At 35.4% G+C, this 72089-nt stretch overlaps 6 protein-coding genes across 9 annotated transcripts; 2 read left to right on the top strand and 4 right to left on the bottom strand.

Annotated features, from left to right (window-relative positions):
* Positions 1-7215: 7215 nt before the first annotated feature.
* Positions 7216-10032, top strand: LOC110874545 (O-fucosyltransferase 20). The gene is made up of 5 exons (XM_022123135.2): positions 7216-8052; positions 8378-8546; positions 8728-8817; positions 8904-9187; positions 9275-10032. The coding sequence occupies exons 1-5, from the start codon at positions 7415-7417 to the stop codon at positions 9768-9770; spliced, it is 1677 nt and encodes a 558-aa protein (XP_021978827.1). The 5' UTR covers positions 7216-7414; the 3' UTR covers positions 9771-10032.
* Positions 10033-14552: 4520 nt separating this feature from the next.
* Positions 14553-16356, bottom strand: LOC110874558 (thioredoxin-like protein Clot). The gene is made up of 2 exons (XM_022123139.2): positions 16055-16356; positions 14553-14990 (listed from the first exon to the last, which is right to left on the bottom strand). Exons 1-2 carry the CDS (start codon positions 16197-16199, stop codon positions 14737-14739), a joined length of 399 nt encoding a protein of 132 aa, XP_021978831.1. The 5' UTR covers positions 16200-16356; the 3' UTR covers positions 14553-14736.
* A 1385-nt stretch (positions 16357-17741) lies between these two features.
* On the bottom strand, positions 17742-21707 carry LOC110874572 (sister chromatid cohesion 1 protein 3). Of its 2 annotated transcripts, XM_022123145.2 has the most exons (14): positions 21399-21707; positions 20743-21001; positions 20606-20652; positions 20449-20522; positions 20283-20350; positions 19692-20174; positions 19459-19592; positions 19287-19349; positions 18817-19250; positions 18672-18708; positions 18549-18594; positions 18330-18465; positions 18088-18226; positions 17742-18002 (listed from the first exon to the last, which is right to left on the bottom strand). In XM_022123145.2, the coding sequence occupies exons 1-13, from the start codon at positions 21520-21522 to the stop codon at positions 18122-18124; spliced, it is 2010 nt and encodes a 669-aa protein (XP_021978837.1). In that variant the 5' UTR covers positions 21523-21707; the 3' UTR covers positions 17742-18002; positions 18088-18121. The 2 variants fall into 2 exon arrangements, with proteins under 2 accessions (XP_021978837.1, XP_021978834.1); XM_022123142.2 differs by having other exon boundaries at positions 18817-19349; positions 21399-21705.
* Positions 21708-25050: 3343 nt separating this feature from the next.
* LOC110929338 (phytosulfokine receptor 1) lies at positions 25051-26181 on the top strand. Its single transcript, XM_022172482.1, has 3 exons — positions 25051-25525; positions 25598-25922; positions 26034-26181. Exons 1-3 carry the CDS (start codon positions 25051-25053, stop codon positions 26179-26181), a joined length of 948 nt encoding a protein of 315 aa, XP_022028174.1.
* A 27536-nt stretch (positions 26182-53717) lies between these two features.
* LOC110874592 lies at positions 53718-57031 on the bottom strand. Its single transcript, XM_022123151.2, has 8 exons — positions 56971-57031; positions 56742-56894; positions 56571-56657; positions 56271-56498; positions 56026-56184; positions 55438-55491; positions 55127-55273; positions 53718-54285 (listed from the first exon to the last, which is right to left on the bottom strand). The coding sequence occupies exons 2-8, from the start codon at positions 56865-56867 to the stop codon at positions 53911-53913; spliced, it is 1176 nt and encodes a 391-aa protein (XP_021978843.1). The 5' UTR covers positions 56868-56894; positions 56971-57031; the 3' UTR covers positions 53718-53910.
* On the bottom strand, positions 56970-61275 carry LOC110874606 (sister chromatid cohesion 1 protein 3). Of its 3 annotated transcripts, none has more exons than XM_035990053.1 (3): positions 60958-61274; positions 60007-60265; positions 56970-57025 (listed from the first exon to the last, which is right to left on the bottom strand). In XM_035990053.1, exons 1-3 carry the CDS (start codon positions 61079-61081, stop codon positions 56983-56985), a joined length of 426 nt encoding a protein of 141 aa, XP_035845946.1. In that variant the 5' UTR covers positions 61082-61274; the 3' UTR covers positions 56970-56982. The 3 variants fall into 3 exon arrangements, with proteins under 3 accessions (XP_035845946.1, XP_035845943.1, XP_021978848.1); XM_035990050.1 differs by lacking the exon at positions 56970-57025 and adding an exon at positions 58867-59055 and having other exon boundaries at positions 60958-61275; XM_022123156.2 differs by lacking the exon at positions 56970-57025 and having other exon boundaries at positions 59793-60265; positions 60958-61273.
* Between the last annotated feature and the right edge of the window lie 10814 nt (positions 61276-72089).

Here is a 72089-nt window from a genome sequence, read left to right as displayed (position 1 = left end):
ATCACCATTTTAAAGTTAACGATCAAGTTAATCACCATCATTATCATACTCAAATCAATAGCAAAGCTAATCTAGAGTCTGAGAAGAGTAAGAAGTCTGAGAAGAGTAAGATGCAGACAACCCTACCTCTACATCGTAGGAATAGAGAGACTGCTTCCAGTGAGACCTCCAACTCGATAGTAGTTTTGCATCAAACCTTAAAAATAAGACACATAACACTCAGCAATGGAATTGGGACATAACACTCACATTAACAATCAAGTTAATGTGATATATAATCTAGAACCTTTTGTAGTTCTGAATTTATCACCATTTATATCTAACATCAATTTGTTTTATTTAAACCAAATAAATAATTAAACAATAGTAACATGCAAAATGCCAAAGTTATAGATGCAAGTGCCGTCATCGATTTGAAGACCAATGAGATCGGGTTCAAAAACATTCTAATAAAAAAAATCAATAATGTGAAGATATACCATGTAATGCTATATACTATTATACTAAAAAAAGGTATTTTTATAATATATAAACCAATTTACATAAATGAATTATTCTTATTAAATTAAACATTATAAAACCAAGATACACATCTACAAATTTCTAAACACTTCTTCATACATGACATTTGTAGTTTTATTTGTAATTTGACCATCCTCATCAAGTATGAGTAGCTTAAGGTCATCTCTACTTTTCGCTCTGGACAATGCCACGTATTATTGGTCATGCGTAAAAACTGTTTTTTTTAGAAACAACCAATCTTACATAGCAATTGTTCCTGACTTTTATCAAATATTACTTATGGATAAGATATACTCCTAAACAACGTGATTGCCATCGTTACCGATAAGGTTCCTCACTGTAATAAACAATTAATTGGTAACCTTGAGCGAAATAGGTAAATCTAAATAAGGAATTTCAAGCATACAATCAAAATCCATATGATATAAATTTGTTTGTGAAGATAAATTTATATATGTAATCACATATGGTAGTGATGAAACCGAGAATAATGACTAGATAGAGAATAGAGATCGATTAGAAAACTTACCTGGTGTGAGTTAACTTGCAAGGAGAGGTCGGTTATTATGAGGGTTTTTGTGAGGCTACAAAGAGGAGTAGCTCAATTATAGGAGTTTAAAGAGGGTCTAATTACGATTTTTAATTCTAATTTAGAAAACCAAAGTAAATCTAATTAAAATTTGTTTTCCATTTGTAACATCATAATCAAATTCATATTAACTTTAAAAGGCTTATAGATCAAATTAACTTGTATTTTACAAGCTCAGTTACGTTGAAAATTGTCAAGTGGCATTTTATGGAATCCATTTAAAAAGCGTATAGATAAAATTAACTTATATTTTAAAAGCTTAATTATATTAGGAATTGCCAAGTGGCATTTTATGGAATCCTCGTCGAAGCCTCTTGTGCCCCGCCCTCCCTTATATATATTCTTGGACAAATTAATTCAATATTATATATATATATATTCTTTTTAAAATGTAAAAATTATTATTATTTTGATAGTTTTATTTATGATTAGTGATTACTATATTTTTTATCATTATAAATTTATTATTTTTGTTTTTTTTTTCCAATTAAAACAACTCTATTGTTTTTAAAAAAATATTAAACTTTTAAATTACTAAATATGAAATAGCTAAATAAACCTTATGACATATGCAACGTAATTATTATTATTATGCATTATAATATTTATGCAAATATGAAATATAAATATATATTTTCACTGAATTGAATAAGAAAATGCCATGTGGCATTAATAGAACTTTTGAATAAGAAAATGTCATGTGGCATTAATAGGACTTTTTTATTAGAATTAGACTAGTTTATAAACCCGTGTATTACACGGATTAAATATAAAAAAATTAGATTGAATAATATTTTAATTTATAAGTATTACAAACCTATATATTACACACATAAAATATAAAAAAATGTAAATCATACTTCTATATAATCTTGATCATATAGTTAAAAAAGTGTAATAATAGTATAATCTAATTATTGTATTTTTCCGATAAGTATTTATTTAAGGATGGTTTAGTAAAAAGATCTAAGTATTGTATTTTTATTTTACGATAATATTTAATAGAATACATTGTATTTATCTAAGTAATATTAATTAAATAGTGCATCCTAATATGGTTATTAGCATATTTAAGTTAATTTTATTATATTACTAAGGATAAGGATTAAAGCGAGAGTGACACGTGACAATAATTGGAATTCTATATTAAAAGTTAAATTAGATTTGAAGTTTTATTTGTAACTTTACCATCTTTATCAATAATTAATATTTTAAAGCATTTGGTTTTAAAAATATATATGGTTAATCTTAATGAGGAGTTAATGAGTTATATTACCAAATAAAGTTAATGTAATAATCCATAAATAATTAAATTGAAGATATTAATATTAATAGAAAAATAATAATAATAGTTTTGTTATAGATAATAATAAACAAACGATAGAGATAAAGTAATTTTTATATTTTTATCTCTATATCATATAGTATAATTTATTAACCCAAACATCATGGTATATCAAATTTTGTTTAGGGAGAGAATGTTTATTTAGAATTATTTATTAATATGGATAATGGTCTTTATATTAATTTACTTATTACTTATTATTTATTATTATAATGGAGGTAATATAATAAATTGCCATGTGACATTTTTGTGAAATCCTTTATTATTAGACAATGCCAAATGGCATTACGGACACTCTTTTATTAATATTTAATTAATAATTAATAGAATACATTGTATTTATCTAGTAATATTAATTAAATAGTGCATCCTAATATGGTTATTAGCATATTTAAGTTAAATTTATTATATTACTAAGGATAAGGATTAAAGTGAGAGTGACACATGACAATAATTGGAATTCTATATTAAAAGTTAAATTAGATTTGAAGTTTTATTTGTAACTTTGCCATCTTTATCAATAATTAATATTTTAAGTCATTTGGTTTTAAAAATATATATGGTTAATCTTAATGAGGAGTTAATGAGTTATATTACCAAATAAAGTTAATGTAATCCATAAATAATTAAATTGAAGATATTAATATTAATAGAAAAATAATAATAATAGTTTTGTTATAGATAATAATAAACAAACGATAGAGATAAAGTAATTTTTATATTTTTATCTCTATATCATATAGTATAATTTATTAACCCAAACATCATGGTATATCAAATTTTGTTTAGGGAGAGAATGTTTATATAGAATTATTTATTAATATGGATAATGATCTTTATATTAATTTACTTATTATTTATTTATTATAATTTAGGTAATATAATAAATTGCCATGTGGCATTTTTGTGAAATCCTTTATTATGAGAGAATGTCAAATGGCATTAAGGAGACTCTTTTATTAGTATTAGAAGATTAGATTAGATTAGATATTCAAAATTAGTCATAGCTACTTATTGAGTTATTTCAAAACTAATTAAGCTTTTCTTACCTTAAAGCTCCCGATTGAAGTATAATTGTTATCATAATTTTTTAAGACTACCTACCTTTCAAACGAAATCTTTTAAAAACTTTTAAAAATTTACATACCTTAAGATCATCAATAACAGAAAGCGTTTATAGACCATTGTCTCTCCTTCACATTAACGAGTCCAAACAAAAACATCATGGACTCGCACCCTCCTTCCCTTCGCGGCTTTTGCCTCAAAATCCATTGACAATCGATGTTCGTCTCCCTTCTAAGTTAGAGTCATCACAAGTGATTTAACTAATATGAAAATACGATATTACAACTTTATTATAAAAAAAAGTTTTCATTAATGACTAAAGAAAATCATAAATCATAAAATATATATGTATTTATATTTTGAATTACTAAGTCACACAATCACTAATAATACTTCTAAATTTAGATATTTTATCCCACACTTGAGTTAAACACTCAACCTCATCCGAAAAACCATCTTTTTAGCAAACCTGGTACCACTAGACTATACGCTCTTTAGTTGTTTATTTCTTTAAACAACTTAAATTACACCAAATATGACTTTATATGCTCAAATCATTGACTTCAAAGGAAACAACACTTTAATTTGAATGACTATCTTAAATCATTGAAATAGCAATTGTACTCAAATGCCCACCCTATACACTCTTTAGTAATAAAAGATGAATGGGGTGAGATACAGGGTGGAAAATTAAAACTTATGGAGGAAAGTGGTCGACGCTTGTCATGGTAAATTAAATCAAAGAAGTTTTCTTCCTTGTAATGGTAATTTGGGAGGATGTTGGAAAAATATTGTGAAATCGTTTAACCATATTAAAATCAAAGGGAAGAGTGTAAACCATTTAATCTTGGGAAAGGTTGGGAATAGGGAGGATATTAGGTTCTGGATTGACATATGGGAGGGAGATAGGCCTTTTATGGAAAGATGGCCACATTTGTTCAGGTTGGAATTGCTTAAAACTTGCAGGGTCGCTGACAGGATGGAGAGGAACAGGGGAAATGACGGTTTCAATTGGTTTTGGTCTAGAATGCCGGAGTCAGACGTGGAGATAAAGGAGTGGCAGGAGTGCAGAGAGACCTTAAACAAGGTGACTCTTAGCAACTCTAGGGATAGGTGGGTCTCGAATGAAGATAGCAAAGACGGCTTCTCGGCGAAAATTGTCAAAAAGGCTTTAATTGATGAAAGGGGAAATAGTCAGCTTCATAACTTTAAGTGGTGTAAATGGGTGCCTATTAAATGCAACATTGTAGCTTGTAGAGGTAATTTGGATAGACTTGCTACGAGAGTGAATTTAAGGAGAAGGAATGTTGATATTATATCTGCTATGTGCCCTTTTTGTAACGAGTTTGAGGAAACAGTGGAGCATCTTTTCACTTCATGTTCTATGGCGATGCGGGTTTGATCGGAGATGAGTGTTTGGTGTAAAATCCCCCCGATATATATTTTCGACTTCAAAGACATCCTGGATATTCATAATCATTCTCAAGTTGGAAAAAAGGCTAAGAAAATCATTCAAGGTTTGGTTATTATTTCATGTTGGTGTATTTGGAAAGATAGGAACGAATTGGTATTCAAGCAAATCAGTCGAAGCCCGGAGGAGTTTGTTAGTGAGATGAAATAGAGAGGGTATGATTTGATTAAAAATAGAACGTCATGTTATAGTATTAGATGGAGTGATTGGTGTAAAAACCCGATGTATATGTTGTAATTTCCTGCCCTTTGCCCTTTTGAGTCAGGGGTGTTTGTTGTATATAGCCTTTTACCCGTTTGGGTCAGAGGTGTGTTTTTAATGAAATTTTCTTATAAAAAATAAAAAATAAAAGATGAATTATATTAACATTTTGCATAAACTAAAAAAAACCCAAAAATCAAAAACCAAAAACCAAAAATGTTTTGCAATAAATGATGGTGGGGTTGATTTTGAAAATAAAGTAAGGTCTGGTCTATTCGCACACACTCTTGGTCTATTTAAACACCCCAAAGCGCCCCGCTATGGCCAAAGAGGGGCGCTTTGGTGTAAAGTCAACAGACAAGGTCTGACAGGTTCAGTCCTTGTCTGTTGACTTTACATCAAAGCGCCCCGCTTTGGCCTAAGCTGGGCGCTTTGGTTTTTTTTTTTTTTTCAAAGCGCCCCGCTTTGGCCTAAGCTGGGCGCTTTGGTTTTTTTTTTTTTTTTTTTTTTTTTTTTTTTTTTTTTTTTACATTTTGGGCGTATTTTTGACTGGTGACTGGTCTACGTTTAAGTTCAAATTTTACATTTTTGGTCCAAATTTTACAATATTTAATTTGTTTGTGCACATATATCTAAAGGTGAAGTCTCATCTCAATATTTAATTTGTTGAGACATATCACTGTCATGTACAACCCTTTCCAACTCTTTGACTAGTCCCATCCGTGCTATAGTATACATTTAGCAGTTCTTGTGGGCTCCACAATACCACTTGCCACAATGAAATATAGTATACATTAGGGTGTAGGGAGTGGTTAGACATTTGAAAGTGGTAAACTTCAAAATTAACCAATGAGAGTGTGCCACGTTATTCAGTCATAAGTGTTTAAACTATGTTGAAAAGGGTTGGCAATGGTTAGACACTTGGTGAAGTGGTAAACTTTTTTTTAAAAAAAAAGGTGTGATTGGTTAAAGATGGCATGGACCTCACTACCGACGGAGCTTAAATAGCAAAAAATGAAATTTTATGTACATGAAGCCTGTGTTGGGAGGATTAAAGGCTGGAAAAACAGAGTATGGAAAGTGTTGATGATGATGGTGATGGTGTGAAGGTCCTGAGTCTGACAAACCAATCTCTCCAAGACTCCAAGACTCCAACTCTATGACTCGCCATGCAAAACCTTCTTTCACGCCATAAAAGGGGAGGGGAAATTACCATATTAGACATCATGTGCCTATACGAAATACATGCTCTCCACTACTGAACGAAAAGTTAAATGTGTTTAATAATATTGACGTTAATTCTTTTACAATCCAAAAGTACGTTTGTGTTTGTTCAATATATGCGTTACATCACGTTAAAAACCGAATGTCACCGACACGACCCAATCAGATTCAATACGCACTTGTACGACCCAAAATGACAATATACATCATAATACTACAATTAATGAAAAAATACGTCATATACATGTACGGTAGGCGGCTGATACACATAAAACTACTCATAGGAGTACTTGTGCTTTCAAATCAAAATGATACGATATAATGGAATACGACATCACACGTAACCGATTTGATTCGAAACTTGCAGTATAGTCCATATATATTAAAAAATGATGTATAATGGAAAAAGCGTAAAATTTAGGCTATTATCGACGCGTTTGTGAATTAAAAACAATTTTAAAAAATTAAAAAAAGACCCTAAGCGCTGCGCTTTGACCTAAGAGGGGCGCTTTGCCCCAAAATGTAAAAAAAAAAAAAAAAAAAAAAAAAAAAAAAAAAAAAACCAAAGCGCCCAGCTTAGGCCAAAGCGGGGCGCTTTGATGTAAAGCAACAGACAAGGTCTGACCGGTTCAGACCTTGTCTGTTGACTTTACACCAAAGCGCCCCTCTTTGGCCATAGCGGGGCGCTTTGAGGTGTGAAAATAATTTTGGCCGTGTGTGAATAGCATGGTTCTAAAGTAATCCACTTAGATTGAAACAAACAATACTAAAATAGTCCCACACAAAGCCTTTACACCTATATATACAACACAATATATTATACAAAAAAGACATACATTTCTTCATACTCCTCCACCCAAACGCGGATTCTTCGGTGGTCGTCTTCTTCCTCCCGCCGTCCACTTTCTCTCTCTAAAACCTTCTCTCTCTATAAACACTTTCCACCAAATCCCCAATCTCCATTCACACCCACAAAACTTCCAATCTTGACTCTTCAATGGCAATTTCAAAGAGTGTAAACAACAAGAAACAGCTTCATCATCACTCCTACATCTCTGTACCATCTGAGATTATAAACTCTCTCTCATCAGCTAATCTCCAATCTCTTGTTGATACACCCAAAAAAACAGCTGCAGTTTCCAAAGTTAGCAACTTTAATAAGTTAAAGATCATCTGTAAGAACCCTAGAGTTTGGTTCTTGTTGCTTTTTTTATGTGGGTTTCTGTTTATGTTAAGGGTTTATAAATTTGACCCATTTGGAGTATACCCATGTGGGAATCTTGAAAAAAAAGATGATTCCAAGGTGGGTTTGACTTCTGTGGTCAAAACTGATCAATCTGCGGTCAAGATTGATCCTTTTGTGGGCAAGATTGATGAGAAAGATGAGGAGAAAAGTGGGTTTTGGGAGCAACCAGATGGGTTAGGGTATAAACCTTGTTTGGATTTTAGTAATGAGTATAAGAAAGCAAGTGTTGAGATTTTGAAAGACAGAACAAAGTATTTGGTTGTGGTGGTTTCTGGTGGTATGAATCAGCAGAGGAATCAGATTGTTGATGCTGTTGTGATTGCTAGAATCCTTGGGGCTACTCTTGTTGTGCCCATTTTGCAAGTTAATGTTATTTGGGGAGATGAAAGGTATTTTGCATTTTAAATGTTTTTGAAAAGTTTTTCAATGAGGGTCATGGTAACGTTATGTCCCGAGATCTATGGACGTAGTTTTTAAAAGAATTAGTTTTGCTGTTCAAAAAGGTAGCGGAGCAGATTTCTATTTAGTTACTATGACTTATGATCATTGGCTAAAATGAAGTTATGATCAATGGATAACAGGATTAGGGCTTTATTGATGAGGGTTGGAATATTTTTGGATTAGGGCTTTATTAATTTATTTATTTTTTGAATTTTGTGGTTATATGTTTGGTATTGGCATGGGTGTTGATTGGATTTTTGATTGTGGGTGCAGTGAATTTTCTGATATATTTGATGTTGAGCACTTCAAGGGGACTCTAGCAGATGATGTTAGAGTGATTTCATCATTGCCATCAAACCACTTGATGTCAAGACCAGTGGAGGAAAAGCACACTCCGCTACATGTTTCGCCGCAATGGATTCGATCTCGTTATCTTAGAAGGGTATGCAAAGTTTTGTTCTTTTATGTTTAGTTATGTTTCATGCGACAAATCGATGGAGCTTAGATCATGTCACTAATTATGTTGGTTACTCGGTCAAGATTCTATAGTACTTAGAAGTGATGATTCCTATGTTTGAATTGAACAAAAAAGCATGACCGGAAAATTTTGTTTGTTAATGTAGATGAGGAGAGAAGGTGTTCTACTTCTACGAGGTCTAGATTCGAGGCTATCTAAAGATCTACCTTCTGATCTCCAAAAGCTTCGATGCAAGGTACGATAGAGTCGTATTAACTTGTTAGTTGCAAAGGTCAAATGTTAAGTGACTTTAAAAAATACTAACATTTTCAACTTATACAGGTTGCGTTTCACGCATTGAGGTTTGCGCCACCGATCGTGGAACTTGGAAACAAGCTTACAGAAAGAATGAGAAGCAAAGGGCCTTATCTTGCACTTCATCTTAGAATGGAGAAAGACGTTTGGGTTAGAACCGGATGTCTTCCTGGGTTGAGCTCAAAATACGATCAAATAATTTACAACGAGAGAAAGCTTCGCCCTGAACTCTTAACTTCAAGGTCCAACATGACGTATCATGACCGGAAACTTGCCGGTCTTTGTCCTCTAAATGCTCTGGAAGTTACACGGTAAGTTCTTTTGCTACATAAAGTTTTCAACTTTCATTGTTATTTGACTTTTGGAAATTATATTGAAAATATTGTATTTATGTTTAGGCTCTTAAAAGCTCTTGGAGCTCCGAAGAACGCACGGATCTTTTGGGCGGGAGGAGACCCGTTAGGCGGGAAAGAAGCGTTGCTACCGTTGATGAAAGAGTACCCTAATTTCTACAACAAAGAAGACCTCGCTTTACCTGGAGAGCTAGATCGGTTCGCAAACAAAGCTTCGTTAATGGCTGCCCTTGATTACATCGTCTCCGAAAACAGTGACGTGTTCATGCCCTCTCACGGTGGAAACATGGGTCACGCAATTCAAGGACATAGAGCGTACGCAGGACATAAAAAGACGATCACGCCCAACAAAAGACAAATGTTGTCATATTTCTTGAACTCGTCACTTCCCGAAGCGGAATTCAACAAGATCATCTTTGATTTGCACCGCGATTCGTTGGGTCAGCCAGTCGTCAGAACTAGCAAATCGGGACGCGATGTTACAAAGTATCCTATTCCCGAATGCATGCGCAATGATACGTTGGTTCAACGGGTTTTGTAAGTTTTGGGTCAGTGTCAGCAACGAGAAATGGTCCGGGTCGGGCCGGTTTTGAACTGTGATGGATTAAAGTCAATCTTTTATAGATACAAGTGGGCGTATATGCATGCGAAGGAGCTGTGAACAAGAAGGGATCTGTTTTGTCTGTTTGGTTCTTATTTGATTGATTTATTCTTTTTCACTACATGTACATAATAAGTTACATATATACAATGGTTACTTCATTTACACGATCAACAAATCTTTATTCAATTGATTTATTTTATACGTTGTTGACTCCTTTTGAAGACCGAAACCGTACACGGGTCAAAATTGTTAAAAATCTTGAACAAAAAAGGTCGAACCTTTATAAATCTTGAGAAACATAAACTTTGAGTTATTAGATGCATGATTTGTTCGATAACAAACGTATAACGCAACAGTTTGTCAAGTTAATTACGGAGACAGATATTGGTTGTTTGACTTTAAAAGTCAAAGCACGGTACTAGCAGAAACTTACCAGTGAAGCCGATTTCTGGTGGTTGTCTTTGTTCTTGAGGTGAATAATCTGCATCAGGGGTACCCCTTGACCCTGAACATTCATCAGTCAAACATAGTGAAGTGCTTTTACATGTGACCATTTGTAGTCAAGCATGACAATTTTAGGATATAAAATGGATGTGTTTTTTGATAATATTCAGGGGAAAAAACAGGCATGTGTTATTGAAAAAGTATAACTAATATAGGTTGTGAAAGAAATGATCTTCAAATCACAAACAAAACCACACGGGTTTAGATTTCACAAGTAACTCAATTTGACCACAAAAGTCAACTGTACCAACTCTTTTAAAAAAGATATGCAGATTACCATCATAAATTTAGGATCATGTTCATATTCAGGTGGAGGTAGATTATCTTCACTAATAAAGGTGTTATTAAATCTAATAAGATGATCGCCGTAGGATCGCCGTTTGCCGCCGGAAAATGTTCGAAGTTTTTTTTATTTTTTTCTTCTAATTAGCGTTTTACGAGATAATCAGGAGGGTCAACTGTACAAAAACAAATTCGCTAAGTACTCCGGTAAACTGATAATTTTGCTCGCCGGAGGGTCAGCTGATCCCTCTGACCCTCATGTAGTTCCGCCCCTGATTAAGATCAGAATCTGAACCATGAATGGTTGGTGGTGGACTATTAAGAACATGATTGAATTATTATATCCACATGATTAACTAATATTCCTAATCATTCTAAAAGAGTCTATCCTCTTTTGATTCTCAAAAGTCAAAACAAAAACTTTTAAATGCACGGTAATATTAAGAACATTTTGGTGATTACAATGTTTAATTTTTATATGTATGTTACTAGGTTAAACTCCGCGTGTACACGCGGTTTAACGAACAAAAATGCTTTAATGAAACTAAACTTTAAAACGTGCAATATAAAGTTTTATTTGAAGTTTACTGTTAAGAGTATCAGTACAGTAATAGTATTCATTATTTGTCTAAAATCAATCATCCTTCCAAATAATACTGTAAATAAACTGAAATAATACAATGAAACATAAATCCATTCAATTTAAGTGCTGATAAACACCACAAAACTATAAACTTGTAATGAATATAGATTCTGCAAGAAAAAAAAAAAAGAAATCAAAGTGAGGATGACATAAGTATATGCCCAAAAAAGTTACAAATGAAGAAATGAAATTCAAAATTAGGTTTAGAAAAAGTAAGTTCTACCAAGCATTTCTTTTCCTCTGTCTCTTGCTTCTGCTATGCTTTTCCTCATATATGATCCAAATTCAGTTGTTTCCACTCTTCAGACCCCAAAACATTTTCCCTTAACACTTGAGCCTGCCCTTGTATATATAAGGTTGATGATTAGATGAATGGCAATGGTGAATACACGACATTAAAAGAATGAAACCTCGTCATATTTGCTATTTATAAAAATTTATAGAAGCATAAGAGAAACTGTTTTGACTTTCAATGATTGTTATTATATACTCTCTTAGTTGCCACCGCTTCGCATTTGCGATGACAGGGGCAACAAATAATAGAGTAGCCCCATCCGACATCTCTCCAGCCAAGGCTCCAGTTGCGCTAGTTTCCACCTGTAAATATGATATGTTTGATAGAGCCTGACTTAAAAAATTATTGTAATGTGCTTGTAATATTATATAGCTAAGCAATGAGTAGAGTGGCAATCTAGACCCAATTTTAGTTGATTGGGTTGACTCAAGTGAATTTACCTCCAACGCTTCTACATGAGACGTTTTAAAAAACAAAACAGGTCAATAGATCAAAAGTTGGCCAAAGTATTTTTTAATACACAAAACGTTCTATAACATTCTAATTTAAAAAAAAAAATTGATAAATCCCTAAAATGGTAATTTCATCATATTTGACACACTAATTAATTATTTGTAAAAAATAGGACCAAAAGTGTTTTGGGTCAAGGCAACGCGGTTTGGTTCAGCCTCAACGAAAGCACTTCCCACTACCCAACTTGTCTGACAGCCCAGCTAGGTCACAATATTGCTAATTTATATAATTTTTTAAACAACATAACTGTAAGTTAAGATGAGAAAAACTCTAGTCTAACCTCAATTACATCCTTGTTGACATTTCAAGTTAATTGATATACACTTAAAAAAACGGATCCATATGAAAGCAAATCTGAAAACAAATCTTGATGTATCCAATGAATCGGAAGTTATATCATATGATTCGGGTCATGGATTCCATGTTTTATCATGAGCGGGAAAAAACAATGGAACCTCTCTAAATGAAGGCCGCATGTCCCAAATTTAGTTTACTTTATTATATGTATAGATTTCTTAAAATAAAATAATAGACCATAAGTAAAATCCCTATAATAAATAAATGAGACATTTATTTATTAACTCTTAAATTTTGATAATATCTTTGTGAGTTTTGGGTGTACGTATGTAACTCTTAAATTTTGATAATTTCTTTGTGAGTTTTGGGTTTGATCAATTGTGAAATGGGCTAATGCAGGTTACCTCTATGATATATTAACTCCAGAGAGATTAAATTAAAATTAAACTAAATAATAATTATTTATAAGAGATTAAACTAAATAATATTTAATAGGATAGTTATCTATATTTAATTAGAAGAGATTAAACTAAATAATAATTATCCATAAGATACATTGCGTAATATGATGACACGTGTCCCAAAACAGGTTTCTTTTATTATATAGTATAGATTTGTGGTTAATGCAACGAGATAAAGAAGAGAATACAATATAATTATATAATAATAACATTTACTATCGTGATATACTCTACCACCTGATTAGTTTACAATGAACATCATTTGAGACGTATGTGGACGTTTGAGAAACTGAGAATGATGTGGCATCTAGATGGAGGAGAGAGAATGAAACTCATCCAGAAATTCTCTTCCTCCACCATTATGGATGCTCTAAGAAAAGGGATGTTATAATAATTTTTTTAATCCCAATGGCGTTAGTTTTCTCATATAATCAATTAAATCACTTGTTTTCTTATACATTTTCTTGTTAAAATTTCTTTTTGATACTTTTGTATATACATTTTAACACTCCATGTTAAATCATTGGTTTTTTAAATAAAAATATGTTGCATTAGTATCACTCTCAAATTACTGGTTTGTAATATGGAAAGAGAAAATACAAGAAACATATATATACAATCAAATAGCTTGAATTTTAAAAGTTCTGGGAAATTGGCCTGTAATAATCCCACCTATACCTTATTGGTCATTAATAATCCCACCTCAGAATATTCCCTCCACCAGTCACACCTTTCACCTATTTTTCCTACAATGGTCCCCCGTTAAAAAAACTTAACGGAGTTAAGTTTTTTTCCAAATTACAAACAAATTTTTTAGGGCTTTTTATTAGAACGACGATTCGAGTCCATTGACGTAAAACTTGCCTCGAAACGGTGCTCCAAACGATGAAAACGACGCTTCAATTCGGGTGTTTAAATTTCCAATAAACCAAAATCAAGTCACTTGGAGCACAATTTCGAAGTAAGTTTTACATCAATACTTGACAAATTACTGGTTTGTAATATGGAAAGAGACGATACAAGAAACATATATATATAGAATCAAATATATTGAATTTGTAAAAGTTTCTCTTATTATAAGTAATCTTTTCAGAACCAGACCGGATGTCGAACCGGTCTTCGACCCGGTTCAATGGTCAGGTCGAACCGGACGTAAGAACCGGAAGGTATCGTAAATATTATAAAAATTAATAGGGTTAAATATGAAAAAAAAAATATATATATATATATATATAGGGTAAGGATAGTGTAAAAAGGGCCTAAAGTGTGAGAAGTGTGAGAAGTGTATTATAACACTATATATAATACTATATAACACCCTATAAACACAGTATAACAATATGTAACACCATATAATACCATATAACACTATGTAACACTATATATCATTATATAACAAATATAACACTATACATCTGTCATAGGCATGCTATCAGACAACCTATAGTGTTATATTTGTTATATAATGATATATAGTGTTACAAAGTGTTATATGGTATTATATGGTGTTACATATTGTTATACTGTGTTTATAGGGTGTTATATAGTATTATATATAGTGTTATAATGCACTTCTCACACTTCTCACACTTTGAGCACTTTTTACAGGATACTCTACCTATATATATATATAAAAAACCGGTCCAACCCTTCCAAAAACCAGTCCGACCGGCCGGTTTCCCGGTCCAAGGCTAACACAGCCAACCTTCAAGTTTGAAAGAATATACCCATAAAATTCCAGCATAAAGTAAGGCAAACTATTAATTAATCCCAACACGATCTTGCATAGTATTAAACTCAAAACATATTTGATGTCATAACCTCAATTATTCTATGGTCAACAAGTCTAAACATCATATAGCAGATGCAGCTTATTATGCAACCATGGTGGTCTGGTCATCAGGATGTTCATTTGGTGGCGAGAAGCGAGTCAATCTTTTTCTCAATGTGTGCTTCATGGTCTTCAAGGCGACCTTTAACCTCACCCTTCTCCCATAAGATTAAAGTCGGGACTCCTTTCAGCTTGAACGTCGAGTCCACCCTCCATGGGTGCAGTGGGTTCCTCCACGTGGGTCTGTCCCCAACATAAGCCCTCAGGAGTGCCACATCATCGCCTGATGATTCAAGTTTCTTGTATATAACTGGTTCAGCTCGCACACAGTCTGTGAAAAAGAAAGATAAAAGTCAATGAAAGTATGAAACAACTTTCAATTCTTTCCCATTGCAACAAACTCATACAAGAATTAGCATAGTCATATTTGGACCAACACGATAAAAGTAAGTGGGCTAGAAAATGACCCAACTTAAAACATACATAACTTCCATGCTGTTTGGAGTTACATGGCCACAATATATTGTCGAAACATCTCAACTAGAGGTGTAAACGAGCCGGGCCGAGCCCGAGCCAAACTAGGCTCGAGCTCGGCTCATCGTGTTTTTATGAAAGCTTGAGCTAGAGCTCGGCTCAGTTCAAGCCTACTTATTTGAGCTCGAGCTCGGCTCGCAAGCTAAACCCAAAACTCGAGCTATTTTGAGAACAACCTCAAACAAACTAAAAGCTCGGCTCGAGCTCGCTTCAACATCGCTTAAACGAGCCGAAGCTTGGCTCGCCAATGTTATCATCATTATTGTTACTTTATATATTATATATATAAAATGTAAAATTTGTTTGGGCTTGTATTTCAGACTCGAACTTGGGATCGATAACAAAACGAGCTCTATTACAGGCTCGAGCTCTGGCTCGTCGAAGCTCGACTCGTTCGAGCTTTTAACCGAGCCGATAACGATAACGAGTAGCTCTCGAGCCTCTGGGCTTGTTTACACCCCTAATTTCAACAAGTCGGGTCCAAATTACTTCTTCTAGAAATCCAATTTTTCCCCCAAATTTTTGTTAATGCAACAGTAGTCTACACTCGACAACTATACCTTAAATTTAACAGAAAATGCATCAAAATTTGGAAGAAAAAAAAAAAATTAGGGTAACATTCCTCTCCTAGCACTACAACTTTCAGAAAAAAAAATTCACCATTTTACTCTCTTAAAAAGATCATAAAACAAGTTTTAAACTTAATTCCATCTTTTTAGAACAAATTAAACTTACAACGACTGAACTACATTAAAGTTTACAGCAATAATCAAGTGAAAGAAAAACCCTAGGTTTGAAATTAACAAGTATTAATTAAAGTTGGAAACTGAAATCAGTAATGAGAATATGCAATGGTATTACCAGGGCACCAACTGCGATTAGTGGAAGGTTCGTTATCAGCCAAAAACAAGATGAGATTGTTCTTGTTGTTTGGTGCTTCTGATTTGAATTTCTCGAAGACGGCGTTGAAGGTCGATAAGGTAGCGTCAACCGTCTTCAAAGGCATCTTTTTTACTTACAACAATGGGGATACGATTGATTGATTCTTCGTTTATGATTTATACACAACAAGATGATGATTGTCACATATCAACCTTATACTTTATGAAATATACAATACACTCCCTTCATCAACGGGCACGGGTAGATTATTATAGGTTTCCTGGTTATAGTCTAACATATCTAGGTTAGCTATATATCTAGAGGTGTACAAACCGGGTATTTTAATAACCCCGGTTCTGGTTATGGAACCGATTTCGGTTTCTCGTTTTAAGGTTGGAACCGGTTATTAATATAAGTGGTTTGGTTCTGGTTCCAGTTATTTAACCAAAAAACCATACCGCATGTGCCCGATTTCAGGTAGGGTTCGGTTTCGGTTCTTATGAAACCGTACCCTATGTCCAAGCTTTTAGTTCTATATTTTCGTAATTTTAATACTCTTTTGCATTTTTATTACTTTATTTTCTTGTAATATTTGTTTATTATTATTAAATATGCATTGTATAATGTCAGAAAAGTAAAACAGATGCACTAACATAAATTTAAAAGAAAAATATTAGAATCATGTATCGGGTATAGTCGGGTATAATCACTTTTGGTTTCGGTTCTTAGCCGGTTTCAGGTATTATCGGTTTCGGTTCCTATTGAGATCAAAATGCATACCCTATCTATACCCTACGGGTAGGGTCGGTTCTGGTTTCGGGTTTAGAATACCCGGGTATTAAAAAAATCAGTTCCGAGTTTTTTTACCAGGTCCGGTTTTTTTTGCACCTCTATATATACCAATCAAATTGGTAGAGAAATTATAACTTTGAGTTTTTGAGTTAGATTTCTCCGTAATAAAAATCCGTGGGTGTTTAACCGTGAAGAATCATATTCTGATTACAACATTCTGTACCAATTAATCTCTTTACTACATCCCCTTAGAGCGCTCGCCTTCTTCTTCTTCTTCAATGGACGGTATGTGGCTACGAACCAACCACCCTCTCTCTTTCATGTTGAGTTTTTGAAGGTCGACAGACCTTGTTGCTACTGCCTACTGATGCTCTTATAATTTATAAGATTTATTATACACCCCTTTCACATTGGTATATCTTTTAATACAACTTATTTTTTTTGAATGACCAACAAATCAATCCCGAGCACTCTCAGGGTACCCATTGAACAAACAGAGTACTCTGAAAGTAACCCGAGTCGTCCACCATCAATTTTGGGGAAAACCCGATAGCCCACCCGACCGTAGGCACCTCCTTAGAATAGTTTATGGAAGATGTTACGTCTTTAGAATACAATAATCATTGACTTTAGAGAGTAGATTTCTACACAAAGTGAAGTGTATGTTTTTGGTTTTTTTTTTTATAACTATACTCTAATAAAAGATATCGGATCATGTTTAAGGTTATTGTAACCTTTTTTTTTCTAAAATAAAAGATTACCCACTATTCACCTTACACATTATGAAATGAGCAATAACATCCCTTGATCATTGTGACATTTGATGGATCTTTTAAGGCCACACAAGAATGTTTCTGATGTGAAACAAAGCATAGATCCACCCAACAAAACCAAAACCTTTGGTAAGTAACCATTCATTTGCTTTACAATACAAATTAAAGATCAGTTGTTTAGCAACTTAAAAACCCAAACATCCTAAAATCCTAAAAAATATAATAAATTAAAATGCTTCCCAAAATTCCTAAAAAAAAAAAAACCAGAGTAGAATAAAACACAGATTGAGCAATCCGTCGAAGACCATAATTAGACATCGAAACCATTTACAAAGATGACCAACACGCCGAGTTTATACCAACTGCAATAACAAAACAGAACAAAATCTTGAAATTTGAAAATTAAAAAGATATATTGATGACGAGTTTGAAACAAGATTATCTTACCAAAAATTATTCCATTAACAGCCTTGGAGCATTTCTAGTTAGAAAAATCAAGCTTTGAAAGCTTTGATGTCACCTTCAGAGTGATATCACCATAAGGTTCATCTTGCTTCACATCAACAAGATCACAGCTCTTCAAGACCTACATCATACATATGTAAACAAAAGTTTTAACAAAAGAAAATGACCATTTGACCTTGAAAGTCAACGCTTAACATAACACATTAACACAAACAGAAACTTACCAGTGTTTCAAAAAACATTCTAGAGCATACTTTTCTCGTTTTTCCTTCAAGAATGCTCTTCATACTAACGGATCCAAAGTTTTCTGACGAAGACGGGGTAGCCGCTGACTTTTCTTTTATCAGTTTAGCCACACCTCTGCAACACCGTCATCGAAACGCATTAAAAATAAATTAAACTGAACTTTAAAAGTTAAAACCAAATATGTCCAAGAAAAGTACCTGGTTCTTGGTAACAATGAGCCTATTTCTGGTGTACCCTTCAAACCTGTATATATAATTAAATAAAACATTATAATCAAATATCTTCTTGAATTTTAGAAAGAAAAAAATCAATGAACATACTTGGTGTACCGGCATCATCTTCTATAAACGCAAACTCCTGATATATGAATGCAATAGTGAGTTTTAAATATTCAACAAGAAACTATATAAAAACGGCAATTTAATAATATCCGACACAAGAAGATTTAAGGAATAGAAAACATACTTCGGCATCATCCACCTCAGGGATATCGTACAAACCGCCACTGTTATCAAAACCCTGATGACTTTCAGGAAACGGGGTGTCGGTATCAGAAAAAAACGATTTAACAGATGACGCAGGAAAAGATCCGATAGACGACGTATGGTCAGGTGTAGGCCCCACACTAGTCCCTGCGGTTGTTGCTGCCTGATATGATTTCGACCCGACGTCAGTACTGAAAGCAGGGGTGTTTTGGTCCTCGTGGTGGGGGGAAGAGAATTGTGTATTGTCCGGAGAACTTATCGGTATCAGGTTGTCACCACGGTCAGCGGAGTCGCTAAAACGTCCGATTTCCATAGCATCGGGATTAGCTTGTTCAATGTTAACTTCCATAACACCGGGACTAGCTTGTTCAACGTTAATTTCCATAACACCGGGATTAGCTTGTTCAACGTTAACTTCCATAACACCGGGATTAGCTTGTTCAACGTTAATCAGACAAGCTTTTGAAGATACATTGTCATCCTCGTGCAATTCCGAAAGATTATCACACAACCCTGCACATTGTGTAACGTGTTTCATAAAAATTAAAGTAACTGTTAAATTTCTCAAAAACACAAAGAACTCATGTCGATGGTGTAATTAACTAATTATATGTTGACTAACCGGTAATTACAGGGTCAAACAGGACTTTTTGCTTCTTATGGGCATTGTTCAATCTATAAACACCCAAATAGGAAGATACTCCTTTTCTTTTCCGTTTCAAACCGCTAGCATCGTCGATAGCTTTTTTCATGAACCTATATCAACCAAAAAACACCTCATCAAAAAGCAGCAACAAAAAAAAAAACACAAATAGTAATATAACGTTATAAATTTATAATCTAATTGAACCGTACTCATTAGTCAAGACTGTAGCTTGATCATATTTAATCCTTCTCCGTTTTACCCTTGGTGGGGCCGGTGCCAGCTCAGCAGACCGTTTAACTCTTGGTGAAGTTGATACTAACTTAAACGAGGCCTGACGTGCTGAGCTATCTTGAACATGATCATGATCAGAATGCATGGATTCCCGTGATGAACTTTGCTTAGGTGGCGAGGAGGGTCCACCGTTATCCGGGATATCGTTTAAATTTGATGAATCATTATTATTTTTTTCGGAAATCTCGTTCACTATTTCCAGGTCTGGTGCAATCTCGTCTGGAAGGGCATCACTTATAGGAGTCTTCTGCACACTAGGAGTATTGATACGAAGAGTTTCAACTTCAAGCGGAGGAACTACATCATCCTCGTTAGTGATGATGTCATTAGATCGTAAATGATGATCAGGATCGGGATCTTGAACACCGTTAAAAGTTGAGGGTGGAGTATGAGGATCAGGACTGCATTTAAAACATGATTGAATCATTATTAACAAAATTTATCAATGATATAATTGTTATAAAAAAGTTTATGCATGTTTGACTCTCAAAAGTCAAACAAAAACATACATATCCTCCGTGTGCACTGATCTTGGCACGGGGCTATTCCTAATGATAGATGGACTTCGAGATGAAATCTACAAAATACCAAAGCCTAAAGTTAAACTTCCATTATAAAAAAAATAGCTAAATTACTCGATTTTCAGCCAAAACAAAATGCAAATACCACACTAACCTCACCAACGGAAATCATAATATATCCTGCAGGAGTTCCATGTTGGTTTTTCGAAAAACTGGCGGGACTATGATCTGAACAAATATTGTGCTAAACTTTAAAAAACCACAGGTTCATTGATAAATAATATTAAATATAAAACTTAATATGATTATACCTGTAAACGAAATATCTTCGTTGCGCCTGAGATGGTTGTCTGGAGACCTATAAATCAATACCAATATTTAACTTATGATTTAAATCATCAAAATGAATGGATCAAGGTTTGAGTGGAAAAGGGTAAAATAGGTATACCCATTTAGGTCGTGGTCGTCGATACCCATTAAATCAAGGGCAAAGTTGTCAGGCAAAGTAATGGACTCATCCTTTGCTTGATTTGCGTCTTCGGGTAGATTAATATCGGCGTTTGCATAAGCCTTGCTTATTTCTATGCGTAAAGAATTACAGTCGCGCTGGAGATACTCGACTTTCTTTGAGTAAATTCTAACAACGCCAAATAGAAGATGCCCAGACATTCTTAAGGCAATCGGAACTTCCGGGTTCATTATTTTCTCTACAGAAGTTCAATCCATGCATCAGTCAGTATATTATCAAAAGATATCATTAAGAAAATCTTGAAAACAAAATCAACCAACTTGATCAACCAATAATGTTAATAAAACAAATACACATCTTTATTAACACTAATACGGTCCGATACCAAATACATTGAACCAAACAGTAAATCAAAGATTCAGCATCAACAAGCAGTAACAAAATATCAAAACTTTCAAGATCAACCCAGATGAAAACAAACAAAAAGAAACCAAGAAACACACAAACATGTCAAATTTACTCGATTAATATCATTTTCGTGTTTAGTAAACTGAACACTGTATCAAATAATTTTAAATTCAATGACCCACAAACAAACACAAATCAAAGCAACAAGAAGGGATTAAAGAACTGACCAACAGTTGAGGGGATGTTGACACTAATATAGTTGGGTTTCTTGAGTCTGTTTTGAAGATGTGCTGCACACCACACAGTGCCCAACGGACCCTTTCTTGCAAGCAGATTGTGAGAGTAGAACATCTTCAAGATTGGATTTTTTGTTGAACGAAACAAATGGGTTTTGTCAGAATTGGGGGTGGGAGGGAGTGAATTAGGGTTGAAAATTGGGGGAAATTATGGGGAGCGGGAAGAAAATGGCGCCATTTTAGGGAAGAATGTAATCCATGATTTTGGTTTTTTTTCAAACACACGATATGGGTCATGGAGTCGTGGGCTGGACCGAAACTATAGGGGATTTTGATGTGTGTAAAAAAAAAGATTATATAATTTCAAACTAGTAATAACATCCGCGAATTTCGCGGTGTTAAGAAATAATATGTTTATTATTTTTAGAAAAAAATTATGTTTATATTGATAATAAAGAAAACTGTACGCATAGACTTATTATAGAAATATGAAGTTGAAGATTAAAATACAACGAAGAATCGTACAATGGATCAAACAAAACCAAAAAGATAAGTAAATGAATGAAATACATTTTTCTGGTCTCAAATATAAACGAAAGCCTATTACTCTAACACTTCTACTTGTTGGAGCTTCATAACAAATAACCTCGAATTCATTTTTGACCAATTGAAAAAACAATCATCACCTAACGAAATATATTCGGCTTCAATTATATCATGTCATCCAACAACACCGTACCTATCGTAAATGAAATATATGAAAAAAAATTATTATTAGTAATATATTGAAATGCGTTGAAAAATAAAGTAAAATAAAAGTAATCAATAACTTGAGTAATCAATTGGCAAACCTTGCTTGACCATCAGTAAAATAAGTGTATATAAGTTATATGTACGCAAATATGCCGAAGAAGCATATGGGTTGTTGGTGTAGTATCCAGGAGGTGCACCCCATGGTGGTGGAATATAGCCCATGGGCCGAGGATGGGGATTGGGGATGTTGGTTAATAAATAAAAAAATCATTGGTGGGTATGATCCGATGACTGATTCTAAAGAAAAGAAATTAGAAACCATCTGACCGAAAAGTTACCTCAATAAGTCAGTCAACTAATACGGCTAGCTACAATTCTACAAAATAATAATAATTTTACAACCATGCCGATTCGGTATCGGTTGGCACCGAGCTCATCCCTACCCCTGAAACTAAAAAAAGAAATCATTAAAAGTTGAAGAAAATTAACAAAAAAACGTTGTACGATACCATTGTCCGTACAGTACCCGTGATCAGGGATGAGCAAATGGTACCGGGTAGCAGCACCGAATTTCCCGAACTAAAAGATTTTCAATATCAACTCGGTACCGACTTTTGGCGTTTTCAGTACAAGCTGGTGCCGGTTTTTAACTTCATGTGCCGATACCGAACAGGATCATCGCCCAATTTACCCAATTACACAACACAAAACCTTATATGACATGTACAATTATACATGTACAAATCCTAAGCCTTATGTCAAAGTACAAACAAAACATAAGAACCTACAATAAAGAATAGCATGTAAAACCTTTAATGCATAGCTTACAACAACTATAAGCATAACAATGTTACAAATTGATAATATATAATAATAATAATAATAATAATAATAATAATAATAATAATAATAATAATAATAATAAGATTCATCTAGTCATTGAATATGATTAAGCCATAACTTTCCTTGTGTAGCAAGCAGTAAGAAAGTCAAAGTAATTCACATAGTTTGGCCTTTTGTGCAAAGCCTAAAGGACTAAAAATTCTGGAAAAAAAATCATAATAGCAATGTAATAATGCTAAAGTTCAGTTAGAATTTAATTAAAAACATTTTAAAGAAGTTAAAGCATTTAGTTTTTAGCAGCAAGAAAGTCAAGTAATTAGCAAGTTTTGACTTTTAAAGATCAAAGGAACCATATACACCCATCCTTCTAAAATTTGCATAACGATCTTTAAAATACTCTACGACTGTAAATTGGTTTATGTAATCAGATGACTGCAAGTTGATTCCCACCAAAAAAATAACAATGAGAAAAAAAAAGTCAATAGAGGTGGTACTTCTCTACCAGTTTTTTTATAAATTAGTTGATTTCAGTCATCTTATATCTTTAATGTATGAAAGCTAATAACTTTTAACCAAAAGAGTTGGAGTAGTTTAAAACCTTTTGATTCACTTTATTTTAAAAAGGATTGTATAATTTCAAATTTGGATATGATATTTTTCCAAAATAAACTACCACCATCATCTTTTTTCTAACCGATCTAATCATATAAGAATGGGTTATGTCGTGCATTACGGGTGTAAGGGTATAGGGAGTGGTTAAACATTTTCAATAGGTAAACTTTCAAATCGACCAATCAAACAGTGTCACGTCATTTTACATATTGCTTAAAAACGTTGGCGGTAGTTAGACACTTTGGAGTATGTAAATTATTTAAAAAAAAATGTGTGATTGGTTAAGAAGGCATGGACCCCACTACACACCCCCTTCTCTATCTCTCTTTCCCTCCCTCTCCCCGATTCGGTGAGCTTTCACCGATTTCTCCCCCAAAATCGGTAAGGATGAACGGTAAACAAACTTGGCGGTGGTTACCGATTGGTGCCGACCCACCTTTACCGCTCGACACCGTATACCCTAAGTGGCTCGGTTTTAAAACCAAATATCTAATTTAACTTATAATAAAAGATTTTAAATAATATCACATGTCATTTCTTTTTTCATATCTATTTATATTTTTTAATATATATTTTTAATATTATAAGCTACTACATAAATATTACTTATCTTTCTCCTTAACATATTTTTTCAATTATGATAACTAATACATGAATATCACAATACATAAATATCACTTATGTTTATCCTTAATCTATTATAATAAAATAATAGAGTAAACTGCAATTTTACCACATGGGGTTTAGGCCAATTGGCACTCTTACCCACCCCCTAACAAAATAATTGCAATTTTACCCCCCAATGTTCGTTGTTATGTCGCAAGTTTACCCCTGACATCAAATTTGTTAACTGATCTGTTGACTTGGCGGTGAAATGACTATATTACCCTTTTATTTTACCCCCCAACATTCCAGTTATGTTGCATAATTACCCCCACAGATAAATTACTAAAATGCCCTTTCTTATTACCCCATATACTTTGAGTTTAGAAGCAATATTACCCCCTGTAACTTTCAAATCATCATGAAACCAGTATCAAGCTTTCAAAAGAAAAGAAATTTCAAGTTCCACAACAAACCCCTCATGTGAAAGAAAGAACCAAGATTTTCCTATGATCAAAACCCATCTCGTGACTTCCCATCATTTCCCCCAAATAATCAGACATGTAGTGCTACTTGTACCTTATGCATATATAATTGTACCCACCATTTTAATCATAGAACGAAGCTTTCACATAATAGCACTCATGGCACACATTTTATTTCGGGGAGGCTGGCTGATTTCTTTCACTTGTTTCCGAATTTGAGTTACTTTGCGCATTCGAATAATCTTGATGGGAGGATGCCCTTTTCGCTTGTGAATTCTCGCAGCATTTCGTCGTTGGTATTGAGAAACAATTCGTTTTCTGGTTTAATTGATTTAAATTGCTCGGCGATGGTGAACCTTAAGTTGCTTGATTTGGTTGATAATAAGTTTACAGGTTCGATTCCGAATAATCTTCCTGCCTGTCCATTGTTGAAGACCATAGATCTTGGTGGAAATAATCTAACAGGGCAAATATCGGAAACATTTAAAAACTTTAATTCATTGTGTTATCTTTCTTTATCAATGTGCAGCTTGAATAATTTATCTGGATCACTACAAATTCTACATATGTGCCCAAATCTTATGACTCTGGTCCTTAGCCGAAGCTTTGACACCGAAGAAATCTTTCACTTATTTCCGAATTTGAGTTACTTTGATGCGCATTCGAATAATCTTGATGGGAGGATGCCCTTTTCGCTTGTGAATTCTCGCAGCATTTCGTCGTTGGTATTGAGAAACAATTCGTTTTCTGGTTTGATTGATTTGAATTGCTCGGCGAAGGTGAACCTTAAGTTGCTTGATTTGGTTGATAATAAGTTTACAGGTTAGATTCCGAATAATCTTCCTGCCTGTCCATTGTTAAATACCATAGATCTTGGTGGAAATAATCTAACAGGGCAAATACCGGAAACATTTAAAAACTTTAATTCATTGTGTTATCTTTCTTTATCAATGTGCAACTTGAATAACTTATCTGGATCGCTACAAATTCTACATACGTGCCCAAATCTTACGACTCTGGTCCTTAGCCGAAGCTTTGACAGTGAAGAAATGTCGTCTGATGCTAAACTACAGTTCAAAAAGCTCAAAACTCTAGTGATTCCTAGTTGCAAGCTCACGGGTAGGACACCCGTTTGGTTAAACGGGTTAACCAAACTCAGGATACTGGACTTGTCATGGAACGAGTTGACCGGAAGTATCCCACCCTTTTTAGGAAGTTTGTAGTCTTTGGTTTACTTGGATTTATCAAACAATTATCTAAGTGGAGAGATCCCAAAAAGCCTATCAGGATTACCCGATCTGTAGTTTCATGAAACCTTTGTGTTATTTAGTGGAGAGATGGAGATCGCCGGAGATGAAGATTGCCGGAGAAGAAGATCACCGGAGATGAAGATCGCCGGAGATGTGGAGGAGCGGTGTGGGAAGGTGGGGGGCAAGAGTGCTAGGAGTCTCAAATGTATAGGGGGTTGTAATGTGTAAGATACAAAAGTATAGTGGAAATGACCTATATACCCTTTGACTGTTACTTAATTATGTTGACTTTTAACAGAAGTTAACGGTAGGGGGTAAACTTGCGACATAACAGCGAACGTTGGGGGGGTAAAATTGCAATTATTTCGTTAGGGGGGTAAGAGTGCCAATTGGCCTAAACCCCAGGGGGTAAAATTGCAGTTTACTCAAATAATATTAATCTATAGAGAAAAGTGTTCGGATTGTCACACCCTGACTTTGCGGAAGCGTGGGTTAATTTGGTGTGACTTCTTAATACCATAGCTTAATTACAACAAAGCTATATGAAAGTAAAACCATGAAGAATCATCCATTAATTAAAGTCTTAAAAACAAAATACCACAACATTGTTTGAAACGCTGACACATGCATCGAGTTTACAACACTTACAAAATAAAAACATTGTTCTTAAGACGCAACCACAAACATAAAATAAAACACCGTTTAAGACTTGCGACTCGTCTAGGTAAAAGTCGCAATCCCTAAACGAGGATGATCCCGTAACTCTAACGCAGCGTGAAAACGTAGCATACCGTGCCAGAATCCTTAGTTCCCTGAAATACATGTAAGTTGTAAAAATCAACAAAAATTGTTGAGCGAGTTCATGTGTAAGTGAGTAAGTAAAACCTTTGTAAGTATAAAAATCCCTGGTATGTAGCAAATAAGGAAAAAGAGATCACCAATGGTTTGCAAGGCCATTGATATGTGTGATGTACAGTAGGAAGACTCAAACCTAGCTGATTTTGCGTTGGGTACAAAGTCACTCCGAGGTCCGTTCTGTTGGGCCTGGGGCTAGGCTCGCTACACCCAGATAGATCTACCGCTACTGTCCGTCGGTCCTACTCTGAGGATTAATGGCCTTCAGTTCACGCCTACCCACTCACATGATCTAAGTAGTAACCATCCTTACGCTAACCATACCATGTAAAAAGTACTTGTAATCATAGTAACATGTATTTCACCCTCGCAGTTTAGAAAACTGAAAACAGTTAAGAAAAAAGGGGGACATGAACTCACCGAAGTGCGTCTCTAAAAAGTATCTCCCAGAAAATCTGTTGTGCGACGACCTGCACATACTAACTTCTATTAGACGGACGGCTGTGCCTTAGTTTAAGGTTTAATGTCTTTGGGAAATAGTTAGGCAACTATTTCGTGTTTACACTTCGTAATTATTTGCTAAATACATTCCTTCCCAAGGACTGGGGTTTTAATACACGTGCGTTCATATAATTTCGAAATATATTATTAAGTCTCACTTAAAATATATTTTATTTCATTTGTCCAAAATACTTTACTTCCAAAATATAAATATTTTTTCCCAAAAATATTATATTTTATTCCATATAATTTTTCCAAAATAATATCCTTGTCAAAATACACACTTATGAGTATTTTCTGAAAATACATAAGTTACGTTGTAAGGTTCGGGTGGTATTAATAATACCGGTGTAACTTAAATATTTATCGTGAGGGCGTTCGTATTATTTTGGAGCCGTTAGTATTCAGTGTATTCTAGTAATATTATTTTTACCCTAAAAATAATATTCATGTAGTTCACCAAATAATCATGAAATTTACATAAGTGTTATTATGAAAAATATATACTAAATATATATTTATCAAGATTTATTTTGTGAAAATCCCACCTCCGACACTTGGTAGTTTTGTAATAAAAATCGTGGCGAAGTTTATTTGGAAAAATAAGTTAAAAATTATATTCATAACACTTGCGATAAAAATATTTCCAAGTGTTAGATTTTTGGAAAATTTTCGCCAGAGTTTCCCCTGTAACTGGAGGTGGCCACACTTTCTAGCGTATCATTTTCTTTTAAAGATTCAAATCAACAATGTTCCCAACATTAATCAACCAAGTTTCATCATCAAAATAGTCAAAATAGATGTAAATCGCAAAACACATGAACTTGTGGTTTGTGTAAGATATGTAGTAACTTTCCACATATTTTTAGTAGATCTTTCTATAAATAAACTCGGTTCCTTGAGAAATCTTGTTTTTAAAGAAGATACATTTCTACAACTTCTTGCCAAAAATTACAAAAATAATTCTTTGTTGAAACTTTTTGTTACACAAGTGTCTACACACTTGTTTGTTCACAAAAGCACCTTTATTTAGGAAAGATCCGACTTTCAAAAATATGATTTCATTTGACACTTGGTTCTTCGAATATACCACTTGTAGATCTTTAGATCCACTAGTTTAGAACTCTATTTCATAAGAAAAATTGTTTTTACACAAGTTCATGTTTATGTTTGGAAGGGTTCATCATCTAGAAACTTTACAACTAAACATAAGGCTAGTTCATGTTTTGTGAACATGATTTAGCGGGTTTGATGACGATCCATTCCCATACGAGCAATCAACAACCAAAAATAATCATAACAATACTAGTTTTATAAGTTTTACACTATTATTTACTTATTAACCACCAAGCTTATCACCTTTAGTAGACTTTTAATTTTGATCTTTAGTGTTCATAATTTTCAACCGACAAAATTCTTATTAACCACTTTAGAATAGATCAAGAAGGCGTTTAGAGTCACTTACTACTAGCTCGAGGCTAGGGAAGAAAGTAGTCGAAAAACGAGTGGTTAAAAGCAATGTAGTGAGGTCCTTAGCAATCCTGAGCACCGGGCTTCCTCGTATGAGATCCTTCACACTTGTGGATGCTTGGAATGGCTTGATCAAAATCAAAAATGGATGGTGGGTGGTGCTATGGTTCCGGCCGTGAGGAGCAAGGAGGGAGAGAGAAGTGATTTTGTGTTAAGTGTGGTAATGAGTGAATGGTGGACTTGTGTTGTTACCTATAGACAATTCTTTCCTAATTAACCAAAGGTTATTGTGTCATCTTGATATATGACAAGTAGGATTATTTTAATCAAAGTTGTAAGATGGTGTCCCCTATGGGGGACCGAACTCGGTTACAAGGGAGGGGGTTTGGTTCGATTCCAACTAGTCGGTTAAGCATTAGTTATGTTAAGTAGGACCCTTAAGCTAGTTACTAGAGTGTAGTGTCTTGTGGCGGGTGTCAGGGTATTCGGGGACCCTAACTAACTCAGAAAAAGAAAAATAATGTTGATGTCAATATTTTTATGTCCCGAGTTAAGTCCGGTTGTTTGGTTGGATACTGATCCGTTTAAGTGCTTAATAAGCATTTAATGTGTCTTTAATATTATTTTTAGTGACACAAAGAGTTCCAGACACTTTGGAAAGTGTCTAGTATTATTTTCCCAAGTCTTTGCACTTTACTAGTTTGCTAGAATGCTGAATTTTGGGTTAAAGTGCAGAATTTTGCTTTTAAATCATATTTTTGGCACATCCGGTCACTATAACTATCACCTAGTGACGCAGTTCTACAACCCTCATTTCCCTACACTCTCTACTAGTGTAGTAAGCTATCTCTGGCTCATACAGGCCTTAGAGGCAGTGTCTGTCTGGTGCTAGCTATGTCAGTACGTTTACTGGGTTATCCGTTTATTGTGTTACTGTGCTTTTGTGCATCAAGTTTGTCACTAAAGTTCTGTATGTAAATAATAGAGTGATAGTTGAGAAAGTATGATGCAAGTATGTGTATGTATCAGTATTCAAGTAGCAGTTTATTCACAATTTCAAGCAAGCACAGTAATTAAGCAGTAATTAAATAGCAATTAATTTGTACGGATACCTGATTTGGTGAGGGTTGTCACATGGATAATCTTTATCCAGATTTCACCTATAGTTCCTACATTTTAAAAGTTACAGCTACGGTCCCCAAGTTTTGCAAATTCGTTCTCGGATGGTCCCTCATGCGGATGGAGGTTAGTTTTTTTAGAGTTAAGTGGGTGTGAAATGACTAAAATGCCCTTAATATAAAAAATAACCATTAGAGTAAATTACTAGTTGGACCCCTGTGGTTTAACCATTTCAGCCCAAAAAGAAATCTTTTAACATATCAGACCCTGAGGTTGCATTTAATAACAATTTTGACCCCTGTCACTAACTTGGTTACTTTTTTTCAGTTAAGTGTAAGAGTAATTAGGTCATTATATACCTTAGGGGTTGTTTTTCATAATTAAATGTTCTTCTAATATTTTTGAGATTGTTAATACAATTACTCTTTTTTTATTATTCCGTTATTTTCACGATTATTATTTAACAAAATACGTTTTAAATATAAAAATAAATATGTATTTTCATTAACCGTTTATTTTTATAAAAGTCATTTTAAAAAATAATTTTTTATTTTACATTTTGTTTAAACCATCTATCATTTTTAAAATTGTTCCTTTTTAAACCGTTTGTTTTTTTAAAATTGTTCCTTTTTAAACCATTTGTTTTTTTAAAATTGTTCTTTTTAAGGTCGGTTGTATTTTGAAGTTTCTTTAAACACTTCATTTTATACCGTTTTTTTTAAATCATTTATTTTGTAAACACTTATAAACTACTCACTTTTTAGGTTATTCATTATTTAAATTTTACAAAACGACATGTATAAAAAACAAAAAAGAAATGTAGATTTGAAAAAAAAAACATTCTAATAAAAAGTTTGCAAAAGATCGTTCATTTTTCAAACTTTTTTTAGAATGGTTTATTTCTTTGGATCGTTTGTTTAATCAAATTCGTTATTTTTTCACCTTTCGTTTATTGAATTTGTGCATTTTCTAGTTGCTTGCACTTGTTAACTTGCTTTTTTAAGGTTTTGTTTTTTTATAAACAACATTTTTAATCTTCGTTTAAAATCTATCGATTTTAAATTCCTTCGATTTTTGAAATCGTTCATTTTTTGAAGTTATTTTTCCCTAACAGCTATAAGTAAACTTAATACAAAATTTCAAAAAATGAACGATATCAAAAACGGTTCTAAAAGGAATGGTTTAAAAAAAACGCTTTTAAAAATTAATGACTAAAAACGATTTTTTTAAAAAAGTTTAAAAAATGATTTTAAAAATAACGATATAAAATGAATAGTTTAAGAAAAACATTAAAAGACAAACAACTTTAAAAATAACGATTCTAATAAACAAGAGGATTAAAATGAATAATTTTAAAAACGACTGACGATTTAAAAAGGTTAAAAAATCAAATGATTTTAAAAACAACATTTATAAAAATATAAACGGTTAATTAAAACACATATTTATTTGTATATATAAAATATATTTTGACCCGCCCTTAGAAAGCTATTATGGCTCACATCTTTTAAACATCTAGGATTTAATTTGATGACCAATTTTATTCATGTAAACATATCGACTTTCTCTTGCTTTAAATCTTAACTATCAATTTCCAAGTCTCGCCCCAAATGAATTAACATATCTAATACACCGAAATAACCTAAAGTTCCACTGCCAAATTGTGAAATTAGATCAATTGGTGGAAGACTTGCATTTATTTTGAGAGATGCAAGTTCAACACTCACTTGGTGTAGAGTGAGGCACTGGTGGACAATGATAGAAGATCCAGGGAAACTTGGGTTGGATCTTTGAGTCAAACGGATTTTACCAGTAATTTCACTGTCATGCCTACGGGTGGGTGGGTTACCGGGTTTTCCCCGGAATTGGTGGTGGACTCGGGTTACTCTCGGAGTACTACGTTTGTCCAGTAGGTACCCCGAGAATGCTCGAGATTGATTCTGTTGTCCGTTAAAAAAAAAGCCCACAAGAGGCCAAGCTTATTATTATTTTTAATATTTTTTGTTAAATTCTGAATCCAAGTTTGACTTTTCTTTGTTGAGTTCGAAGAAATCATGTAAGCACCAGACATTATTTTAACATACCTTTGCATATCTATTAGGCTACATGGCCATGAACCTAGGCGCCACATCACCATCCTTGGAAGAATAGTCTATCCCACAAAATTAGTGGAAATGGGAGGATGATCATACCCCATCATTTTATTATTATTTTTTAAAATCTTCCACTTTTTTAACATTTAACAAATAAATTAGAAAAATACCATAAATTCTTGGACTGAACGATTACGTTTTTATTATTTTTTTTAAAATATCGCACACCACTATAAATTCTTGGACTGAACACACCACACACACCCATTGAGGCCCAACAGCGAAGGCCCAATCCTTAACTTGTTGCCCTAGCAGGTCGCACAAATTGAAGTGTGCGATTAATTTTTTTTTTTTTTGCAAAGGAAACAGAATTGAAGTGGATTTTGTCTTTTAGCGACTGTCGCCAACGTCCAACACTCGACAGTGAGGGCGAGGACGGGGTGGGGTGGGATGGTGTGCGGTCCGTCGCCGGGGCTGGACGGGTGGGGGATGATCCCCATATCGTCTAGCCTTACACCACTTTCTGCAACTCAATTTTACTTTTCTATCATTACTAAAAATTTGAATGAACATATACCTCCTCACGCTTTCTTTAACAAACACATATTACTCAACAACACAAAAAAACCATGACTACTGAAAGCCAAATCTGACCCAAAATCATCACAGCCACATAAATGAGAAACCAAACCAATCAAATTCAAAAATCAAACACAATCCAACTCGATGAAAATCAAACGAATCTAAAAAAGGCAAGATCAAAAATCAAAATTAGAGGAGAAAATGTTTTAGACAATTAGGGTTCAACCGTTCAGGTGAAGCTTGCCGTCATTATCACCATGCTTTTGTTTGTCTTAGATGATGGTTCCATCATTGTCATCGACTTCGCAAACCAAAAAGAACTCATATGCACCAGCATCATCATCATCGGTTCAACAAACAGTAACTCGACGTCGTAGCATCGAAACCACCCAAAAAACAACCGTCATCAGGATTCTAAAAAACAACTATTATCATGAAACACACATAAACTGCTGGCCATATAAAGCCTACTGCCAAAGGTTTCCATCCAAGAACATTTATTATACTTCATCCCTGTATAACAAAAAAGAGAGAGAGAGTTATCACGTCGTACAACCCCCGCTGTCGCCATAGACAGCTGGAATGCTGTCGGCAAATACAAAGTTGTTTCTCTCTCTAAAAACCCTGTTCTCCGTGTACAAAACCAGACCTTAGTAGGTCACGCAAATGGCTGTCGGCCAAAAAGAAATATAGAGAAGAGCGCACAGGTCCACTGCCGCTATGGGTGGTCGGAAAGCCGACGACAACATTAAGACGACACCATTTTACTTTGTATCTCTCTCTAGAAACCCCACCGTCGTTTCTCAAAACATTTAATATTGAAATCACCTAAGAGGAGATGAATCCTAAAATAGAGGACAACTGTGTAAGAGGGACACCTCAGAAGCCACGTGTACCCAACACAAAACCGTTAACATAAAGTACAAGCTAAATAAACAAATAACACTAATGGAACATGACATATAAACACCATAAGCTTACATATGTTTTAAATTATAATATATAAATATATAAATAGAGCCATTTATACCAGCAATAAGGCAGAAAGTATAACACTTTTAATGCATAAAATACTAATAAAGTCTAGAATACAACACTCAATTGCATATAAGTGTTACAAATTTATAATTTATAATATATAATATACCAAAGCAAACATGAAAATAAACGTCACAGAATATGTGACTGCTTGTCCACAAAAATAAATTGCTTTGATAAATGAAAGTACATCTTACACTATTATATATATTGTTGACAAAATACGATAAATAGTAACTTTATTTTTATAATAATATATAGCTTTTTATTATTTTTCTATTTAATATATTATAATAGTTTATTATTATATTTACTTTTAATAACATACTTTTAATTTTTTTTTCATTTTTAAAACCATATATTTTCTTTGCCATTTTCTATAATAATTTTTTTCTTTTTTTAAACATATATTAATTTATCGATTAATTAATTTGATATTTTTTAATAATTTACGTGTATATTTTTTTTCTAAGAACTTAAGAACGTAGTTGTGCTTGATTTTTTCCCTGACATATATATTGTTGACGAAGGACGATAAATAGTAATTTTATTTTTATAATAATATATAGTTTTTTGTTATTTTTTTCTATTTAATATATTATAATAGTTTATTATTATATTTATTTTTATTAACAAACTTTTAATTTTTTCCTTTTTTAAAACCATATATTTCCTTTGTCATTTTCTTTAATAACTCTTTTTTTTTCTTCTTTTTTTAGAACATATATTAATTTAAGGATTAGTTTGATGCTTCTTTAATAATTTAGGTTTATAACTTTTTTTCTAACAACTTAAGCACGTAGTTGTGCTTGATTTTTTTTCCTGACATTCTGTTATAAGTTTTTTTTTTTTAAACGAAGTTGTACTCAAAATAAAATATTTATTTGGTATCATGAAACAATTCGATGATAAACTAAACTGCTTTGATGGTTTGGCTTTATAAACAAAATACTTTGTTTCCAAATCACGCTTGTTTTACATTATTATTTGCTAGGTTTCGTCGTAACACACGACGTAAAAAAACTAGTTTACATTATTATACATAATAAAAGGGATAAATTACACTTTTCGTCCTTTATGTTTGTATCAGATTGCAATGCATACCCTTTAACTACAATAATTATAGTCACAAAATTTTATTTGTAAAACTCATTACACTCTATGTCCTTTGACCCTAACCTGGTTAAATTTTTTATTTAAATATGGCAAGTGGCTTGCACATGAGGGCATTTTAGTCATTTTACCCATTTATTTAGAAAAAAAACAAAAAGTATTTAAAAAATAAAATATAGAGTAAACTGCAATTTTAGCCCTTGAGGTTAGGGGTCATTGGCATGTCTACCCCTCCTAAGGAAATAATTGCAATTTTACCCCCTACTGTTTGCTGTTATGTCGCAACCTTACCCCCCGGCCTCAAATTTGTTGACTAATCTGTTGACTATGATTTGAAATGACTATAATGCCTTTCATATTACCCCCTGTGTTTTGTGCAATCTGTGATATTACCCCCTTCCACCACTGCCACCGCCATTCACCACCATAACCACCACTGACACCTACAGCCACCACCCACAACCACCACTGCTACCGCCATTCACCACCACAACCACCACTACCACCTCCAGCCACCACCCACAACCACCACTGCCACCGCCATTCACCACCACAACCACCACTGCCACCTCCAACCACCACCCTAATCCGCCTTGTAAAAGCTATTGCAAGTACACCCAAGAGACCATCTTTACCTTAACACCATACATACCATCCTGCAAAAGGCTTACAAAAAAGCTGAATTACTCAACTATATCACAAGCATTGAAATTCCAAGCTGCAACAGCTAAATCAAGCTGTTTAGAAGACCTGTATTTAAGCCCCATAAGCCTAAGCCAAACATCTTGAATCTGCTGATAAAGCACCTGAACGCACCTCTTTTTCTTGCTAAAATTTCCGATGTTTCTCTCTTGACAAACAAAGACGTTTGAATCACACACCATATAGATTTTTGTAATAGAAGCCCTTTCAGCATAATTAATTACAGAAAATACACTTGAACTCACCTTCCTTATTCCACCTTATCGCCCTACATGAGTGGATAAGCCATACTTGAAAGCTAACCATTCAATGAACGCATGTCAGGGTATACTTTGACTAACCGGGCCTTTACTGTAAATATCAAATATACAACTAATTTTTCAAGGCTTTCAACATTGGAGACAAGAATAAGCTGGTAGTATTGAAATTAATCTAGTTATTGTTAAAGCATAGTGAACCAATAGGAAAGGTGGTACTTACTTTGACAATAAATAGCTTTTACAAGGCGGATTAGGGTGGTGGCTGGATGTGGCAGTGGTGGGTGTGGTGGTGAATGGCGGCGACAGTGGTGGTTGTGGGTGGTGGCTGGAGGTGGCAGTGGTGATTGTGGTGGTGAATGGCGGTGGCAGTGGTGGTTGTGGGTGGTGGCTGGAGGTGGCAGTGGTGGTTGTGGTGGTGAATGGCGGTGGCAGTGGTGGTTGTGGGTGGTGACTGGAGGTGGCAGTGGTGGTTGTGGTGGTGAATGGCGGTGGCAGTGGTGGCAGGGGGTAATATCACAGAGTGCACAAAATACAGGGGGTAATATGAAAGGGCATTATAGTCATTTCAAGTCATAGTCAACAAATTAGTCAACAAATTTGAGGCCGGAGGGTAAGGTTGCGACATAACAGCAAACAGTAGGGGGTAAAATTGCAATTATTTCCTTAGGGGGGTAGACATGCCAATGACCCTTAACCTCAGGGGGGTAAAATTGCAGTTTACTCTAAAATATATAACACTCTCTAAAAACACATCTACCCACCACCCACTGACATACTCTCTCTAGATTCAGTCCAATCTTCAGTCGGCGCCAACGTTATCTCTGGCCGACAACTACATCTTCTTCGGCCAACAACTACAACCACCACCATCATTGCTCTCTCTAGATTATCTCAAGAGACACTAGAATACGGTTAAAGAAATATATACTGGGGTTTCAATCTCCAAATGCTTTCATATGTGTTCCACGACAACATGAGATTCAGACGGATCCAGATTCAAAACGCTGGTGCACCGGGGAAGACTTGGATTCGGTCAAAACACATACAGATTCAGATCCCGATTTAAACAGAGTCAAATTCAGATCCCGATTTAAACAAATCCAGATTCACATTCGTTCTTTTCTTCTTATCTACAGCGAAGACACAAACTTCCTTGCTTCCATTGGTTTTTTAAGGGAAATGGAAATTCTAGGTTTGTAAATTGGGGAAATTTGATGGATTGTGTGTAAATGAAGAAAGGGTGTAATTTGGGGGCCACTCAATAATAATAACAACAATACCCAAACCCAGGCCCCCGGAAGAGCCATGATTCCGGCACCGATGATGGTGGTTGACAAGTTCATAACCGCACCGAACATCGAAGCACCGTTAAACTCATTGTGACCACCTGCTTTTTTCTTTGGGATTAATGTTGATTTCTAGTTGACAGTGACGGTGACACTGTCTTTCTTCTTATTGTGCTTGCGCGATGAGTGTTTGTGTTTTTTGGTGTGATGTGTGTTGGAAAAATAGGTGAAAATAGCATTTTTCACAAATATAGGAAAATGATTTTTTCCTATTTTGGACAGAAATAAATATAACAAAATGAGCGGCTTTTATATATTTATTTGTGGGTTTGTGTTCTATGTTGGAAGAGTTTCGCAACGAACTAAACCACGTCCAAAATGGAGCTAAGATGAATGATATCGATGCTCAAAGTTGGGTTTTTGAAACATTAATGCTGAAACAAAAGGGAAAGTAGCACCTTGTCCCACATCAGAGGAGAGATGAAACTTAAATGGGTATTTAAGGTGGAACTCTCCATCCTTATTGTTTCATGGAAGCACACACTAGTGTCCTCGGGAAGGGTGTGGAGCACCCTAACTCGCACTCGCACACGCGCGCACGCGTGGCGTGGGCGATGAGGCGCTTTGATGGCGCACTTCGCACGCTCGCATCGCCGCGAGCCGCTTGAGAGCCGCATTTGTATTTTTGACCACGTGCGGGTGGTGGATCACAAAGGCTGCAAGAACCAAGTGGCGTGCGAGTTCGAAGCGCGTGACGTGGCAGTCCGCGCGCGGCTACGCATGGTGCAGGGGTCCTGTTGTGCGTGCGCGGCGCACCAGAGTGAGCCAATACGGCGCGACTGTGTGGCGTGCTCGTAGCGGCTCACAGGTGACGTAGCGCACGCACGCATGGCAGTGAGCCAAGATGTCACGGCCCCCGTGCCCGGTTTAACCCGGTCCATGAGCCGCGGGACAGAAAACCCGTGGTATTCATATTTACAGTGGAAGTCTTGACAGGATAGTTTAAACTTGAAATTTGCCCGAGTATTATTTATTTCATAATTCGGGATAAACCCCATAATTTACAGTGGAGGAATTTCATAATTCCTTTATTTTACAAAACATGTTTATTTATTTATTCGAGCCACTACTTTAAGCTTGGGAGTGCTCCATAGCACTTATTCCTGATTCAGAGAAGATCACCTGAAACATGTTGTAAAAATATTTTGTCAGCGGGGAAATACTGAGTGAATCATTCATTTTGATAAAATGACACATTGTTATAATCCACAGTATTAAGAGTGATTACAATGTTTATATGTCAACCAATTACCCACAGTATTTGTCACTCGACTCGTTTCTGTGACTATGGTCATATCACTGTTGGGTCCGTTCACCCAAAAGTGACGTATATCATGATTTAGGCACGCTCGCCTAAAATGATAAAAACAGTAGTAATGTGCACAATACCCCACATACCGGCTGTAATTGAAGACTACAAAGACTTAATCCCTGTAATTATAACTTTGGAAAATAATTTGGAGTAGTGTAAAACAGTTGATAAAAAGAGAATGACTCACATTGCAAGTTTATACGGGCAGGGTTTTGCCTACTGATAAGCCGAATAACCTAGTTTAAACAATAATGCACACAAACCAGGTTAGTAACTAATACAGCATTTACGATAACTCACGAGATACAACCCTCACAACGAATGACAAAGTGCAATACTTAAATATCCAGCGGATTCGCAACGAATGACAGAGTATAGCCCGAATTTGGGTGACACCCAAACATCCTGTCAGAATCACGACAAATAACAAAGTATAACCCTAATGCGGGCAACACTTAAACATCCATTGGATAGTTTCAATCAATCGGATATTTAATCGTAACAACGATCGAGTTATTACCCGGTGTTGTGGCAGGACCTCCTTATATGAAAATTATAATTTTGACAGTAGAACTTTGTTTTTTGATCGAAATTATGAGCACGGAATGAAAGTCCCATGCACAGGCTATTTATAGCCTGAATTTGGTGTTCTCGCGGCCCGCGTAAAACATAAGTGAAACCTTACGCGGCCCGCGAGGCCGCCTAGTCTAGGCATAGGGTTGATTGGTCATGGGCTAGGCTTGACAGGTGGGCTGTACTTGGCCCAAATAGGTATCCGGATAGATTTCAAGTTGACGCGGCCCGCGTAAACATCCTTTAAGTTTTACGCGACCCGTCTGAAGTTCTTAAATACTTATCCGGTTGATTGATAAGTTGTAGTGGCCCGCGTAGGGTTAGGCTATCCCTTACGCGGCCCGCCTAAAACCCAAATTTCTTGTTTTTCTTGGTTTTTCACACTGGTTAGGGTTTTAGGGTCCGGGTTTTCACGTATGAATAGATTAGGACATTTTTGAAGGTCCTTACATCCTCCCCACCTTAATTAAAATCTCGTCCTCGAGATTTATTGAAATAAGTGTGGATATTTGCGTTTCATCTCTGATTCTAGTTCCCAAGTATATTCAGGTCCTCTTTTTGAATCCCACTTGACCTTGACCAGCACCAGTCGTTTGTGTTTGAGGAACTTGATTTTTCTGTCCTCTATTTGTATTGGTTTCTCCACGAATTTTAGTTTTTCATTTACCTCTACATCTTGAAGAGGTACGACCAGAGATTCGTCAGATAGACATTTATTGAGGTTGGATACATGAAACACATCATGTACTCCAGCTAACTCTTCTGGTAGTTGTAAACGGTAAGCAACTGGTCCTATTCGTTGGATTACTTGAAATGGTCCTATGTATCTTGGGCTCAGCTATCCTTTCTTCCCAAATCGTACTACTCCTTTCCAAGGAGAAACTTTCAAGAGTACCTTGTCTCCGACTTGAAACTCTAGCGGCTTGCGACGATTGTCTGCATAACTCTTCTGGCGATCTCGAGCTGTCTTTAATCTTTCTTTAATTTGCGTTATCTTGTCGGTGGTCTCTTGCACAATCTCAGGTCCTGATAATTGACTTTCTCCTATTTCTGCCCAACAAACTGGAGTTCTACACTTGCGTCCTACAGTGCTTTGAATGGGGCAGCTTTGCATGATAACTATTGTTATAGGAGAATTCAATTAAGGGTAAATGATTATCCCAGTTTCCACCAAAATCTATTACACATGCCCTAAGCATGTCTTCCAAGGTTTGAATGGTTCTTTCACTTTGTCCGTCTGTTTGAGGATGGTAAGTTGTACTTAAATTTAATCGTGTACCCATGGCTTCTTGAAAACTTGTCCAAAAGTGTGAGGTGAAACGACTATCCCTATCCGATACAATAGAGAGTGGAACTCCATGTAAGGATACTACTTCATCTACGTACAACGTGGCTAACTTTTCCATGCTAAAAGTTTCTTTCATGGGTAGAAAATGAGCTGACTTGGTTAATCGATCCACAATTACCCAAATCGCATCATTACCTTTTCTGGTTTTGGGTAACTTAGTAACAAAATCCATAGTTATTAGTTCCCATTTCCAAATAGGCATTTCTAACTGTTGGAGTAACACTGAAGGTTTCTGGTGTTCTGCCTTAACTTGTGAACAAGTAAGACACTTAGATACATAACTAGCTATGTCCTTTTTCATACCTATCCACCAGAAGTTATTTCTTAAATCTTGATACATCTTATTATTTCCAGGATGCATAATATACCTGGATTTATGGGCTTCTTCTAAAATCTTATTTCTTAAATTTCCCTGCTTAGGTACCCAAATCCTTTTCTTATAGAATCTCCAAATTCCATCAGCTCCTTGTTCCAATTCTTTGATTCATCCTTTCATTCCTTCAGCATCATCTTTGATTGCTGTGGTTTGAACATTCTTTAATTGTTCCATTAAATCTAATTGTAGATTTAATCTAAGAGCATGAACTCGCTTTTGTTTCTCATAATACTTACGACTTAAGGCATCTGCAACTACATTTGCCTTTCCCTCGTGATATTGGATATCACAGTCGTAATCACTTAGAATTTCCGTCCATCTTCTTTGTCTCATGTTCAGTTCTTTTTGCCCAAATATGTACCTTAAACTTTTATGATCTGTATAGACAGTAAACTTACTTCCATACAGATAATGTCACATTTAATTTATATTGTCACATCGGTTGAGATGTTGAGGGTAAATGGTTTTCGAACAAGGGGCTGCGGGTTTTCGGGTTGTAATCTCCGAGCTTCCGGCAAGAGTTTCTGCGGTTCGAACGTGCTGTGGTGGTGTGAGGTGTGTCGAACAATGAAGAATGGTTTCGGTATTTATAGCCGTTCGAATTCACGTAAATATGGAATGATTTTTGATTGATTGTGATTGATTGGTGAAAGGAAGGAAACGCGAATGTAGTTTAGAAATGATTTGCGGAAGTTGCTGAGAATCAGCGAATCCAAAGAAGGAAACGAGTTGTTTCTGTTCTTGATCGAGTTTGAAAAGGAAACCAATCACTGTTTCATCTTTCTTGGGCGGCAAACTTTAAAAAGGGAAGGTTCGAAGTTGCGTATAAGAATTAAACGGTTCGGATAATGATCAGCGATGATGGTAGCCCATCTGGTTAGTGCGCGTGTTCGTTAAGTAAGTGATCCGAGTTCGAATCCGGGCGGATGCCCTTTTGTTGTTTTTCATTTTTTAAGTTTTCATAATTGTAGTTTGGCCCCTCAAGTTGATATAACTGAACTAACTGGGCATTTAACTCAACTAACTAATTATCCTAACTAGGATAACTAATTTACATTTAAACTAGAAAAAATATTAATTTAAATCTAACTAGTTTATATTAAAAGTTTTAAAATGTTACAACTTAGCCCCTTAACTTATGTTAACGGGACTAACTAGGTTTAACTAACTAGGTTACTTACATAACCCCAATCTAACGAGACTTATTATTTTTATTTATAAAAAGAAAATATTAACTAATTTAATTAGTTATATAAAAAGAAATAAATAACCATTTTTTTATAAATGGAATAAATTAACTATATCTTTCAACGATTATTTATTTCGTGAAAAATTAAAGTTTAGGATCCGTCTTTGTAAAACGGGTCGGATTTTGAAACGGGTCGATTTTGACGGGGGTTACAAAAGCCTCCTCCTGTCTGGGTCCCCATACAAATTTTGCGGCTTTACAGGTTAGCTTGGTTAATGGAACTGCTATCTTAGAAAAATCTTGAATAAAGCGTCTATAGTATCCAGCTAGTCCTAGAAAACTTCTAACTTCCGTAGCCGATTGCGGGGCCTTCCATTTGGTAATAACTTCTATCTTGGAGGGATCTACGTGAATACCTTCGTGATTCACCATGTGTCCTAAGAATTGCACTTCTTGGAGCCAGAATTCACACTTTGAGAATTTGGCATAAAGCTTCTTCTTTCTTAACAAAGTTAAGAGTGCATGCAGGTGATCACAATGTTCCTCCTAACTTTTGGAGTAAATAAGTATATCGTCGATGAAAACGATTACAAATTTATCCAAGTACGGTTTACAGATTCTATTCATCATGTCCATAAACGCTGCTGGAGCATTTGTTAATCCGAAGGGCATGACTGTAAACTCGTAATGTCCATACATAGTTCTGAAAGCAGTTTTAGGTATGTCTTCTTCTTGTACCTTCAATTGATGATATCCGGAGCGCAAATCTATCTTAGAAAAATATCTAGCTCCTTGCAATTGATCAAATAGATCATCAATCCTAGCTAATGGGTATCTATTCTTAATTATAACCTTGTTTAATTCTCTATAGTCGATACACATTCTCATCGATCCGTCTTTCTTCTTTACAAACAATACTGGAGCTCCCCATGGAGAGGAACTTGGTCGTATAAACCCTTTATTTAGTAATTCATCTAACTGTTTCTTTAATTCTAACATTTCAGTAGGTGCTAACCGATAGGGTGCCTTGGCTATCGGTACCGTTCCTGGAATTAGATGAATTCTAAATTCTACCTCCCTATCGGGTGGTAATCCTGGTAGGTCTTCTAGAAAGACATCTGGGTATTCTAATACTATCGGAATGTCCTCCAGTTTCTTATTTCTGGTATTAGCAACTACCGAAACCATATATGCTATTCCTTGTTTTCTTGAATAACTGGCCAACTTCATTACTGAAATAAATTTCAGTGGCTTTTGTGGCTTATCTCCGGTAATTATTACTAATTCTCATGTAGGTGTATGAATTTATATGGAATTTCTATCACAGAGAATTCGAGCATGGTTGGTTACTAACCAATCCATTCCACCACATCGAATCCGGCTAAATTCATTGATAATAGGTTTGCAGAAAATTTACGGCCTAAAAGTTCTATCTTTCCTTTTCGCAAAACCTTATTTATTTTAACAGAATTCCCATCTGTCGTTTCGACTGTGAAAGTCTGCCTAAGGTAGGTTAAAGGTAAATTAAGGGCTTGGCAGAACGAAGTATTTATAAAACTTTGGTTTGCACCAGAGTCAAATAATACTTTTACATAAACGTCGTGAACTAAAAACGTACCAGCTATGACGTCAGGAATTAGTTCGGCTTCCTGAGTAGTCAATTGAAAGGCTCTTGCGTTTTTCTTAGTAGTTCCTTCTGCAGGTTTAGCCTTGTTGTCTGCTGGTTTAACCACTTTAGGGCATTCTGTCTTGAAATGTCCGGTTTCTCCGCAGTTGAAACAGACTGTTGTCTTCTTTCTGCAATTTTCTTCACGATGTCCTGCAACTTTGCAAAAGTTGCAGGTTTCCTTACACCTTCCAAAATGCTTCTTCTTACAGTTTTTGCAAAATGGCGGAACAGAAAATTGCCTTGTTCCCATTCTCTTGAAATTACTATTATTACCCACACGAAATCCCTGTGTAATTTTCTGAGCCAATTCCTTCTTTTTATTTTCTTCTCGAGTGCGTACCAGGCCGTCAGTTAAGGTGTTGGCTAACTCTATCGCATCGTCAATCGTGCGAGGCCTAGCAGCTTTAACAATGTCACGAATCTCGCTAATCAAACCCCAAATATAGCGAGAGATAAGTACCGGTTCTGGCGAAGCCAGAGTAGGTACAATCCTGGCATACTCAAGGAATTTTGATGTATACCCTTGACAGTCCACATCCACCATTCGATGGCTTAGGAATTTGTTTGCCATTTGTTCTTTTTCATATTCGGGACAAAATTTTCTTTCTATCAATTGCTTAAATTCTTCCCAACTCATGGCATAGGCCACGTCACTTCCCTTAGCTTGTAATACCGTGTTCCACCATTCTAACGCTTCTTCCTTGAAAAGGTGCGAAGCGTACATGAATTTATCTTCCTCAACACATTTACTTATTTTGATTACTGCCTCGGTTTTCTCTAACCAACGCAGTGCCGCAGTCGCCCCTTCATTGCCTGCAAATTCAGCTGGTTTACAGGCTAGAAATTCCTTAAAGGTGCAACCAGGTGTTGCAGCTTTCATCCTTTTATGTATCGGGGCTTGAATTCCATTGTTGTTACCGCCTCCATTAATACTATTACTAGCAGTATCGTCGGTGCGTACGTTTACTAGGGTGAGCTTGCGAAGGCTCAACAGGACTTTTTACCGCAGCGACGATAGCTGGAATAGCATTAACTATTCCCTGAGCAACGATGTTTTCTATATCTTGTCGGTTTAGGAAGTGATCCTCGTTATTGTGTTCTGATTGGTTAACTTCATTAACTGGTTCATTAACAGCGTTCCATCTGGATGTGTATAAACTATTATTTAGTACAAATACTTTGGTATTTTGTACAATCAAACTTTATTACTTAAAATAGCAAATACACAACCTTATAGATCTATTACAACTGAAATTCAAAAACATACTACTATTTTAACTATGACAATTACACCCTGCATTTATTTATTCCCTCTTACTTATTTATTTACCATGGTTGGTCTCGGTTTGGCTACTTATCTTAATTAAGGATCAAGATTCACAGCAGTGGTGGCTAACATGTAAAGGTCTGACCATTTTTCATCTAATCCGTTTTCCTATGGAGGGTTTTTACCTATCTCCTTATTAACTACCACTTCTTTTGAATTGGACGTTCCTACATTCTCTTGGATTTTTCTAATAATCCAATCTCTCTTCTTGGGAGTAAGTGGGTTTTCATAGTGTGCCTTACGAATAAATATTCCTTCATTAGTATTCACTGAATATCTTGAGGAATTTGGTTGGGACGAGGTTCTCTTAGTCTTTTGGGCATTATCTAGTTGATGGTAAATATCCGAAAGCTTTTGCTTACCCACTCTGTACATTAACAAGTAGTCAAATAACACGAAAAGACAAATAAAGAAACAAATAATCACACAAACATGTACAGCCAAAACTATCGACTTTGCGACTATTAGATTTTTATATATTTTTAATAACATGCGCCCGTACACACTGATTATCTTACAACGTTTTTGTAACACCCCGTGTTTTCGGATGTCAAAGTCAAACTCAAAGTTTGACTTCTTTGACTGTATTGAGTCTATTTTATATTCTTGTGTTATGTGGAGTAAGTGTTGTCTATCAAAAGAATCGAAGTGATCGAATGTTTAATCAATACGACCAATTTACGACTGTGAATGGTAGGAAGTAACAATGCGATAAAGTTAACTAATCAGTAATCAAACCGAGCTAACCATCATCGAACTCGAATCTCGAATTTTGCGAATTTGGTACGGTATTTACGTGTGTGTGCCATATGTGTTACCTGTGCGTGTTTACTTTATGTTTTGTGTGGTGTTCAATCGAAACTCGAATCGAAACTCGAATCTCAAATCAAATGCAAACAAGATTGAATAACGACGAATGGTAACGTAAGGATAGGGTGAAATATAGATGATTGTATGATAGATATAGTAGTTGGGACTGAAAGTAATTTGATTAGGAACTCTATCGTAATCGCATCGTCCTCAATCGAGATCGAAATATCGAAAATCGTCGCGCCGAACACTCGAAACAGGCTGTGGATCGATCAGGCTCCTAGCCGATCGAACAGCCCAGCCGATCGGACGGACTGTCCGATCGAGCAGACTGTCCGATCGGGAAGCCTGGCCGATCGGCCAGCCCTTTCCTCTTTTGGAGCCTATAAATAGGGCTGTCATTGTCTTCCTTTCCACTTTTGGAAACTCTCTGACCGGCCAGCTCGTGCTCCCCTTCTTTTCTCAGATTTCTTCCAATTTCGGTAAGTTTTTATCCTAAATCTTGTACTTTCTTGATCAATGCATGCTCCTACACCTTTCTATCTTTCAGATCTTGATTTCTAACCGTGAAATCATCAAGATCTGGGCATTCAAGGATGATGTCATCATGGTGTTCTTCAAGAACATCATGTTTTGGCCTCAATCCACCATGAATAGCTCAGATCTAACCGATTTCCACATAAACAAGTTAAGATCTATCGAAGATCTAAACATTTACATGATGTGAAGGAGTGAAAGAAGGAATTCCAACTTTCTTTCAACTCTTTTACACTCAATGTCTTCAAACCGGTAGGAACGGAGCTTGAGCCAACTTACTAGTCATTCTAATGATTGCGTGGTTCAAGATTCGGGTTCTATCTACGAGGTTCACCGATTTCGGGTTAAACATTAAACCACCGTTCCGAACCGTTCACCGACCGGACTTAGGTGATTCCTATCCGAGCAGGAGGAACGGGTAAGAACGAAGGTTCCCTAGTTCAACTCGTTGTCAAAATATCTCGAAATAACGTCAAATAATCAGAACAGCCAAGTGTTAGAGAATAGGCCGACCAGGTCAGGATGCTGGCCGAACGGTTAGGTTGTTCGAACGTAACAGCCCAACCGATCGGACATACCAGCCAATCGACCGGGCCAGCCGATCGGCTAGCATGTGGCCCCACACTTTGCCATTTTCATGAAGTATAGTATTGAACGAGGTAATGTTCGATCGAACGAGCTGTTTGTCAACATTACTCATCGGATCATGAAATACTATGCTTCAACATTTAGTCAATTTCCTATTCGTTGGACGTACAGGAATGCCACCCGATCGAACATGTTGTCCAATCGAATATGTTGTTTGATTGAGTGACATCCTGCTGAGGACTACTACTGAAGTTCCTAACCGATCGGATACGCCGGCCGATCGAACGGAACGTTCGATCGATCGACCTGAAAGGTAAGAACACTTCAGTGTTCTCAAATACTACAACGAAAACTTCAAAAGTTCAAACCATCATACACAAACACATCCTACTCAGAGGAAGAAACAATCCACTCGAACAGTCCAGCCGATCGAGCCTACCGGCCGATCGAACGAGACTGTTCAAACGGACTTTCAAACTGGACGAACAACCCGTTCGATCGAACCTGCTGTCCGATCGATCAGGCCGTTCGATCCATTTCACCTGTTTCCATTTTTACGTATATTCATCGTTATGTTATCGAACTATTCAGGCTAACCCTACTCCCAAGCTCTCCCTTCAATCCATTAATCCAATCGCTGTGAGTATACTCGAACCCTTTTTGCTTTAGCACTTTTGGGTGTTACATACGTTGCTTATCAAAATTACAATCGAACACGCTACTCAAAACTTTAACCGCTAATCGTTCTGCATGTATTACGTGACTAAATGAATGCTTGTTGTTATGTTTACACGTGGAATGCTGTCTACCTGCCTTAACGACGTAGTACTATAGTTTGGACTCAGCACCCGTTCACACGGGGGTTGTTAAGGACAATTACTTGCATGGATTACGGTGGTAATCATGTATTGCGAACTGTCTCGGACAGTCAACCCGCAGTCATTGGTATCGATAGATCCATGTCGATAATTAACATGCTTCGTTTTCCTCTGTGTACGTGCTGGTTATGCGTAAACTATTTCAAACTCTATATGCTATTATCAAACTTGTATGCTCACCTTTACATTATATGTATTGACTTTATTTTAACGTATGTGACAGGTGTCTAAGATGTTTGCTTGCTAGGGAAGCGAAGCTAGAATAAAGCTTTAGAGGCCCCTAACAAATAGTTGTCTCTCAGGAACAAGCAACTAGGGCATAGTTGTCTGTAGATCTTGTCAGGCTGGGTCTTAAGAGCATTTGAACAATATTTATATTTATGTATCTAATTAAATCTGAGTTGTCGAAACAGAATTACTTGACTAGATGTTATCTGTAATAATATATTTATTTATTCGGGATACGGTATGGGACGTATCTTTAACTGAATTATGTAAATAGTTGTTGTGGAAACTTCTGGACAATCTGTTTCGCTCAGTGCCATGCCCCGATGATTCCGCCATCGGTTGGGGTGTGACAGTTTTATTTTTAGACTGTTTTACAAGATTTATATTTTTCTATGATTATTATTATACACTACAACCACACCACCCCATGCAATCCCTGTTAACTGGCTTTTCAGAAACGACGTTCCCTCTCGTCGTACTTCCAGGAGATCTGTTCTCCTACCTCCCGAATCCTATTTCCGGCATCCACCAGCTCTTCGCCATAGTGGCGGAGTTCAACTAAATTTTCATTACTCATTGGTGGGTTTGGTATAGGTTCCGGGTCGAATTGAGGGAGAAAAGTGTTAGGGCTATTCATAATGTTCTGAAATTGCCAGTCGACAGTCCACCACTCCTCTAATGCTCCTGGTAAAGGTCTAGGGTGCATAATAGGGTCTGGAATGGCAGGTTCTAGGTTAACAGGTAGTAGGGCTTCTGCTGGGTAGTTAAAGAGAGTTTCATCGGCAGGTCCGATGATGTCACCTAGTGATAGTTTATGGTCCAGCTCTTCTTCCCAAGATAGTGGTTCCTGGTTTTGCCTGGAACTCTCCCCAGTTTCTATTCCCTTTCCTTTATCCTTTGGATCTTCCTTTTTCATGGTTTTCTGTGTTGCTGGCTTCTTCCTGCGTACACGCCTCCAACCTGCCCACCTATGTCTCTTTTTCACTACTTTAGGTTTTTCCTGAGGTTGGGCTCTAAATACCATAGGCTCCTCCACATCTTCCTGGTATCCAGTAGTAATACTGGTGATATCCATATCTGTACTATGGATAGAAATATTCTGTAGGGCTTCTGATAGTTCGTTCATGCTGTTAGCACACACGAAGACGCACACAATCCTAAGTTAAAATTTTATAAACTAAAGTTTCACAAAATCACAGAATGGCAATTAGATAAATTAAGTATTTCTAAATACTTAATTGGCTTAAATCAGTGGCTCTGATACCACCTTTTTCTGTCACGGTCCCTGTGCCCGGTTTGACCCGGTCCAGGAGCCGTGGGACAGAAAACCCGTGGTATTCATATTTACAGCGGAAGTCTTGACAGGATCGTTTAAACTTGAAATTTGCCCGAGTATTATTTATTTCATAATTCGGGATAAACCCCGTAATTTACAGTGAAGGAATTTCATAATTCCTTTATTTTACAAAACATGTTTATTTATTTATTCGAGCCACTACTTTAAGCTTGGGAGTGCTCCATAGCACTTATTCCTGATTCAGAGAAGATCACCTGAAACATGTTGTAAAAATATTTTGTCAGCGGGGAAATACTGAGTGAATCCTTCATTTTGATAAAATGACACATTGTTATAATCCACAGTATTAAGAGCGATTACAATGTTTATATGTCAACCAATTACCCACAGTATTTGTCACTCGACTCGTTTCTGTGACTATGGTCATATCACTGTTGGGTCCGTTCACCCAAAAGTGACGTATATCATGATTTAGGCACGCTCGCCTAAAATGATAAAAACAGTAGTAATGTGCACAATACCCCACATACCGGCTGTAATTGAAGACTACAAAGACTTAATCCCTGTAATTATAACTTTGGAAAATAATTTGGAGTAGTGTAAAACAGTTAATAAAAAGAGAATGACTCACATTGCAAGTTTATACGGGCAGGGTTTTGCCTACTGATAAGCCGAATAACCTAGTTTAAACAATAATGCACACAAACCAGGTTAGTAACTAATACAACATTTACGATAACTCACGAGATACAACCCTCACAACGAATGACAAAGTGCAATACTTAAATATCCAGCGGATTCGCAACGAATGACAGAGTATAGCCCGAATTTGGGCGACACCCAAACATCCTGTCGGAATCACGACGAATAACAAAGTATAACCCTAATGCGGGCAGCACTTAAACATCCATTGGATAGTTTCAATCGATTGGATATTTAATCGTAGCAGCGATCGAGTTATTACCCGGTGTTGTGGCAGGACCTCCTTATATGAAAATTATAATTTTGACAGTAGAACTTCGTTTTTTGATCGAAATTATGAGCACGGAATGAAAGTCCCATGCACAGGCTATTTATAGCCTGAATTTGGTGTTCTCGCGGCCCGCGTAAAACATAAGTGAAACCTTACACGGCCCGCGAGGCCGCCTAGTCTAGGCATAGGGTTGATTGGTCATGGGCTAGGCTTGACAGGTGGGCTGTACGTGGCCCAAATAGGTATCCGGATAGATTTCAAGTTGACGCGGCCCGCTTAAACATCCTTTAAGTTTTATGCGGCCCGTCTGAAGTTCTTAAATACTTATCCGGTTGATTGATAAGTTGTAGCGGCCCGCGTAGGGTTAGGCTATCCCTTACGCGGCCCGCCTAAAACCCAAATTTCTTGTTTCTCTTGGTTTTTCACACTGGTTAGGGTTTTAGGGTCCGGGTTTTCACGTATGAATAGATTAGGGACATTTTTGAAGGTCCTTACACAAGAGGACGCACCGCGCATGGGCGTGCGGACCTGGGCGCGCGCGCACCAGTGTGACTTGCGCGCGCGCGCGCGCAGAAGCTTCCAACATTGAATGTTTGTGTAGTTACAGTTCAGCTTCGAAACTGACGAATTAACGATCATTGACTGAGAATTAAATGACGTATTAAATTGCATTGAAGACGTTTAATGCAATTTAAACCTCTCCTTTAATTCTTTTGACCGTTTCGATGAAGATGTAGTATAAATACAACATCTCCACCACTGCAGAAGTACACAAGTAACACAACAGCAATTCACTTTCTCTCCACAGCTTTTCTAATCTCTTTCTTGCAGTTTCAAGGTAACCTTCGGGTTGTAGGCGAACTCCGGCAGTACTACTGCTTCGGCTGTTGTACCCTGGGAAGCAAAACGAGTACTCTTGGGAGACTCGGAATTTGTTTTAAGGGAAGCGTGTTGAACACGTGCCTCAGTCTTCTTCTTCATCTTCATTTCTTGTATTTAGTTTTTTAGTTGTAATTGTACTGTAATTCTGCTTTCTTTATATTTTTGTAGTGTAATCAGTAATAAAAATTTGTTTATTTTATTTAAATTACGCGAACGGTTCCTACAATGGGTTTCTGCTTGGATTGTCATGGTTTGGTACAAAATTCAAGTTCAGGGAAGATTGTGAAGTGAGTGGAATATGAAAAGATGAAGATGATGAATTATTGCAGGTAAACTGTTCGGCTAAATGCGTGAGAGAATAATGGATGAATGGGTGTCATCAGCGTTCTTATCGAGTAGGGGCCAACGTGAATGGAATAAGGGCCTTCCGGAGACGTGAATGGTCAGCCAATGTTTAGTGGCTGGTGGATTGTTGGTTTTTAATGGCTAATTTGTTTATTTGTCTAAATATCTTAGTAAAATTACCAATCTACCCTCATCTGCAAGGCACATGTGATATTTAACTAAAAATTTTAACCAGGTTAGGGGTAAAGGACGTAGAGTGTAACGAGTTTTGCAAATAAAAGATTGTGACTGTAATTATTAAAGTTAAATGGCATCCATTGCAATGGGATACAAACATAAAGACGAAAAGTGTAATTTACCCTAATAAAAAAGATATGAAAAGTTACAACATTTGTTCATAAACCTCAAAATGTATCCAATCTTGTATCAATAACTTCATATTATGAGATAAGAGTTGATCTTCAGATTGAAAGTCAACCATAAACTTGTTAAGCTTCTTCTTGCTTATTCTTTGTGGCTTCATTTTGCTCTCCCTGTCTATAATACTCTATAATACTGCAGCATCCTCTTATTTCTGGTAAAATAGAAGAATAACACTTTTGGGTCAAAATGGTGGTCAAATCCCTTAAATGTGCATGACATTGCTTATAATATCTTACTTATTAGAGTAAAAGTGGACTCTATTATAACATAAACCCATGTATAGAAGACAACTCACATAAGACTAAAACATGTGCATGCTAGGTTTAACATGCTCGTAAGAATTCCATCAACAGTGGGATGCACGAAATCAACAATCAAATGTTCGGCATCTTCACAAAAATCGAAGTACGAAAGCACTTAAACTAAGACACAAATAACAAGTGAGAAGGGAATAATTAAAAAAACTAACTTAGGTTGTTTCTCATAATTATCGTGTCCCTTACAACAATGACGTCAAAAACTTGATCTGTGCAAATATAGTAACACATATAGAGCAGGAAATGCATAGACTAGTTTTAAAATAAATCACAAAACAAAACAAAACTACACACGTTAAGAGACAAGCATACGTATCATTATATATAGTATAAGAGTTGTAAGATACCGAGTATCAATCCATGGACACAATGAATCGTGATATTAAAACCCTCTATCAATATTCAACATTCAACTGATGAATTTGTTGTTTTTTAAAAGAAGTTATTAAAAAGAAAAAAAAAAGTTGGCCTAGAAAAGTGTAAATAGACCATTTATATATAGTATAAGAGTTGTAAGATACGGATTTCAATTTCTTTTTGGCCTCGAACAAGAGTTTGGACGATGAATCTGGTCGATGTCTTGGACAAAGTGGAACCATGAGGGACCGTGACGGTCTCCCACATTGTTGTGCAAGTGTTAGTTTTAATCCTAAGCATGGACAAAGTGGAATCACGAGTGGTTCTACATTTGTGAGAGAAGCAATCAACGTTAAAGAACGCGTTGTGTAAGATAATTACACCAGAAGAAGTGAGTGTGATATGAACCACTTGAAGAGAAGTTCGCGTGGAGCAAATATAATTATAGTTGAAGAAATCAAAATTGAAGATTCAAGTAGTGTGAAGCATGGAAGAAGATAAGAAGACTCAAACTTGGAATAACAATTAGGGGGTGAATGTTAGCCTTTAAGTGCTAACCAAGTTTGAATGAAAGTTATTGGGTAACAATTAAAGGCTAACAAAACATAATAATAATTTGTTACTAAAACTAAAAACATAAGATATATCTCCCATTTGGCAATTTGGCCTTACAAATCATCTCTATTAAATTTATTTGGATTTTATGTTGTCACTAGCTAAGGTATCATTAATCCCATTTAAGCTTTTTATTTGATTACATGTGATTTGTCCACTTCCTTTGCGTACATGTGATTGCATATATATTGACCTAGAGGGAAACGTGGTGTTCTTTTGATGAAACGACGCAATTAAATTACATCTTGATCCCCTAGACGACTTCTAGATAATACAATTTCAACACCAAACTAACAATGCATGAATTACATAATTGACCCAATAACTTTCATTCAAACTTAGTTAACAAGTAAAGGCTAACAAAAAGACATTTGTTACTAAAACTTTGAACATATTATATACATCCCCTTTGGCAATTTGGCTTCACAAATCATCTATGTTAGATTTCTTTGGATTTTATATTGTTAAGGCATCATTAATCCGTAAGAAAAACTATCGAGGAATTTTCGTTCCCTCATTTTCTACATAAGAAAGCTTAAAATGTATTCTCTTTTACAATACCATATATTCAATTTATAATTTTTTTTATCCTACAATTTTTTTTATATTCAATTCAATATTATATGAGACAAATTACATAAGGATAGCAGGTAGACGGGCAACAAACTGCGCCGCCATCCCCTTCTGAATAGAAAACCATAATCTACTAAAACATCGTTTAGTTTGATTATAGTGCACACATGATATTACATAGCATATTAGGATAAACAATACATGAAATGAAAATTTGGCATAATATTATGAGTATATAGACCGATGTTGTGTTCGATCTTCTCATGGGCAGTTCGGGTTTTGACCCGGTCCACCGTAGAAAACATGGCTACCCCAGTTATCATTGATGCCCTTCACAATATCATAGCAACTCTCTTGGGGAGTGATTGTGAGGAGATCCTGAGGAGACCTTAAAGTGTTTGAGTCATCAACTATTTCAATGTTTCTTATATAACTTGCTTTCCTATACCCTTCTTGAGGGAAATGACCACTGCCCATTTGGGTAGTTGTATGATGACCGCCTGAGCGTAGGTTAATCACCTCCCCGCCCCATTCTACTCTTGATGAGCTCTCACTTAAGTATGAAAACAGTGAGGCCGGCCAGTATCCTATTACATTTCCATTAACTTGCATCCACCAGAGCCCTTCTTTCGATTCCTACAGAAAATGGTACAAAAACCATTTATACAAAACAATAATTAGGAATGTTTCTCTTAGTGATCTAATAGTTAAGTTTCGAAAAAAAAATGCAAACAGACTGCAGAGATATGGTATTTCTATTATGCATTTCTAATATTTAAGTATTTCTATTATATATTTGAAAGTTAATTGGTTTTTATTTTTTAGGGTAAATTACACTTTTCGTCCTTTATGTTTAACAGAATTGCAATGGATAGCCTTTAACTTTAATAATTACGATCACAATCATTTATTTGCAAAACCCATTACACATTTTTCCTACACAATTCCAACTGAATGTATTCATTTTGCTATGCATTTCCTACAAAATTAGTTTTTTTTCCTACAATTCCAACGGAATGTATTCATTTTTCCTACAATTTTTTTTTCCTTCCTACACAATTTCAACGGAATGTATTCGTTTTCCCTACACATGCAATTTACACGGAATTAGTTTTTTTTCCTATACAATTCTAGCGAAAAAGTATTCTTTTTTTCTTACGCTTTCCCACGAAAGTATTCTTTTTCTTACAAAACAAATTCAAAAGTGTAAAAAAATACTACACCATTTTTTCATAAATTTTGTTTGTTTTTAATTTTTATTGATTATTTTCAATAAAGATTAAAAACAAACAAAATTTATGAAAAAAAACATCTGTAATAATTTTTTAAACTTTTGAATTTGTTTTGTAACAAAAAGAATACTTTTTTCTTTGAAACGATGACTTGTCTGGTAAATATGACAAGGTTTAATATAATTTTTAGAAAGAGGGTATGAAAATTAATAAGAGGAGCCTTAGTTAGGAAATTAGAGAAATACCTTCCAGATAAGTATGGTCATTTCATATTGAGAACCATCAACTTGTGAAGTAGGAGATAGGCTGCCCCCAATTGCAATCTCAGTGTTGGTTTGGATGAAACCGGGGCAGTCAAGATTGTAGCACTTATATTGTTTATATCCATCACTCTGCCCAAAATATGTATGAGAAAATTATAAAACCGTCCAAAATATGTATGAGAAAATTATAAAACCGTCCAAAATATGTATGAGAAAATTATAAAACTTTAATAAGATATAAATTTAAGCTCGTAACTTAGACAAATATCATGTACAAATTTACATGAACTTACAGTCCAGAAGATGAATAACCTGGTGGTAGCGTCCTTATATTTCCCTTGATAGACCTGTTTCAAACAGGTTGCAATAACTTTTAAGTTCAAAGTATTTAGTTCTTTTAATCATTTAACTCGATAAGTGAAGCTCGGGCTCGTTTACTAAACAAACTTATTTTTATATTGGCTCGTAAACAAGTTCAAATAAGCTCGGTTCGACAAGTTAATTACTAGACAACTTTAAATAAAGGATAAATGTTACACTAGGGCTCGACAAACCTACGAGCTTTACATGTCAGGCTCGAGCTCGATAAATAAACGGACTTTATTTTAGGCTCAAGCTTGATAAGGCTTGGCTCATCTTGTGCTTTTTCTCGAGCCGAAAGAGAAACTTTTCATAAAGTAAAAGAAGTGGATGTAATGGCTCAATTTTTAAGTTTTCAAAAACCGAAGAGGAGAAATCTATTAGGTATTATTTATTATCGTGTTTTTTTCGTTATTGAAGTATGGTAAAAAAAATTGAACGTTACCCCTGAAATTTTGGTATAAATCTGCCACTGGACTTAGGTGTTTATGATACTAGAATTTAAAGAAGAGGAAACTTACCTGCCAACCAGCTTCAATGGTATTCACATCTGAATCAGGACCTGCTGTTACCCATAGTTGAGTCAAACTAAATTCATCATTTTCTTGAACCTTTGGGTTCCAAAGATTAAATGTTGCTTTTGTTCCAAAAAAGTTCCCTTGAGTCCTTACAATTGCATACTAACAAAATCTCAAATTCAAGATCAGGTAAATTATGAAAACAAGATGTAGAGTATGCATGGCCGGGGCTATATATAGAGGCTTACCTCATGGTTTTCGTTCACGCTGGTGAATTCAGGATCAATGGAATAAGCAAAAGGAAGACTTTTCTTCTTCTTCACATACTTTGATACATCCTCTTCATTTGTTCTTAAAATGGGGATTGTCCCTTTTGGGCATTTTCCATTTGAATGCCATAATTGAGTAATTGCTTTCCCTTTGGTTGATGTTATGTTGTCATCCTTTATCCAGTTTGGATGATAACTTGGCCTCATCTATATATAAATATAATCACATAGTATTAATCTTTGAATAAATCTAAACACATGCGGAGAAAAGACGCAAACCTTAATGGTATGGTTTTTAAGAAGTGGGTGATCAAAAGCTGGTTGATGAGAGATATGAACGCAGTCTATTATATCACCATCGGGACTCTGTTGAAAAAGCTAATGACATTAGCAAACATTAATTTGACAAGAAGAATGGTGAAACTAAGAAAGGAGAGAAGGATAATAGACCTTGATAGATTTAACTACATGTTTATTTTTAGGAAACCTACTTCTGCCAGCATAACACCACCAATTTGGCGCCATAAACAAATACAACACCACCATGAAACGGAAAAGCAGCTTTACCTCCATCATCTTCTCAAGAACACTTGCTAAATTGTCCTGCAAAAATATCACTCTCAACTGCATGCAACACTAGTAAATGAGAAAGGAAGAAAAAAATAGATACACAACATACCAGGTAAGTTTGCTAGGGTGGGGTTTTCCATGCAAAGTATATATAGGATTTTAACCTGCCCTAAAACTGAAACTTTTTAGATTGTGATACAAGATTTTTTTGGGGTGTAAAACGTCTAGGGACGAATTCGAGCTCGGCTCATTTATCATTTATTAATTTTATTTTTATTTTTTGCAGTTATTTTTTTATAATATTAGACATAATTTCATATAAAACATAATATATATTATTTAATTTTTTATCAACTCGATCTATTTATAAGTAGTTTAATTATATGAATCTAAATTAAGGGTGGGGGTATAATGTGCGGGGAGTGGGTGATTGAATGGGTGTCACCGATCAGTGACCATAACCCCTGATTGAGTGAGGGTGTTTGAGTAGGAGAGAGAGTGTAAAATCGGTGTAAAGTCACCGAAGGTGGAGAAAGGTGATGGAGGAGAGAGAGAGAGTAGAGAGAAGAGAGGAACCAATCAAAAAATTTATAACTAAAACACCCTAGGGTGATTGACTATACCCTCCACCCTAAAGATATTTATGTCATTTCCGCGTTTATCAAAAGTGATGTATTTGGCATATACTAGTTTCGAAAGATTTCATTTTTCTACAAAAACTAGTTTCAGTCAAACTTTTGAAGACTTCATTTTGATACGAAAACTTCAAGTCAACTCGGGGTTTCTATTTTCTATTCGCTAAAACTTTCATAAATATAGGTTGTGGGGTAGCGCCCCATGCCACCTAGGCATGATGGCGACCTCTACACCGCCCCGGTTCTGCCGTCAAGATGCGCTAAAGCCCTCTTTGCCGGTTGCTTGGCGAGCGCCAAAAGTTGAATGTGGGGTGATTTTGAGGATTTCGACCGTTACGAACGGTAATAATTAAAAAAAAAAAAACCTTTGTATGACGACACACACTTCCAACGTCGTTTCACATGAGTCGCCGACTTCTTTTTTTTTTTTTGAGAATTTCGGGTGATTTAGAACGTGAGTATACATTTTTTAAACAAAGAGAAGATGTGAGACGTAAAGTTGGATTCTCTCCTTTGCATAAATGTACAACCGCGGTTCATCAACTGGCGTACGGCATGTCAACGAATGCATGAGACGAGTATTTACGAATGTCGGAAAGAGTATGCCGAGATAGTCTTGAAAATTTCTGTGAAGGTATTATTATTATTAACATTAACTTTGTTGTAATTTATTTTATAATACTTGTATATTATTAGGTGTTATCAACCTCTATGGAAGATGATATTTGAGGAATCCGACAGCTTCCAACATCCCAAGTCAGAAAGAGTATGTCGAGATAGCCTTGAAAATTTATGTCAAGGTATTATCTTGTCGATGGTATTTATCCGGAGTAGATTGCGTTGGTGAAACTCTTCGTGTCTGGATGACGTCAAACAGTTGTATCACAAGAAGAAACACAAGTCGGCAAGAAAATATGTCGAAAACAGGCGTTTGGAGTATTAAAGAAACAATGGACTATCATTGCCCAACCCTCGTATATTCATGAAAGGCAAAATTGAGAAACGTGAAGTATACGTGTATTATTTTGCATAACAGATCTTGGAGGACAAGGGCAGAGCCTTATGTGCTGACTTCGACGACACCTATCAATCGACGTATCAGCTACTAAACTATGCCCAAAATGAAGCTATCCGAATGAAGATACGTCACAGGGAAACACACTTAAATTTTCAAGCGGATTTTATTGAAAATCTATGGAGTAACCATGCTGGCGACGATGAAGACGAAGACAAGTAGAAATAATTTTTTTATTGCTTAATTGTAGTGTGCCGTTTTTGAATTTTAATATTTATATGTTTAGTTCATTTGTTATCTAATTTTAATAAAATTCTAAATTAAAAAAAAAATAATTGAGTAATGATGTTTGGGGTTTTATCCCACTACAAGCCGGTTAACAATGAATCCTCTTTACAATTAGCACTCACATGTCGCTAATGTGACGTGATAAAGCCCCTAGAAGCTTTATTCCGCACAATATAGCCTAATAGCAAAACCTCAAACTTCACAACTTATTACCTTGAAAATTTTCTTCAACTTGTGCTGCAAAGTTAATAGTATCCTACATATACACAATGCTGTAATTGTCATTTTCTTCTAGGGTGATGTTTCCAGATTTGTCTTTTTTCTTTTTCTTAAACTATAAATTATGAAAAGTCGAGACGTGTTACATTGGGTAACTAGGCGAATTGGGTACCACATGAAAGGGGTTAGGGACGAACGGAGAACAAGGAATCAATAATCAAAGTCTTGAATGTCTTAATCTTTATTGAAATAAAAATAGTGAAAATGATGGAATTTATATTGTTTGGCATATAGAAAATTGGACCAGTCGATCGAGTTTGTGGATGTGAAAAATAATCCTCAAGATGAATAAATCAAAGTCTTTTTGAATGTGTTTGACTGGTAACTTTTGAATGGTTATATTTCCAAACTTTTGTGATGTAACAACTTGAAAAATGGCTTTTACCCGTGAATAACCCGAGTTTGTTTTTTTCACTATGCTATCTGATGAATAAGCGTGCGTGCATGCTCACACCCATGCCATATCCAGGGGGGTGGGGGACTTTTCGCTCAATAGTGTTTGTTATATATGTAGTTTTCGTATAAATTTTTTTGGGTATATACGTTTTCGATCCCCGTCTTCGTTGTCAAGCTTCGCCACTGCCATATCCTGTTCTTCGGCCGCATGGTCATGCATAGTGTAGTGACCTCCCCCATACTACAAATGTTTGTTGCATCATTCATGCTACATACATTTAACTTTTAACATCTTTGTGTTTATATTTAACCATTGAATAATAATAAGTGGACTTTCTTTGCCGTGGTTTCCTTTTATTTAAACCAAATGGAGTTTTAGGCATACGTGGGAATCGACCACACACTTTAGATGAAACCTTTCTCAGGGAAGTTCTAGTTTTTCAATGATGTAATTGTTATCAAAAAGTTTATGCATGTTTGACTCTCAAAAGTAGGATCAAGGTTTGAATGGAAAAGGGTAAAATAGGTATACCCATTTAGGTCGTGGTCTTCGATACCCATTAAATCAAGGGCAAAGTTGTCAGGCAAAGTAATGGACTCGTACTTTGCTTGGTTTGCGTCTTCGGGTAGATTAATATCGGCGTTTGCATAAGCCTTGCTTATTTCTATACGTAAAGAATTACAGTCATGCTGGAGATACTCGACTTTCTTTGAGTAAATTCTAACAACGCCAAATAGAAGATGCCCGGACATTCTTAAGGCAATCGGGACTTCCGGGTTCATTATTTTCTCTACAGAAGTTCAATACATGCATCAGTCAGTATATTATCAAAGATATCATTAAGAAAAATCTCGAAAACAAAATCAACCAACTTGATTAACCAATAAAGTTAATAAAACAAATACACATCTTTATTAACACTAATATGGTCCGATACCAAATACATTGAACCAAACAGTAAATCAATGATTCAGCATCAACAAGCAGTAACAAAAAAAATCCATACTTTCAAGATTAACCCAGATGAAAACAAACAAAAAGAAACCAAGAAACACACAATCAATGACCCATAAAGAAACCCAAATCGAAATTACTCATCTTTATCCCTTCAATGCCCTCACTGTGACAAAAAAAAGAATGATCTTTAACACAACAATCAATCATACAAGTGAACAAACTTTAAAATTGGCAACAACAAATACATAAATCTTGCAACTTTCATTATCAAAACTTTTAACCATTGTAAACCAAAGGTTCAAGATCAACAAGCAGTAACAAAAATCAAAACTTTCAAGACTAACCCAGATGAAAACAAACAAAAAGAAACCAAGAAACACACAAACATTTCAAATTTACTCGATTAATATCATTTCGTGTTTAGTAAACTAAACACTATATCAAATAATCTTAAATTCAATGACCCACAAACAAACACAAATCAAAACAACAACGAAAACAACAAGAAGGGAGTAAAGAACTGACCAACAGTTGAGGGGATGTTGACACTAATATAGTTGGGTTTCTTGAGTCTGTTTTGAAGATGTGCTGCACACCACACAGTGCCCAACGGACCCTTTCTTGCAAGCAGATTGTGAGAGTAGAACATCTTCAAGATTGGATTTTTTGTTGAACGAAACAAATGGGTTTTGTCAGAATTGGGGGTGGGAGTGAGTGAATTAGGGTTGAAAATTGGGGGAAATTATGGGGAGCGGGAAGAAAATGGCGCCATTTTAGGGAAGAATGTAATCCATGATTTTGGTTTTTTTTCAAACACACGATATGGGTCATGGAGTCGTGGGCTGGACCGAAACTATAGGGGATTTTGATGTGTGTCAAAAAAAAAAGGATTATATAATTTCAAACTAGTAATAACACCCCGCGAATTTCGCGGTGTTAAGAAATGATATGTTTATTATTTTTAGAAAAAAATTATGTTTATATTGATAATAAAGAAAACTGTACGCATGGACTTATTATAGAAATATGAAGTTGAAGATTAAAATACAACAAAGAATCGTACAATGGATCAAACAAAACCAAAAAGATAAGTAAATGAATGAAATACATTTTTCTGGTCTCAAATATAAACGAAAGCCTATTACTCTAACACTTCTACTTGCTGGAGCTTCATAACAAATAACCTTGAATTCGTTTTTGACCAATTGAAAAAATAATCATCACCTAACGAAATATATTCGGCTTCAATTATATCATGTCATCCAACAACACCGTACCTATCGTAAATGAAATATATGAAAAAAAAATTATTATTAGTAATATATTGAAATGTGTTGAAAAATAAAGTAAAATAAAAGTAATCAATAACTTGAGTAATCGATTGGCAAACCTTGCTTGACCATCAGTAAAATAAGTGTATATAAGTTATATGTACGCAAATATGCCGAAGAAGCATATGGGTTGTTGGTGTAGTATCCAGAAGGTGCACCCCATGGTGGTGGAATATAGCCCATGGGCCTAGGATGGGGATTGGGGATGTTGGATAATAAATAAAAAAATCATTGGTGGGTATGATCCGATGACTGATTTTAAAGAAAAGAAATTAGAAACCATCTGACCGAAAAGTTACCTCAATAAGTCAGTCAACTAATACGGCTAGCTACAATTCTACAAAATAATAATAATAATAATAATAATAATAATAATAATAATAATAATAATAATAATAATAATAATAATAATAATAATAAGATTCATCTAGTCATTGAATATGATTAAGCCATAACTTTCCTTATGTAGCAAGCAGTAAGAAAGTCAAAGGAATTCACATAGTTTTGGCCTTTTGTGCAAAGCCTAAAGGACTAAAAATTCTGGAAAAAAAATCATAATAGCAATGTAATAATGCTAAAGTTCAGTTAGAATTTAATTAAAAACATTTTAAAGAAGTTAAAGCATTTAGTTTTTAGCAGCAAGAAAGTCAAGTAATTAGCAAGTTTTGACTTTTAAAGATCAAAGGAACTATATACACCCATCCTTCTAAAATTTGCATAACGATCTTCAAAATACTCTACGACTGTAAATTGGTTTATGTAATCAGATGACTGCAAGTTGATTCCCACCAAAAAAAAAATAACAATGAGAAAAAAAAAAAGTCAATAGAGGTGGTACTTCTCTACCAGTTTTTTTATAAATCAGTTGATTTCAGTCGTCTTATATCTTTAATGTATGAAAGCTAATAACTTTTAATCAAAAGAGTTGGAGTAGTTTAAAACCTTTTGATTCACTTTATTTTAAAAAGGATTGTATAATTTCAAATTTGGATATGATATTTTTCCAAAATAAACTACCACCATCATCTTTTATCTAACCGATATAATCATATAAGAATGGGTTATGTCGTGCATTACGGGTGTAAGGGTATAGGGAGTGGTTAAATATTTTCAATAGGTAAACTTTCAAATCGACCAATCAAACAGTGTCACGTCATTTTACGTATTGCTCAAAAACGTTGGCGGTGGTTAGACACTTTGGAATATGTAAATTATTTAAAAAAAACGTGTGATTGGTTAAGAAGGCATGGACCCCACCACACACCCTCTTCTCTATCTCTCTTTCCCTCCCTCTCCCTGATTCGGTGAGCTTTCACCGATTTCTCCCCCAAAATCGGTAAGGATGAACGGTAAACAAACTTGGCTGTGGTCACCGATTGGTGCCGACCCACCTTTACCGCTCGACACCGTATACCCTAAGTGGCTCGGTTTTAAAACCAAATATCTAATTTAACTTATAATAAAAGATTTTAAATAATATCACATGTCATTTCTTTTTGGGTCCTAATATTAATACATGGCAAAAACTTATTTACACATGGTGTATACGGGCCGTATACAGTTATACGGCCCGTATATAATAAAATAAAACTAACAAAGTCTGTGCCTTTAGACTTTGTCAGTTTTTTTCATTCCATGCGGTCCGTATAACTGTATACGGCCCGTATACACCATGTGTAAAGAATTTGCCTGGTCGTATACAATGGATACGAATAATGTATACGGGTCGTATAACTGTATACGGCCTGTATGAAAAGAAAAATAGATTTTACCCAAAGTATTTAATGGATTTAAGGTGTGAATCACATGAGACATTTTACAGTCGTTAGGTGGTCAAATCTTTCTAAAAGTAGAAAAAAATAAAACTTTAACAAGTAACAAAGATTGAAAAACAAAAAAACGTGTCGTATGACTGTAATAAAAAGGAAGGGTGAGGCATTTGATGAGAATTGTAAGGAGAAGCGTTTTAATCACTTGTTTTCAACGGGGATGTAATGCAATGATTCTGCTAGTGGTCGGGCTTCCAATGCTTACACAGGGTGATAAACAACGCTGATATGAACCCAAACCAACTGCTTTGTCTTGAGTCGTCGGGAAAACTTTTCCTCAGGGGAGGGTGAGTAGTATGAGTCTGAGTCCATTGTGGTTCGTGAATGTTTCGAATCATCATAGAAGACGTGTCGGGTTCTGCTGGAAGAGTATAAGGATTTTGTTGGTTTGTTTCCAAGTAGGGTTTAGAATGTTTGAAGTATTCTTGGTTCAATACCAACTCTTCTGAAAAACAAGAATACAACGTTCATGTATCACAAGGAATGACCGATCTAAGGCAGAGAACCTAATTTAGATACACAAATTCATCACCGGTTTCTACAACACAAGCACATACACAGTTTGTGTAGAGATCTTTACGTACAAATTTGCATTATCCTTACGGTTACAAATGAAGTATTAAAAGATGTTAGTTTCTTGACAATATGGTTTCTCGACAAATGAAGTATTATTTGTCCTTGCTGCCTCTTCGGTTGGTAAAAGACATGGGATGGTTTCTAATACAGGTTCTTTTAGAGAAGCGTTGGGATTCAAGGTTTATGAGTAAAAGATGGTAGTTTATTGACAGTATGGTTTCTCGACAAATGAAGTATTATCTGTCCTTGCTGCCTCTTCGGTTGGTAAAAGTCATAGGATGGTTTCTAATACAGGCTCTTTGTCAGTTGTGGTTGATTTATAGGAGGAGGTTATGAAACGAATATATGTTTATGCGAATTCACAACATCCTTGCTTTATTCTTTTTAATCTATTAGAACGATCCTTGTTTTGTCACGTACATGCGTTTAATTCCCAACATCCTTATTGTATCAGACTATCTCACCTCTTTTTCTCTCTCTGACAACCTAGACCCAAACCACCGCAATCAACCACGTTCTGCGAAAAAAACATCATCTGTTCATCATTGTTCTTGAAGATGAAGATGAAGATGAAGAAACGAGGGTTTATTCTCATTAATCTATAAGAACGATCCTTGACTTGAATTTGTGGATTTCGGTTGGGTCAGAAAAACTTAACAAGAGAATCAACTAAAAAAATACAATTGATTACTCGGTCGAATAACCGGTCCGTTAAAGTTGAGCTTCCTGATGCAACTTTCACAGTGGTACTAATGTCCTACTACTACAATCCTTCCAACGCCTGATTCCGATACAACCCTCGATGTTGAAACCGGTTTTACCTCATGAAAAGGAAAGAGTTAACATTCTGATTCAGATTCAGGAAGCAGATGTTTATGAGTGAAAGAGTTAACATTCAGATTCAGGAAGCAGATGTTTATTAGTGTTTGAGAAACTAACAACGTAAACCTGAATTTTCAAAATTTTAGATACTTACTTGAACCGTTGGTAATGCTAGATGTCATTTTGGCTGAACCACAACCTATTACAGCATTGTATGAACCTGTGTTTTGAAAATAGGCTTTGTTCTTCGTTTATTGGATCGTTCTAATAGATTAAAGAGGTTTTTACCATTTTTTACCATGCGTATACGGGTCGTATACCGTTTATACGGCCGTATACGATTGGTAAAAAATATTTTTACCGATCGTATACTATGTATACGATGATTGTATACGAGTCGTATATTGTTATACGGCCCGTATACTATGGGTAAAAAATGGTAAAAATTGGTTTATTCTCTTTAATCTATTAGAACGATCCTTGTCTTGAGAACCTGATTCTGATTTAAACAATGGAATTTCTGGATCAACAGAAATAACTGAAAATAACTCGCCATTCTCTTGCATCTGTATACGTTGATTGTGGATTTAAGTTGCAAGAATTATGTCCGTCGCATGGACCCAGACTCATACTACTAGCAGAACCCGACACGTCTTCTGTGATGATTCGAAACATTCATGAACCACAATGGACTCAGACTCATACTACTAGCAGAAGAACCCAACACGTCTTCTGTGATGATTCGAAACTGAATACAACCGGTCAAATCACACAGTATATAAAGTGTAAAGTTATCGTGTGTTGTGGCTTGGAAAGATGACCGAATAGAGATCTGAATCAGCATTTACGTCATATGTCCAAGTTTGATCACATTTGACTTTGTTGGAATTTGTGGATTTCGGTCGGATCAGATCTCGGAAGTACTGAACAACAGAAATAACAGCTTCGGTTTCATCAACCGTTTTTTTTACAAATCATCTGTTTCCTGAATCTGAATCTGAAAGTTAACTAGACCCCTCAAGTTTTCATTCATAACAACTAAGCGTCTTGAGAAGAGTATGTTGATATAGGAGAGTTGATGCAATTTTACAAGCATTTTATCGTGTGTTGTAATTTTAATGAAGCAATGAAGATTGAATATGCTGTCACAGTTGTCAAGACTGTTTGTCGGGTTTCCAACGTTCTACAGCACAAGTTCATCACCAGTTTCTACAGCACAAGCACATACACAATTTGTTGGAAGAACCCGACACGTCTTCTGCTAGTTACTCTTTTCTTCGATTTCAACAAATCTTTCAAGGTCTTAAGTGATGGACGATTTCAACAATACGTTCACGAACCACGATGGACTCAGACTCATACTACTAGCAGAAGAACCCGACACATCTTCTGTGACGATTACAACGATCCCAAAACACCAAAATCCGTACCAGTGATTGGTTATCCATACTATTCTTCATAGCCATATTCCCACTCACAAGTTGTTGATACTGAGCTTCCTGATACATATCGTTCGTAAGAAACTTTTCGTGCACTGAACCTTCAGTTATGTACTCTTCAATCTTCTTGAGTATTTTTTCTAACTTTATGCTTGCATCCACCACAGTGAATATTAACTTTGAGTGAAAGAGTTTGGAAACCGGACGGTAAAAACGAAGTAACTGTTGGAATTTGTGGATTTCGGTTGGTTTGGAAACTTAACAAGAGAAGCAACTAAAAAACTTAACAAGGAAAAGGAAAAGATTTGTTGAAATCAAATTCAACAGAGATAACTTAATACAACCGGTCAAATCACACACTATATAAAGATTACAGAGGTTTTTACCATTTTTTACCATATGTTTACGGGCCGTATATGGTTTATACGGCCGTATACTCTCGGTAAAATTTTTTTTTACCGATCGTATACAATGTATACGAACGATGTATACGGGTCGTATATTGTTATACGGCCCGTATACTATGGGTAAAAAATGGTAAAAATTGGTTTATTCTCTTTAATCTATTAGAACGATCCTTGTTTTGAGAATCTGATTCCGATTTAAACAATGGAATTTGTGGATCAACATAAATAACTGAAAATAACTCGCCATTCTCTTGCACCTGTGTCCGTCACATGATAGAAGACGTGTCGGGTTCTGCTAGAAGACTATCAGGATTTTGTTGGTTTGTTTCCAGGTAGGGTTTAGAATGTTTGAAGTATTCTTGGTTCAATACAAACTCTTCTGAAAGACAAGAATACAACGTTCATGTATCACAAGGAATGACCGATCTAAGGCAGAGAACCTGAAAGACAAGACACAAACTCCTTTAATGTGAGATTCTTCAAGTTTGCACATTTTGAGAAAATACCAATGTGTTTGTCAGCTTCATCAACACACAAAGTGACAGAATGATGTGGAAAAACAAGGACCATTCACCTCTTTCAACCTACCAAAACACCAAAACCCGTACAGCTTATTAAAAGTAGCAATCACCTCCAATCATTTCCAGATGTCGATTGTTGAAAGTTTGAACTGATTTATTTGTTATCAGGTGAGTTCCAAGCATTTTATCGTGTGTTGTAATTTTAATGAAGCAATAAAGATTGAATATGCACTAGGGTTTTTTCTCTTCCGGTTACCAGGCCTATCATTTCCGTCTACGTTTGGTTTCCTCAACGAAGAAGCATCAACCATTATCTGCCCTTTTTCCTTTGGTTTCTGGTTAATTTTGAGGGTGAGGGTTTTGCATTGATTCCTGCGCTCAAATCATCTGCTTCCTGAATCTGAATCTGAAAGTTAACTAGACCCCTCAAGTTGTCATTCGTAACAACTAAGCGTCTGGAGAAGAGTATGTTGATATAGGAGAGTTGAACCCGACACGTCTTCTGTGATGATTCGAAACATTCCGAATAACTAGTAGAACCCGATCCACTTACATTCGAATAACGCTGAGAATCCACAACGCTTATGGCCAGATTCTTTCCTTCAATCTTGGCAAAATCAATGTCTGCTTGTTTTATTATCACGAAAGTACTGAACAACCGAGATATGCACAATAACAACAACAACTTTCCATGATTTGGAGACTGATTGGAATCGAATAAGTGATTTTACTGGAAGCCGTTTGATTATTTCTTGTTTATTATCACGAAAGTACTGAACAACCGAGATAGGCACAATAATAACAACAGCTTTCCATGATTTGGAGACTGATCGGAATCGAATCAGTGATTTTACTGGAAGCCGTTTGATTATTTCCTCTTGGATCTCGAAAGGCACGTTGTCTGACCTCTTGCTTTTGATTACCAACTCACCATATCAATTTCTAGGTAGTTAACAACGCTAATTAGAAAAAAACGTGATTCATATACACAACGGTCTCTTTGCTTCGTCCACTAGAACTATTTGTGTATGCATTCTTTTGGTAGTTAACAACGCTAATTAGAAAAAAATCTGTAAAATTAATCATATCGATTGCTATAACAGGATGGATGTGACACACACAGATAGATAAGCTGTCACAGTTGTCAAGACTGTTTGTCGGGTTTCCAATGCTCACACAGGGTGATAAACAACGCTGATACGAACACATGTGTTTCGAAATAGGCTTTGTTCTTGGTTTAATGAAGTTACACGTAACATCTACTTATATTCAGATTTAAACAATGCCCGCCTCAACTGAGATAACGGACATCCATCAAAACTCAAAAAGAAAACTTGTGTTTCCCATAGTCACAAAAGATTGGGGTTTGTATTTCGCATAGCCACCGTTTCCGTAGTAAAAAACGGTTGCGGTTTGTATTTCGCATAGCCACCGTTTCCGTAGTAAAAAAACTGTTGGGTTTGCACATTCAATCTTCAATACTTCATTAAAATACCACTAGTAGAAGAACCCGACACGTCTTCATGTTACGGAGAATGTTCTAGAAATTGAAGGAAAAGGAAAAGATTTGTTGAAATCGAATTTGACAACTATGACAGCTTATTAAAAGTAGCAATCACCTCCAATCATTTCCTGGTCAAATCACACACTATAAAGTTTAAAGTTATCGTGTGTTGTAGTTTGGAAAGATGACCGAATAGAGATCTGAATAACAAACTGTGGAGAACTTGTTTGTGTCGGGTTCTTCTGCTAGTTACTTGATCAATGGACTGATCGGTAACGTTACTCTACTTGTGCTCCAATTTAAGCGGCGTGTTCCGATCAACGTTGTTTAAAGGTGATGAAGAGTTTAGAAACCCTATAATGATGGTGTTTTTACGGGAAAAAACGTGGTAATTGAAAAACATCAATCTATACGGCCCGTATACAGTTATACGGCCCGTATACATTTGGTAAACATAAAAACCTTAGAAATAAATCCATTGAGTCGTATGCTTTTTATAAATCGTATACACTTGTATACGGATCGTATAACTATATACGGGCCGTATATAGTAAAATAAAAAAAACATTCTCTGCGCATTTTCCTATTCAAAATCATTCTATACGGACCGTATATTTTGTATACGGCTCGTATACACTAGGGATGTGAAAATAAGATCTAGGGGGTGTGGGAATAAGGGGAGCCTTCTTTTTTCATATCTATTTATATTTTTTAATATATATTTTTAATGTTATAAGCTACTACATAAATATTACTTATTTTTCTCCTTAATATATTTTTTCAATTATGATAACTAATACATGAATATCACAATACATAAATATCACTTATGTTTATCCTTAATCTATTATAATAAAATAATAGAGTAAACTGCAATTTTACCACCTGTGGTTTAGGCCAATTGGCACTCTTACCCACCCCCTAACAAAATAATTGCAATTTTACCCCCCAATGTTTATTGTTATGTCGCAAGTTTACCCCGTGATATCAAATTTGTTAACTGATCTGTTGACTTGGTGGTGAAATGACTATTTTACCCTTTTATTTTACCCCCCAACATTCCTGTTATGTTGCATAATTATCACTCACAGATAAATTACTAAAATGCCCTTTCTTATTACCCCCTATACTTTGAGTTTAGAAGCAATATTACCCCCTACAACTTTCAAATCATCATGAAACCAGTATCAAGCTTTCAAAAGAAAAGAAATTTCAAGTTCCACAACAAACCCCTCATGTGAAAGAAAGAACCAAGATTTTCCTATGATCAAAACCCATCTCGTGACTTCCCATCATTTCCCCCAAATAATCAGACATGTAGCGCTACTTGTACCTTTTGCATATATAATTGTACCCACCATTTTAATCATAGAACGAAGCTTTCACATAACAGCACTCATGGCACACATTTTATTTCGGGGAGGCTGCCTGGTTTCTTTCACTTGTTTCCGAATTTGAGTTACTTTGTTGCGCATTCGAATAATCTTGATGGGAGGATGCTGTAACACCCTAGTTGCTATTTAACAGTTTTACATGTAAATACCAACAATTAGATGTGTAGTTAAGACTACACATATTATAAAAATATGGATTTATTAAAACTTTTACAAATCATAAGTTATTTGACATAACGTGATCAGGTTCGTCGTTTAAAATTTATGACGAGGCAATGTGCGGAAGCATGTATCTTTATCGTGTTCGGTTCTTCGTTGAGCTTTGATCGTCTTCCGGCATCCAAAAAGTAACTACATTTCATAAACATGAAATGCTTTAGTCATACGCGATTTAAAACGTATCTAAACGAGTCCAGGAAAACAAAACTTGATTAAAATACAATTTTGTACAGGGTCCACCGTAAATTACGGTGGGTACCGTAATTTACGGTAGCCTCTGAAAGTTAAATCTTCCACCGTAACTCAGTAGGCAACCACCGTAACTATATCAGCCCCACCGTAAGTTACGGTGGGCACCGTAAGTTACGGTGGTCCCTGTATCAGCCTTTTCCATTTTTGCCATTTTTTACACGAAAACTTTCGTATCTTTCGATCCGCTTGTCCGTTTGGCCTACCGTTTCTTCCTACGTGATTGTAATTTGATTCTCCGCCTTATGGAGTTAAAATCCAACATCCGGTTTAACAAAATTTCAGACTTTCAACTCTTCGGCTTATTATCCTTTTTACCAAATTTTGACCCGTTCGATTTTTATCAAACAAGCAAGTTTTTTTAACCCTTAATTCTCATAAACCTATTAAATTCAATGATGGTTAACATATTAGGTTCCATTTACAGGTTCATATATATTCTTAAACCCGTTTTCACTCATATGCTTATTTTGACCCGTTAAGGGTATTTAAGCATATTTCAAGCACAAGTCGCTTTCATTCGTTTCTAAATACATATGTCCACATTTCTTATCAAGTAATCTCCCACCACAACTAAATTTGTGGTGGATTCAATGTGGTGATTTATATATTCCAAATTTTACCCTTCAAATCATTATTTTACGGCAAAGACTCTTTATAGAGTCATTTGAGCAATATTTTACATCTTTTGCTTTTCATACTTATTCAAAGTATTTATTTCATCCTATCACTTATTTCCAAACAACCTTTATGGTTCGTTTGCTCGATTTCGCTTACAAAGGCGTTTTAGTCAATTTTAGTCCTTCTTTTACGACGAAGGACTTTTAGTACTTGTTTGACCCAAAAATCTGACTTTTAACTATAGTCTTGTTTAGAAACCATTATATTTCTAAAATGTCATAATCATGACTAAATTTATTCGGTTTACCTAAAAGATAACCAAATATCTACATTTTTAACCTTGTCTATTTCTTATAGAACTCCAAATTCTACATGATGAGTTGTATCATTATACATACCTGGCTCGGATCAATATATTGACCCGTTTCAATACCTTTCCTTTATGGCTGCTAAGTGATAGCGATATAAGCACCCATGTGCTATTTATTTCCTAAAATCATACGACTTGACATCCATTAGTCGATATTGCCAAAGGGTGATAATTTCACCTTTTGACCTGTTTGGTCTAAATGACCAATTACCATTGTCAAATATTGTTAAATTACCATTTTGCCCTTAATGGTTATTATGATTTAACTTATATGATAACCATTAAAAGTACATGTTTCATTCGTCATAACATGATCGAATTACCGATTTAACTCATTTTTTTAGCCATCATTATGTTTTCTTATCAAATTTGATT

This window comes from Helianthus annuus, chromosome 1, assembly GCF_002127325.2.
Source record: "Helianthus annuus cultivar XRQ/B chromosome 1, HanXRQr2.0-SUNRISE, whole genome shotgun sequence".
In the NCBI taxonomy this organism is placed as follows: Eukaryota; Viridiplantae; Streptophyta; class Magnoliopsida; order Asterales; family Asteraceae; genus Helianthus; species Helianthus annuus.
This window is presented reverse-complemented; position numbering and strand designations above follow the sequence as displayed.

What these genes read in the sequence shown, in the direction of transcription:
- LOC110874545 (XM_022123135.2), top strand. Translation starts at nt 7,415, where the DNA reads ATGGCAATTTCAAAGAGTGTAAACAACAAGAAACAGCTTCATCATCAC. An exon ending in GATCTCGTTATCTTAGAAGG is followed by an intron (nt 8,547 to 8,727) that starts GTATGCAAAGTT and finishes TTGTTAATGTAG; the next exon opens with ATGAGGAGAGAAGGTGTTCT. An exon ending in AATGCTCTGGAAGTTACACG is followed by an intron (nt 9,188 to 9,274) that starts GTAAGTTCTTTT and finishes ATTTATGTTTAG; the next exon opens with GCTCTTAAAAGCTCTTGGAG.
- LOC110874558 (XM_022123139.2), bottom strand. Translation starts at nt 16,199, where the DNA reads ATGCCTTTGAAGACGGTTGACGCTACCTTATCGACCTTCAACGCCGTC. An exon ending in TAATCGCAGTTGGTGCCCTG is followed by an intron (nt 14,991 to 16,054) that starts GTAATACCATTG and finishes TCTTTTTCACAG; the next exon opens with ACTGTGTGCGAGCTGAACCA.
- LOC110874572 (XM_022123142.2), bottom strand. Translation starts at nt 21,522, where the DNA reads ATGTTCTACTCTCACAATCTGCTTGCAAGAAAGGGTCCGTTGGGCACT. An exon ending in TCAGTGCACACGGAGGATAT is followed by an intron (nt 20,175 to 20,282) that starts GTATGTTTTTGT and finishes TTTTAAATGCAG; the next exon opens with TCCTGATCCTCATACTCCAC. An exon ending in TCATTGTTACCAAGAACCAG is followed by an intron (nt 18,466 to 18,548) that starts GTACTTTTCTTG and finishes ACGGTGTTGCAG; the next exon opens with AGGTGTGGCTAAACTGATAA.
- LOC110929338 (XM_022172482.1), top strand. Translation starts at nt 25,051, where the DNA reads ATGGTGAACCTTAAGTTGCTTGATTTGGTTGATAATAAGTTTACAGGT. An exon ending in GGTTGATAATAAGTTTACAG is followed by an intron (nt 25,526 to 25,597) that starts GTTAGATTCCGA and finishes ATAATCTAACAG; the next exon opens with GGCAAATACCGGAAACATTT. An exon ending in CCACCCTTTTTAGGAAGTTT is followed by an intron (nt 25,923 to 26,033) that starts GTAGTCTTTGGT and finishes TGTGTTATTTAG; the next exon opens with TGGAGAGATGGAGATCGCCG.
- LOC110874592 (XM_022123151.2), bottom strand. Translation starts at nt 56,867, where the DNA reads ATGATGGAGGTAAAGCTGCTTTTCCGTTTCATGGTGGTGTTGTATTTG. An exon ending in GCGTGAACGAAAACCATGAG is followed by an intron (nt 56,185 to 56,270) that starts GTAAGCCTCTAT and finishes AGATTTTGTTAG; the next exon opens with TATGCAATTGTAAGGACTCA. An exon ending in GGTTATTCATCTTCTGGACT is followed by an intron (nt 55,274 to 55,437) that starts GTAAGTTCATGT and finishes TATTTTGGGCAG; the next exon opens with AGTGATGGATATAAACAATA.
- LOC110874606 (XM_022123156.2), bottom strand. Translation starts at nt 61,081, where the DNA reads ATGTTCTACTCTCACAATCTGCTTGCAAGAAAGGGTCCGTTGGGCACT. An exon ending in CAACATCCCCTCAACTGTTG is followed by an intron (nt 60,266 to 60,957) that starts GTCAGTTCTTTA and finishes GAACTTCTGTAG; the next exon opens with AGAAAATAATGAACCCGGAA.